Source organism: Euleptes europaea, chromosome 21 (genome assembly GCF_029931775.1).
Source record: "Euleptes europaea isolate rEulEur1 chromosome 21, rEulEur1.hap1, whole genome shotgun sequence".
NCBI lineage: Eukaryota > Metazoa > Chordata > Lepidosauria > Squamata > Sphaerodactylidae > Euleptes > Euleptes europaea.
The window spans coordinates 9,391,202-9,449,869 of record NC_079332.1 but is presented as its reverse complement, the minus strand read 5'-3'; the positions used below and the strand labels follow the sequence as shown (position 1 = coordinate 9,449,869).

At 48.8% G+C, this 58,668-nt stretch overlaps 2 protein-coding genes and 1 pseudogene across 3 annotated transcripts; 2 read left to right on the top strand and 1 right to left on the bottom strand.

Moving 5' to 3' along the window:
- Positions 1-17,146: 17,146 nt before the first annotated feature.
- Positions 17,147-25,866, bottom strand: METTL22 (methyltransferase 22, Kin17 lysine). The gene is made up of 10 exons (XM_056866441.1): positions 25,749-25,866; positions 24,851-25,198; positions 23,531-23,571; positions 23,295-23,439; positions 22,654-22,725; positions 21,703-21,756; positions 21,447-21,527; positions 19,833-19,935; positions 18,533-18,701; positions 17,147-17,212 (listed from the first exon to the last, which is right to left on the bottom strand). The coding sequence occupies exons 1-10, from the start codon at positions 25,852-25,854 to the stop codon at positions 17,147-17,149; spliced, it is 1,185 nt and encodes a 394-aa protein (XP_056722419.1). The 5' UTR covers positions 25,855-25,866.
- Positions 25,867-35,926: 10,060 nt separating this feature from the next.
- TMEM114 (transmembrane protein 114) lies at positions 35,927-43,322 on the top strand. Of its 2 annotated transcripts, XM_056866437.1 has the most exons (4): positions 35,927-36,110; positions 38,892-38,972; positions 42,331-42,468; positions 43,090-43,322. In XM_056866437.1, exons 1-4 carry the CDS (start codon positions 35,927-35,929, stop codon positions 43,320-43,322), a joined length of 636 nt encoding a protein of 211 aa, XP_056722415.1. The 2 variants fall into 2 exon arrangements, with proteins under 2 accessions (XP_056722415.1, XP_056722416.1); XM_056866438.1 differs by lacking the exon at positions 42,331-42,468.
- Positions 43,323-49,842: 6,520 nt separating this feature from the next.
- Positions 49,843-49,963, top strand: LOC130492847 (U2 spliceosomal RNA; annotated as a pseudogene).
- The last annotated feature ends 8,705 nt before the right edge of the window (positions 49,964-58,668 follow it).

Below are 58,668 nucleotides of genomic sequence, written 5' to 3'. Positions count from 1 at the left end.
AGTTCCACAATTTAACTCTCACAAGATTCTCATTGCTGTAGCCCAGGGGCATTAAAACAACACGACAGTGAGAAATATTTCAGAGGCGGCCTCTGCAGTAAACCAAAATAACGTCTACCCCTCCGGCCCAAAGCTGGCCATTTGTCTGCAGACTTGGGGAAAGGCCACGGGGGAAGCCTGAAAATCTCAGAACGTTTCCCTTCACAGAAGCCCTGAATGGTCTTAATTTTAATTGCCTATCAAGGGAACAGAACGCCATGGGAGAAGAGTCAAATCTATTAAGCTCGCTGTCCTTCCTTGGTTAAGGACGCCCCCTTTTCCCCCCACCAAGAGAGCTTTCTTTCCCCTGCTCATGGATTCTCAGCCAGCCTCCAAAGCAGGTCAAATCCAGTCCGGCAGCAGCTGGCAGGAATTGAACATGTGCTGACTCACAGACCGCTCCAGGGGTCCCCCCCCTCTCCCACCGTCGTCGCAGTGCTGCATACAAAAGGACTCTTGCTTAATATTATTGCGAGCCCCAGCGCCTTCTGGCTGCCGCCTCCGGTTGCGCAACTTACTGCGGGCTTCCCAACCACGGGGACGTTGTGCGCTGCGTCAGACCGACTCCTCTGGTCGTCTCAAAAGGGGCTGAGAAATTCTAAGGACTTGACCCAGAAAATTAATGGGAGCTGGACAGATCTTTTGCCCACTCCGGGGCTGAAATTGGGAGCCGGGGCCGGCTCTGGGTTTGGAGGCTGTTTGCATGCCAGTGGGGTTTGAGGGAGGGTGTGCAACTTTCCCTGTGTGACTTTCCCAGCCCTGTACACAGGTTTGCCAACCTCCAGGCACTAGCTGGAGGTCTCCTGCTATTACCACTGCTCTCCAGCCGATAGAGATCAGTTCCCCTGGAGAAAATGGCCGCTTTGGCCATTGGGCTCTATGGCATTGAAGTCCCTCCCCTTCCCAAACCCTCCCCTCCTCAGGCTCTGCCCCTAAAATCTCCCGCCAGTTGCCAAGAGGGACCTGGCAGCCCTATCCGTACGGGAAACTGCCTTTTTAAAAGGAACTGGGTGTGTTTCTCTCACCCTCCTTCAAGCATCATTGGGACACACATGCTCCACCACCCCTCTCAGCAGCAGCAGGAGGAGGAGGAAGAAGAGAAGGAAGAAGAGTTTGTTTTTATATGCCGACTTTCTCTACCACTTAAGGCAGAATCAAACCGGCTTACAATCACCTTCCCTTCCCACGACAGGCACCCTGTGAGGCAGGTGGGGCTGAGAGAGTGTGACTAGCCCAAGGTCACCCAGCTGGTTTGGTGTGTAGGAGTGGGGAAACAAATCCAGCTCACCAGATCAGCCTCTGCCGCTCATGTGGGGGAGTGGGGAATCAAACCCAGTCCTCCAGATCAGACTCCCCCGCTCCAACCAGGAGAAGTACCCAGAGGTTCCACAAGAGCAGTCTCCCATTTCCACTGGGGGTGGTGGTAGGTGCCCCGGGGGGGGGGGAAGGGGAAATCAGCAAATTGTGCCTCCACCCCATCAACAGTTTGACCGTTGGCCCTCCCAGGCTCCGGAAGTTGCCCACCAAGCTTTCCAGGCTCACAAAGCATCTTTCGTTTCCCAAAATCCTTTGGTTGACACAGGCCTACAACATTCATGCGCATTCGCTCCTTGGTTTCTTTACACCCGAGGACACCCAGCCAAACTGACTGTGTTGACAGCACCCTGCGTCCCACCTGGGGCTGTCCCTTCCCACACACTTGCGTTCACCCTCGCAAGGTGGACTCGAGCGTCTGAACGAGCCATATGATAGAGACAGAGGGGGCGCCTTGATTCCCTCCTCCCTGGTCTCACAATGGCACTCAAGGAAAGGGAATCCAGGAACTCCCTGCCCCAGGATGTGGTGGTGGCTGCCAACTTGGAAGGCTTTAAGAGGGAGGGGTGGACATGTTCATGGAGGAGAGGTTCTATCCATGGCTACTAGTCATGATGCAGACCTATTCTCTCCAGGATCAGAGGAGCATGCCTGTTCTGTTAGGTGCTGTGGAACCCAGGCAGGATAACGCTGCTGCAGTCATCTTGCTTGTGGGCTTCCTAGAGGCACCTGGTTGGCCACTGTGTGGACAGACTACTGGACTCAATGGGCCTTGGTCTGATCCAGCAGGGCCTTTCTTATGTTATTATGAATACTAGTCATGCTGCATACCTGTTCAGGATCAGAGGAGCGTGCCTATTATATCAGGTGCTGTGGAACACAGGCAGGATAACGCTGCTGCAGTCATCTTGCTTGTGGGCTTCCTAGAGGCACCTGGTTGGCCACTGTGTGGACAGACTGCTGGACTCGATGGGCCTTGGTCTGATCCAGCAGGGCCTTTCTTATGTTATTATGAATACTAGTCATGCTGCATACCTGTTCTCTCCAGGATCAGAGGAGCGTGCCTATTATATCAGGTGCTGTGGAACACAGGCAGGATAATGCTGCTGCAGTCGTCTTGCTTGTGGGCGTCCTAGAGGCCCCTGGTTGGCCGCTGTGTGGACAGACTGCTGGACTCAACGGGCCTTGGTCTGATCCAGCAGGGCTGGTCTTATCTTCCTTCCTTCCCTCCTTCCTTCTTTCTCTCCAGCATCAGAGGAGCATGCCTATTATATTAGGTGCTGGGGAACACAGGCAGGACGGTGCTGCTGCAGTCGTCTTGCTTGTGGGCTTCCTAGAAGCACCTGGTTGGCCACTGTGCGAACAGACTGCTGGACTCGATGGGCCTTGGTCTGATCCAGCAAGGCCTTCCTTATGTTCTTATGTCACTGCAGCCCTGAAATTCCGCATCCATGACATAACACAACCACCACCACCTCTCATAAAGAACTGAGCCACTGCCCTGCTCCTCCGGCGCAAGACGAGCGTGAGTTCACGCGCCCACGACACACGTGCACATGTGTGGAGGATCCGCCGCTGAAACTCATAGGTAACACCCCCACCCCCCCAGCAGTCGCAGCTCTCTCCTTAACTCCCTGTGAGAAAAAAAAAGGAAGCGGCCCCGCGTGCCCCTGGTTGTGTTGCCATGGTACCCGCGACGGGGCAGGGATGTGAGCAGAGGGGACAAAAACGAGAGCGCCCCACGGCCTCTCTGGTTGAGCTATTACCCAGTTGCTGTAGCAACCGATGGGAGGAGGAGGGAAGGTGGTCCCCCGCCAAGGAAACGGGAGAGGGTGACTTAAGTCTGTTTGGTAACTCTACAGAAATTACAACCCAACTGGGATTTTTTATTGCTGGGAAAAAAGAATGGAAAAAGCACAACCGTTTAAGACTGATGTTCTTCATCCTTTTGCTTCCTCAGTGGCGTAAAGAATGAGCATCTTGCAGCCAAGGAGAGTATCGGCCTTGGAAGACCCAGGTTCCGATTCCTGCTTAGCCACTACGCTGCTGGCCAGGTGACCGTCTCTCCCTCCCTCCCCCTCAGAGCCAACTCTACCTTGCAGGGCCGTTGTGAGCATCAAATGGGAGAGGAGAGAGCGCCGCGGGCACCAGGCTCAGGCCTTTGGAGGAAAGGAGGGATTGAGGGGAAAATGCGACAAGGAATTTAGTTATTTGTCAGAAGAGATCATACAGTGGCGGGGTTAGCGTCATAAAGGTTAGCGTCATAAAGGTTAGCATCCCACGCCTTCCCTTCAAAACAATCCTGTCACATGGGTCCTTGCATTAGCAGGCAGATCTTTCTTCCACCGAACAGGTCTGTCGAATCCAACCCGTTATATTGTTTTAATAAGACTGGCGCCAAACTTTCCTTCTCCGTTACTGGGAAACCCTCTCAGAAGTGAAGACGACCTTTGCTTCTTATCTTAAGCGCGGCTAACTCGCAAGCGCCTCTTTCTCCCGGTGCCACAGTCGAAGCCCTGCCCTGCCTTTATCTGATCCAGATCCCGCCTTTCCACGGCTGCCCCAAAGCACCCGATAAAAGAGAATTGAGTGACGGAAATCAAGGGTCGAATCCCAGGACTTGCGGGCCAGACACCAGCCCGGCGTTAGCTGCTTCCCTAGGGCCAAATGTTTATTGAATGCCGCAAAATTACCAGGCCTGGCTGAGAGATCGAACTCTAAACTCTAACCTTCCTTCCTTGCGCTTTCCGACAGCAGAGCTAACAAGTTCCGTGAAGGACGGACTTCTGTACTTGAGTTCATGAGACGTGGCCGCCAAGCTCAATTACTAACCGGAATTTTTGAGGGTGGTGGAAATCTGCCCGAGAAGAACTCGCTGGCGACTTTTGATCGGGTTTAATGGCTTTCTCTCTTTCCCTGCCCTAGCTAGTCATCGGGCTGTGAAAGAAACGACAAAGGCGGCCGAGGGTTATGAAACTCCGCTGGTTAATTATGAAAAATAAGACGTACTTCTCTGTGTCTGTCCTGAATCTACTGGTACTTCCCAGCAACGTCCTTGGGTTTCCCCAAAGTTCTAGCAAAATGGGAACGGGAGGGGAAAAAAATTCTCTATATTTTTTCTACCCCACTTATCACTTTATCGATGTCTACCATGCCCCGTCCCCAAGTTGAGAGGGAGGGCATCTTGGCCATCTTCTGGGCATGGAGTAGGGGTCACTGGGGGTGTGGGGAGGGAGGTTGTTGAGAATTTCCTGCATTGTGCAGGGGGTTGGACTAGATGACCCTGGTGGCCCCTTCCAACTCTATGATTCTAAAGTTTCTTACCTGTCCTTGCTACGGAGGGTGCTCCAATCCCCCCACCCTTTTCATTGCTTCTTACTGCACCTTTTCCAGCTACAGCATCTTTTTTGAGACGAAGCCTCCAAAACCGTACACAATATTCCAAACACAGACTCACCACAGATGTACACCAACACCTTACGCCACCAGCTGGCTTACGTCCGTTCCCCTTCGAAGGAATCCCTATCGAGGACTTTGCCTTTTTTGCCACCACCGTACTTTGAGCCAACGTTTATGACTCTTGTTCCGTTCTGCCTGGTGGACACCGCCTTTCCCCGACACAAAGCTGGCCATTTTGGAACATGACGCGCCCAGGCGTGTGGGGACCCCTGCAACTTCTGGCCATGTCTGTTATCCATATGGGCTAGGATCTTTTGTTCTCTCTTCCCCTGCCCCCTGCCCAAAGCAACCACTGAGATTTTCAGCAGCAGGAGTCGATTCTGCCCTTTTTCTACAATTCTGCAAATTGCAGGACACACCACACTCCAGCAGTGTTGTGCTCCGGTCCAACAACGCACATGGGGCAAAACCACTACCACACTCCTGATACCCGAGTTCCTGGTTGCTATTGACAAGTCTGGCCTTAACCATTCATCATAACGACAAGCATTTCTCCACCGAGACAGTGATAATCTTATTGATTCTGATTCACAAAGATGGTTACCCTCCCTGAGGTCTCACCCAATCAGGTGTCGGTAAAAATATATGGCTGTCAAAGCCAGCCAATCGAGAATTTCCAAGTCCTCGTGATCCTCATCGTGCCTCACATGAACACATGAAGCTACCTTCTACTGAATCAGACCCTTGGTCCATCAAAGTCAGGATTGTCTACTCAGACTGGCAGCGGCTCTTCAGGGTCTCAGGAAGAGGTCTTTCACATCCCTTTAACTGGAGATGCCAGGGATTGAACCTGTGACCTTCTGAATGCCAAGCACAGGCTCTACCACTGAGCCACGGCCTTCTTACATATAGTCCTTTTTAAAATGCCGCCTTTCCCCGAGGAACTGAAGACGATGTCCATGGTTCTCCCTTCCCCCATTTGACCCTCACAACAACCTTGTGAAGTGGGCAAGGCTGACTGCCCCAAGGGCGCTCGGCAAGTTTCAAGGGGGAGTGGGGATCTGGCCTCCAGACCCTTGGCCACATGCTTGAATCAACTAATGCCACATGGTGATGGTAACCGCTGCTCCCGGAAAGGCCTAGCGGCCAGAGGCCACAGCCGAGCACTCAGTCCCACCCTTGGCGAAGCGGCTGCAACAGGACAGCTTCCTGGTGTTTTGCATCCTCCCAGGAAAGAGGCAGCTGCTTGCAAAACATTATCTCATTTGGCTGGAAATCTATTTTGCATGTGGTTCAACAGCAGCCTCTAGGGTGCCAACACCCGACAGAGATTACATTTCAGTCATCCAGCCAGGACAGCGGAAAAGTCTCTGGTTGCGTCTGGCTTCTAAGTTTATCTTGCCTTTTAGGAACCCTGGAGAAAAGGCGGGATTGGGTGCTTGGAGTTAGGGAAAAGAAGAGATGCGGTAGTCTAAATGGCAAACATTTCTAATCCATATACTAATAGCCAAGTTGGCCAAATTTGAGGATACTTAAATCCGGTGACAGGAGCTGTGAACAGGCAAGACAGATCTTTCTACAAACCTGAAAAGGGCCTAGTTTTGCAGGAAAATGTGAAATCTAAAAAAAAAAAAAACTTTAAAAATCCCAAAATGACAAAAGGAGTGCCCATAGCTTTAAGTGACGAATTCCCTCGGGGGCCACTGCTAAGCAACCACACATTCCAGGCTTGGTTCTGTAGTAAAAGGCAGAGGGAGATTGAAACCCTGTCTACATGCATGAATGGGTCAACTGGACACTGGAAGTAAGAAGCTCCTCAGGCTTTATTCACTGGCCCTAGGCCAACGGCCCAAGCTGAAGCCTCATCCTTCTCAGCCCAGTACAAATGGGTCCTGTGTCCCTCACCCCGCCCCACTCATTAGCTTCCAGAAACAATTCATTACATTTGTCTGACTTAGACTCACAGTAGATCACTGACAGATCCACAATCAGATCATTTGTTTTTTAATTGCCAAAAAACAACCTCCAATAGCACCCCCAAAGCTACCATCCAGCATCTTATTTAGTTTGACCTTTGGCTCGGAAGACCCGGGTTCGAATCCCCCACCCACTCAGAGCTGAACAGCTTTAGGACGTGTCACTATCTCTCACTCGCCCCTACCTGGTAGGGTTGTGAAAGCGGTACCCGCCTTCGACGCCACCCAAGGGCTCCTCAGAAGAAGGTTGGGCTTGAAACAAAAATGCTTGGTAATTACAAAGGGAAGAATAAGCTTAAGACGGAAGTGTGAAGCGCCTCCCCAAACTGTGAATGGCAAACGTGGCAAGGTCTCGCGCGCACACACACCTTGCGTTTCTTTTCTATTTCCTACTACAGAACGAAAAAGTGGGGAGGAAAATCAAGCATGCCTTTTGACTCCGAGCCCCAGATTATCCATCAACAAACGCTTCGGCTGATTAATCAAACCGAGGAAGGCTTGCAGCCCGAGTCTTGGTAGAATTCTGTCACAATATTTGCTTTAAACGTCTGGCAGCGACGTTGGAAGAAGTCCAAGGAAAATGGCAAAATCGCTCTGACAAAGTTATCCCAGTGCAAAGGCCGGTTCTGGGCCTAAAGGAGCCTCCTGTTCCTTTCCATGGGCCATCAGTGGATGCTGGAAAGGATGGAGGAGCAGTGGCGAGCCTAAGAAATGGGACGCCTTGAGAATGGGGCTGGTGGGGACAGAGTGAGACAGAAAGGAGGGGGGGAGGTAAGAGAGAAGGCTGTCTTGGAAACAGGGAGACCCTTTAAATGGGGTGGGGGGCTGGGTTTGGGGAGATGGCAGGGAGATCAGCAATTATGCGGACTCACAACTAGACCTTGGCGAGAGGGAGGGTGGGAATTACGGGAAACCTAGAACCATTCTGCGTCTGTTGTAGTGGTGGTGGGGTGAAAACAGGGGACAGCGGAGACAGAAAGGCAGCGGGGCGTGGTGTCTGGCGAGACCTGAGTTCAGATCCCGGGTCATCCGCAAGGCTCATTTTTTTACCTCGGGCCAGTCACTCCCTCTCTGTTTAACCTACCTCACAGGGTTGTGGGGAGGAAGGGGGGGGGTCAGACTCATCCCTGGGATCCCTGGAGGAAGGACGGTGGGATAAAAATATAATAAGCTTTCGATTGAGAAATTAACTTTAGAAAATGAGGGGACCCACCCAGGTAGATACATTGGAGAGCTTTGGATACCTAGATAGAAACAGGAGGAGGAGGAGGGGAGGGTCTCCCAAAAGGACAAAAAAGGAAAGTGGGGGGGAATATTTGAAGCCTCCCTCCCAAAAACTGAACGCGGGGGGGGGGGGGAGGAGATGTTGGTAGGGTTGCCAGGTCCCTCTTCGCCATCTGCGGGAGGTTTTGGGGGCGGAGCCTGAGGAGGGCGGGGTGTGGGGGAGGGACTTCAACGCCATAGAGTCCAATTGCCCTTTCCTCCAGGGGAACCGACCTCTATTGGCTGGAGGTTGGCTGTAACAGCGGGAGATCTCCGGCTAGTACCTGGGGGTTGGACGGGAAGAAAAAAAAAGGCTCTGGGCTGTATAATATGGGAAAGAAACAACAACAGCACAAATATCAATGCAGTTATATATATATTGGGTGCAAATATAGATAGATAGATAGATAGATAGATAGATAGATAGATATAGATAGATATAGATATATAGATACACACACACAGTGACTACATAAATAACAAACAGTACATGAAAAGACAAAGGACAAAAATTCACTTAGTAAAGGTAAGTACCAGACGTTATAACTATCACTGATATATCAGTGATAGTTATAACGTCTAGTACTTACCTTTACTAAGTGAATTTTTGTCCTTTGTTTCTTTCCCAGTACCTGGGGGTTGGCTACCCTAGATGTTGGGGAGGCCTCTGCAGAAACCTCGGGCTGTAAAGTGGGGGGGGGGGGGGAATAAAGAGATGGGGGGGAGGCACAACGTTAGAAAGGGTTAAAAGGGAAGATGGATGGACCTCCCCTCCCAAAAATAAGTTCAGGGGGCTGGGGAGACGTCTAATGCTCTATAAGAAGCTAGCGTTTCTGAGCAGATGTCTATATAGCCATCTCGCCTCTGTTCTCCCCGTGGACGCGGCTACAACCAGAGGGTCTCCAGCACAGAAACGGTCCCCCCACCGGGCATCCCCCCCACCGGGCATCCCCCCACTCACCGCGGCCAGACAACCGCCGGCGTCTCCTCCCGGTCCAGCTGCCCGCGCCGCCGCCGCCGCCTCCTGCCCTCCCCGGGTTACCCGTGGCTCGCAGCTGGCTCGCTCCGCCGAACGCGCCGGGGCCAATCAGGGCCGCCGCTCCCGCCGCGCCGGCCAATGGGGCGGGCCGCACGTGACACACCCCCTCCGAGGAAGGGAGGAGGCTGGGGAACGGGGGGGGGAGGAGGAGGAGGAGAAGACTTCGAGGTCGGGATTTTGAATGGGGGGGAAAGGCAAATTGTTGCGAGGGGAGGGAGGGCAGAGGTGTCACCCCCTTTGCATTTTCCCCCCCTTTCCTCGTTTTTTTTAAAATTTGTTATTGTTTTTTCTATATCACAATAATTTGCATCATTCAATAACATTATTATATGATATAAACATTATTTTCCTTAACCAAATAACTAATTAATGCTAGTATTTCATTGACTTCCCCTCTCCCCTCCTCTATCTATTTGATTACTTAATTGTCCCCTTTGCATTTAAATTCTAATTTATTATAATATATTGTCGAAGGCTTTCACGGTCAGAGTTCATTGGTTCTTGTGGGTTATCCGGGCTGTGTAACCGTGGTCTTGGTATTTTCTTTCCTGACGTTTCGCCAGCAAGACCACGGTTACACAGCCCGGATAACCCACAAGAATCATTATAATGTATTTCTTATATCAATCTAATTACAATTCTTTTAATCTAAATCAATATCAATATTTCTACTTCTCTCGTTTGAATTAGATCAAAGTATAACCTTTAAGCCTTCCCAACTTTAATTCATTTTCACAATATATTGTCCATGCCTCCCATTCTCCCACAAATTCAGTGTTCTCCTTTAGATTTACTAATGCTGTACCCCTTTCCTCATTTTTATCCTCCCAGGAGAGGGATGCCAGCCTCCAGGTGGGACCTGGGGATCCCCCGGAATTAGGGCTCATTTCCAAACTATCAGTTCCCCTGGAGAAAAGGGATGCTTTGGAGGGGGGAAGTCTTTGGCCTTGTACCCCACGGAGGTCCCTGACCTCCCCAGGCTCCATCCCCTAATCTCCAGGAGTTTCCCAGCCTGGATCTGGTAACTCTACCCCCATCCTCCACCGGGAGGGGGACCTGGCAACCCTATCAGGAGCTCAAGGCAGCTTACATGGCTCCCCCCTTCTGCCCTCACAACAACCCTGCGAGGCTGAGTGCGTGCAACTGAGGGCGTGCGCAAGGCCACCACGCAGGCTTTCCTGGAAGAGCCTCAAGATCTGAACCCACGTCTTGCACATCCGAGTCTAACCACTTAACACTATGCTGACTATTTTCTTGCCACGTTAGATTTTGATTCAAGAGCAATCCCTACAATACCTGTATATCTGCATGCTTTCCTCAACAGGACAGGGCCCATTGGAAGCCCCAGGGAGGAGTGCCACGTTCCAGTGCCACTGATGGCATCTGAGAAAACCACCCAGCAATCTCTTCATAGATCTCCGGCCACGAAGGCTGGCTTTGCTCGAAGCTACGCAATACTGGGGCTGGCTTTGTCCCTGTCCTGGAAAGGAAAAGTGAAGGTGACCCTGGCCCCTGGGTCGCTGCCTGACCCCTTTTAGCTGCATGGCTGGGCCCAAGAGTTAAACTGTGGAACTCCCTGCCACAGGATGCGGTGATGGCTGCCAACTTGGAAGGCTTTAAGAAGGGAGTGGACGTGTTCATGGAGGAGAGGGCTATTCATGGCTACTAGTCAAGATGGCTACTAGTCATGATGCATACCTATTCTCTCCAGTGTCAGAGGAGTGGGCCTACTATCTTAGGTGCTGGGGAACACAGGCAGGACAATGCTGCTGCAGTCGTCTTGTTTGTGGGCTTCCTAGAGGCAAACTGGTTGGCCACTGTGTGAACAGACTGCTGGACTTGATGGGCCTGGGTTTGATCCAGCAGGGCCTTTCTTATGTTTTAAGAGCACCCCTAAGCTGAGAACCGTAGTCTCCTGGAGGAAGAGAGTAACCCCATCCACCATCTAACCCTGGACCCCCTTTCTTCCTGTTCAATGGGACCTTCTGGTTGAATACATTTCAAATGGGATCACATTATAACACATTGAGAATTACCTACTGGACTCACTGGGCCTTACTGCTGAGTGAACCTGATGCTGCATACAGAACTTGGGTCCGATCCAGCAAAGCCATTCTTCTGTTGTTAGCCATTTCTTTTCCCCTGCCCCCCCCCCCCAATAACAAGTGGACAGCCAAGACACAGATCACAGCACATGCTTAAAGGCGCCTTACTTTAGAAGTGAAGTTTTGTCAGAAGAGAACTTTAGCCCGGTAATGGGAGATCAATGTCAGCCTGACCCTTCCCGTTCTGCTTAGTCTGACAGTTTGATCATGCCTTCTTGCAACCAGAGTTCACAAATGAGCCGGTCGAATAGCTCCGAGAAGATATCCAAGGAAACAGTCCTAGCATTCCAAAACCTCTCTTCAATCCCCCCCCCCCTGCAAGTTCTGGGGTCACATTTTGCTGTTAAAACGCCTGGGTGTCCGCTGACTGCTCAAAATTTCACCAGTTATTCACTGGATACTTGTCCTTTGATAAACACATGAAGCTGCCTTATACTGAACCAGACCCATGGTCCATCAAAGTCAGCATTGTCTACTCAGACCGGCAGCGGCTCTCCAGGGTCTCAGGCTGAGGTCTTTCCCATCACCCGCTTGCCTAGTCCCTTTAACTGGAGATGCCTGGGATTGAACCTGGGCTGGGACCCTTCTGCATGCCAAGCAGAGGCTCTACCACTGAGCCACAGCCCCTCCCCTAATTCACCCATATTGTCCAGCCCACCAGCTTAGATCCTCTTCTGAAGCCTTGCTCTCTATGATATGCTAGGGTATTTGATTTCAATGGTTTGCACCGCTGGCAGTCGAGACGCAAAAGGAATTTGGTATTAATTCATACTTGATAAATGCAAGAGGACATTTGCTTCACGTATACCCCACCTTTCTCCTTAATGGGGACCCAAAGCGGCCCACGTCACTCTCCTCTCCCCCATTTTATCCTCGCAACAACCCTGTGAGGTATTTTAGGCGGAGTGGTGTGGGACTGGCCCAAGGTCACCCAGCGAGCTTCCACGGCAGAGCGGGGATTTGAACCAAGTTCCCATCACTGCACCACAGTGGTTCTAACTTGATGCCTGCCAAAACAAATGGCGTCGATCCTCCCAAACTCCCAATCAAACTGGAAGGCCAGTTGCAAACGTGTGCGACTTTGAAATATTGGCAGATGTTGGCTCCAAATAAACTTATTCAGATGGGGAGGTCTTCGAGTTTTACAGGAAACCTCCTCCTGATCCAACCTGCTCGCCTCAATCTTTTTGCAAAATATTACACATCCTGCACTTTCAACCCAGCGCTCCTTCCCCCGCCGGGCTGGATTCTTGCACGGTTTCTGTAATTCCCGTCTGGCTCCCCGAATCTCTCTGCCGAGACATTCGTTCCCCGAGGAGAGGAGCTGCCATCTTTAATCACAGCAGGCTTGTGGGGCTCTATGATCAAAGATGGCAACGCCCTGGGAGAACAGCTCTTGCGGAGAACGGTAGGCCGGGTCGTGTCAATTTGGGGGCGGGGGATGATAAGTGGCGGCAGATGAGGAAATTCTCCCCCTCGTTTCCCTTTGAGAGGAAGAGCAAATGAACAAGCGGAAAGGTGCAACACCGCTGCAAGCGTTCCTAAAGAGCGTGGGCGCCCACCAACGGCAGCTGGGGTTGTTCAAGGACAACCCGACATACCGAACTGCCACCCTGATAAGAGAGAGGTCACCAGGAAGGAGTTATCTTTGAAGTGCTCTCGGCAAGGAGAACAGCACCCTTTCCCCAGGTATTCGAAGTTCAAAACTAATGGGGCCTGGCCAAGAGAGCCAAGTTAAGTAAATATATAGAAGACAGCTGGGTTTCCGACTGTAATATAGATTGGAAGGCATGGTCAATATATACAAATCAGTATTTCAGGGACAGGAAAAATGACCCTGGGCTTTAGAACCTGAACTTACTAAACTGTAGACTAAGATGAAAATAGCTAAATAATAATTAAAGTCAAAACAGATAAAATTAAAGTGTTATTCATAAAAGAAATAACATATATAATATTCTGTTCCGTATGAGGAGAGTTGGAAGTCGGTTTCTGTAATGTTTTATATTTTACTTTTTCTCCCCACCCCTTCACTTTCTTTCTTTTTTGTGTACTATGCTTCTTTCTATAATTTGGTATATTCTATAACTTTTTGCATACTTCAATAAAACTAATTAAAAAAAATAAAACTAACACGCTCACGTTATGTTCAGGTTCCACGTTTTCCTTGCTACGCCCATCCCGGCTGCTTTTCTGTGGAATGACAGGTGCTGGCCGAGTTTCCTCCCCGTGTAGATCCAGCTGTAGGTGTGATGGGGAGTGTGCCAAACACGGGCTGAATGGGGGGGGGAGGGCAGACCCCTGTGCAAAAAGCGGTGCGCGTTATTCAGGGACTGGGGGCAGGGGAGCCGAGGGCAGGGCAGGGAGGTGGGAGGGAGGGAGGCCAGGGCCTTCCAAAGGAAGAGCCCTGTGAAGACAGGCCCAGCAGGAGCTCCCTGACTGCTGCGGCCAGCGAACAAAAGGTGACCCAGAAAACTGGATGGAGTCGAAAGCCCTTTTCATGGGGAGGGAGCTGCCACTCACAGCCAACCCAGTAGGGCACTTCCTGCAGGGCTTGGCCAGGAAGGTGCCCTGTTCACACATGCTTGTACATGGAGAGGGAACGCCCTTTGCAAAGAAGGGTCCCGGCTAGCAATGCTGTGTCAGGATATCTCAGTGTCTATCTCTGTGCTCCAATAGGAAGCTGTCCTCCTGTTGACAGCCAGCGTGGTGTAGTGGTTAAGAGCAGTGGTTTGGAGCGGCGGACTCTGATCTGGAGAACCAGGTTTCATTCCCCACTCCTCCAACATGAGCGCGGAGGCTACTCTGGTGAACTGGGCTGGTTTCCCCACTCCTAAACACGAAGCCAGCTGGGTGACCTTGGGCTAGTCGCAGCTCTCTTAGAGCTCTCTCAGCCCACCTACCTCACAGGGTGTCTGTTGTGGGGAGGGAGAAGGTGATTGTAAGCTGGTTTGATTCTTCCTTAAGTGGTAGAGAAAGTCGGCATTTAAAAACGAACTCTTCTTCTTCTCCCTGAGGGTGTGTGAAAGACCTCCCTGGGGGCGAGGGGCAGCGTGCCCCAGCCCCTAACGTCCACCCAGGAATGAGGGGCACACTCTCCTATTGCAGGGGGAATCCTGTGCTGCTGTTTGCAACTGAAATCCGCATCCTGCCTGCCAGTGACAGACAAAAAAGCAAGGTCCCTGTCCTGAGGAACTTACAATCTAAACTTGGACAAAGGGGATGAAAAATCAGACTACAGGGAAGAAAAGCAGTTAGATTTCATGTGCATAAGCTTGGATCCTAACCACCTCTTCTGCCTGTGGCAGTAAGGGGGGACAGATGGTACTTGGCAATTCCCCAGTCCCACTGCAGACTCGAACTCTGCTCCCATGGTGTGCCTGGGGGAACCCCAGGAGCAGAAATCTGGGCCAGGGCAGGCTGCAGTGGGATTGTGCTGACTGGGAAGCAAACACTCCACACTCTAAGGGGAGACATGATGGAGGTCTATAAAATTATGCATGGTTTGGAGAGAGTGGGCAGGGAGAAGCTTTTCTCCCTCTCTCATAATACTAGAATGCGGGGTCGTCTGCTGAGAGATTCGAAACTGATAAAAGGAAGTATTTCTTCACACAACACATAGTTAAATTGTGGAACTCCCTGCCCCAGGATGTGATGATGGCTGCCAACTTGGAGGGCTTTAAGAGGGGAGTGGACATGTTCATGAAAGAGAGGGGTATTCATGGCTACTAGTTAAAATGGATACTAGTCATGATGCATACCTATTCTCTCCAGGATCAGAGGAGCATGCCTATTATATTAGGTGCTGTGGAACACAGGCAGGATGGTGCTGCTGCGGTCGTCTTGTTTGTGAGCTTCCTAGAGGTACCTGGTTGACCACTGTGTGAACAGACAGCTGGACTTGATGGACCTCGGTTTGATCCAGCAGGGCGTCTCTTATGTTTCTATGTTCCTACTCTCACCACTGTTATTATAATGGGGGGATTTAAAAATAAGACACCCCCCAAAAAAGTGTGAAATGCTCCATGCCAGAACATTATTGCCTTGGAGTTTTCATTTCACTTTGCACAGGTCAGCGGCAATTCACAAGCACTTGTGGTTTGCATCCTGTGTATAAAAAAATAGCACTTAATGTTGTACATTTGGTGAGCTGAGGGAGACGAGAGAAAGGAATGTCCGCAGGTTTAATTGCCTTTCCTAGTAAAAGATTAAAATCTTATTTTAAATCCTGGTTTTCCGCCCCCGAACGCTGAAGAGATTGTTTTGTTTTCGCAAGCACTTGGCGTTGTTATTTGCTATTGCCCGTTTGTGGAATTGTCCCAGTGACCCCCTTTAAAGTTCAAAGGAGACAGTTAACAATTTTTTCCTAAACCAAGGAAAGATCAAAATTTAAAACAGACGTGTTTTGTTCTTTGGAAACAATCACATCTGCTCTGATAGGAAGTCTGGCTGAAAAACATTTCCAAGGATCACATTTCACGCTCGAGGTAGGAGCTGCAGATACAAGGAATTAACCGCAGCATCCACTGCCCCGGGAGGCCATTCCAGTGGGTTTTTAAAAGGAGATTAGATAAACGTCTGGAGGAAAGGCCTGTCAATGGTTCAGCACCAGGATGCCTAAAGGGAACTCCCTTGTTTAGAGGCAGTCTATTTCTGAATGCTAACGTGGAGGGGCAACAAAATGGGGACACATCACCACAATCTGCTTTTTAGACCTTCTTGGCGGGGGGGGGGGGGGTCTAGTTGCCTGCTGAGTGAAAGAAAATGCCGGAATATACAGACCACTGGTTTGATCCAGCGTGGCTGCTTCTTACAGTCTTCCGCAAGGCTCCCTAATATGGACTAGCAACCTCCTTGTGTACTCTGACCCTGCTTTTGCGCTCACAGTCATGCGAGTTACTGAGCAGCAACAGGACTGATCCTTCCCCTAAGCATCCCGTGCTCGGGAAACAGGCTGGAATTCTGCACATGCCCCATGCCAATATGTTCGGGGAGGGGGGAGAGAAGGGACTTCTACCCCTTCTTATCCCAGAATCTTCTGATGCGACTTTTTGCATGTCTGGAGTTCGTCTCTGCAAAAAACAACAGCAGAGCATTCTTAAGACACCCTGGCCACCGGATCACCTTATTCTGTGGCCTTCGCATGTTCACAGCGACATCTAGTGGGAAGCTCTTCACACTCCCCTGAGCGTACAGCAAAGTACAAAATATTGTGACTGAATTAAAAAAAAAAAGATATGTTCTCAGTGTCATCCTGATATGTGTACAAATCTGTGGCCTTTTCACAGGAGTCTGAAAATCTGTAACACATTTTTACAAGCTCACCTCAGAAAACGGCACAGGACACGGTGCGGGGCTGGCTTCTTCCTGCCTGCTCAAACACAGCGTTTTAGGGAAATGCCTCAAAATGCACAGACCGCTATTTGCACTTCACAGAGAAGAGGGAGGCTTTGTGCATACCATGACTGCGTTGTGCAGTCCTGGGACAAATGCTTCCCCTCTTCATGGACTAGGACCATGAGTGAGGCCCTGGAAGCTGGCCCTCAGGAAACGGGAGGGACGGGTCTACCACACCCACTCAACCCTGCCTCTAGCAATATTCAGGCAGGAGCTCCCCAGCTGCCTGGATACTGAATGCCTCCTTTTTCTTAACTTTCTGAAGCCTCTCTGCTGCTCTCCCCTGGGTCCTAGGGCCTTGCCTCTCTCGAGCAGGATGCCCAGAGAGTAGGAATCATTCCCAGCTGCCCCACACAGGAACTCTGTATCAGACATCACATTTTACAACCTGAAAGCCAACCCTTTGTGCTCCCAAAGATGGCCAGTACCCAATGACGGTTCAGAAGCCATAAATCACAGCCAACATAGAAGAACTGCTGCTACATGTATATTTAATTGGCTGTTTAAGAACATACCCTGGACCGATTCAGTTCCTGGTTCCATGCAGAGGATGTATTTTGGACAAAACCTCCAAGGAAGTTATTCTGGGCACAACTGCAGAAAGGTCTCCGGGTCTACTTCCTTCTCTCCGGAGCAATATTATCTTCAGAAATCTGAGCCGCGGTAATCTTCCACAATTCCTGGTTTGGGGGAGACACAGATTTTGAACAAAACCTCTGAGGCTTATTAACATCATTAAAGGTAAAGGTAGTCCCCTGTGCAAGCACCGGGTCATTCCTGACCCATGGGGTGACATCACATCCCAACGTTTACTAGGCAGACCATGTTTACGGGCTGGTTAGCCAGTGCCCTCCCCAGCCATCTACACTTGACCCCCAGCAAGCTAGGTACTCATTTTACCGACCTTGGAAGGATGGAAGGCTGAGTCGACCTCAAGACGGCTACCTGAAACTGACTCCCGCTGGGATCAAACTCAGGTCATGAGCAGAGCTTTTGACTGCAGTACTACAGCTTACCACTCTGCGCCACAGGGCTCTCATGAACATCACTGTCAGAATATCAATCCAAACAGACCATTTAAAGAGCGAGTGGTCCCTGTTTTCCATCTAGGACCTGTAACTTCATTATCAGGGCAGATGCCATCTTTGCGTGGGAGCTCCCTTTCCTTTGAGTTACACTGTGCGGAGGGGGCGTCATACTTTGCAGAAGGACTTATCCTACTGACTCCTACGAGATGAGATGTTTTGGAATGTGGGTACCCAGAACTTCATGAGGCTGCCTTCCCCATCTTCTACAGTCACATACACGACTGGCTCGCACACAAATGCTGCAAAGGTAGACTAAGACGTTGGGCTAACGGAGCCAGTTAAACTACCACGTCCAGTTACTTCGATCGGCGTGAAATGTCGCTAGCGGCAGCAGCCAAAACAACGAGAATACAAATAGCTGCAGGTTCCTCAAACGAACCTTATGAAATCATAAGGGGCTGTGGGGAGGGGCTGTGGCTCAGTGGTAGAGCATCCGCTTGGCATGCAGAAGGTCCCAGGTTCAATCCCCAGCATCTCCAGTTAAAGGGACTAGGCAAGTAGGTGATGTGAAAGACCTCTGCCTGAGACCCTGGAGAGCCGCTGCCGGTCTGAGTAGACAATGCTGACTTTGATGGACCATGGGTCTGGTTCAGTATAAGGCAGCTTCCTGTGTTCATTTCAGGTTTCCTTCATTCTGTGCCCCCCCCCATTTTTCCTGCAAACCGAGTTGCTGAATTTTCATACCAGAAGATCCCAAATGAGGGGTGAGCTCTTCTGAAAGACAGTTTCCCCAGCGCTGCTGATCTTACCCCTAGAAAACCCAGACGGAAGGAAATGCTAGGTCTGCCGTAAAGTATCCCACTGACACAAGTCCTAGTGTGGCCTCTGGTTTAGCTTTTTGACCGGTCGATGGTGGTTAAACCAAGAATCAACTGGAGGGCAGAAGTTAATTTTCCAAATCACGTTACCCACCAATTGCTCAACTCGCTCATAAACGATATGCTGAGGAAAGGAGAGGCCAAGAGGCTCGACGGTGTATCTCATTTTGCCGTCTCTGATGTTCACCAGGTCATCCAGCGTCTTTCGAAAGTGACTATATGCCTCACATGCAATATCCATGTGTCTTAAGGTGAAGTTGAGCCTGGAAGGGGGGGGGGGGGAGAGAGAGAGAGAAAGACAAAGAGACAACAAAGAATTCTTATTCTGCTTCTCCAAAGCAGCTTTTACGCCGTCGACATTTAAAGCGAGACAATGGAACGATAATTCGACACACCGCCAGAAATCCCAATTCACAAATCCCTCCACATTCACAACCTCCATTCTTCAACCCTCATTGTTTTGCGAGCTGTTCCCGTAGGCTTAAGGATAACTCCTCCAGTAGGAGTTTAATGAATCTGTATACACACCCTCCAAATACACTGGTCTGAGGCAGTTCCCATTGTAAACAGAGAATTCTCTCTTAAACAAATTCAGTTCTGCAGCCTTGCAGGAAGATTAGTAAGGGTAACATTATCTTCACTTGCTCGGGACCAAAATTAATGGGAGATACTGAAAAGGCCTGTGTACAGGAAGGAATGGATCATACTCTGGTAGGAGAGGGGGTGGTAAAGAGTCCCTTCTTTTGAGAAATGAGGCTGCTACACGGAAAACTTGAGGGAGGGGGTCCCAGATCGTGAAGGCCTTAAAGGTCAGCTCCAACTTCTCGGACTGGGAAACAGGATCCCAGCGAAGGGACATCAATATGGGTGCAACGTCTCCCCGCCGGACAGAAAACAAGAACCTTCTTCAACTGGAGGAAGAGAACTCATCTCTGAGAACTCATCGCTACACGCCAGAGTATGTTTATGTGCTTTGATGGGTCAAGGGAAGTTCAGGGAAATTTCATGGTTAGCAGCCTCTCAAGTCCCCCCTCTCTCGACAAGCGCTCTTAACAGAATTGCAGCAAAGTGGAATCTTGCGCTATGATTTCCATCAAACAAATCCCACCAACTTAATTCTGCCTTGGTGAGCACACTTGTTTTCCGTACCCTCCAAAGAGCAGTTTGCTCTTATGAATGCGGCGCAACTCTAACAACTTTGTTTTCTGTACTCTTCGAGGAATGGCCTCTTACAAATGTGGAGAGAGACTAACCAGTCTGTTCTGGAATGCCTTCTGGAAGCTTTTTGAGAGCGCAACACAACGGCCTGCTCCAAAGCTGAAAAAGTAGCTCACGTGGATAACAATCGTGACACAAGGGCTGCGGTGGACTGTGCAGTTCGAGGCATCACTCACCTCTTTTCTATCGACAGGTAGACAGCGCAGGGGTTTTTCAAGTTGTGGGTGACTCGGTACAGCGTTCTGAAGAAAGCGTCTGTTAGATCTTCATCGTAAAATACTGCGACGGAAAAGAGAAAGAAAAAGGTTACAAGGAAACAAAGGACTGGGAAACAGGATCCCAGCTAAGGGATGTTAATATGGGTGCAACGTCTCCCCGCTGGACAGAAAATAAGAACCTTCTTCCACTGGAGGAAGAGAACTCGACCATGTGCATGTGAACTTTGAGTTCTGTTCCAAAGTTGATTTTTAACAATGTTTTCAGGCTGTTATCCATTTTAAGACTTGATCATATGAAAGCTGCCTTATACTGAAGTACACCACTACTCGCCCAGTTCCATCTCTTCTATCCGGCAGGGGCTCTCTGGGGTCTCAGGCAGAGAAAAGCCTCTCTCAGCACCTGCTGCTCGAGATCCTTTATCTGTGAGATACCAAGGAGGAGGTTGTTGAACAACAAGAAGTGCTGAGTCATGGTTTGAATGCCTGTTCGGGATGGGGAGGGAAGGGTACAAGCATGCGTTCTACTGGGTGACCCTAGGCCAGTCACAGTCCCTCAGCCTAGCCAACCTTCCTTCAGACTTGTGTGCTCTTCCATCCTCTTTATCCCTCCATCCCCTCTCACACCACATTCCCCTTCCCTTGTCCAAGCTAACCACGCTACAGCACTGGGCATGAGCTGATCTTCATGCTAACCATGGCTAGCTGCAAACCCAAGTTGCATGGTCAGCATGATAATTGGTTGCATGCAGTACTGTACCATGGTTGTGTGTGTTAAGTGCCGTCAAGTCACTTCCAACTCATGGCAACCCTATGAATCAAAGTCCTCCAAAATGTCCTATCTTTGACAGCCTTGCTCAGATCTTGCAAACTGAGGGCCGTGGCTTCCTTTATTGAGTCAATCCATCTCTTGTTGTGTTTTCCTCTTTTCCTGCTGCCCTCAACTTTTCCTAGCATGATGGTCTTTTCCAGTGACTCTTGGTACCATGGTTAGCTTCATAAAAGGGAATGCCATTGATCTGATTTATGTGTTTCGTGTTTGTTTTTTTAAAAAAAAACTATTGGTGGGGAGGGGCTGTGGCTCAGTGGTAGAGCATCTGCTTGGCATGCAGAAGGTCCCAGGTTCGATCCCAGGCATCTCCAGTTAGTGGGACTAGGCAAGTAGGTGATGTGAAAGACCTCAGCCTGAGACTCTGGAGAGCCGCTGCCAGTCTGAGAAGACAATACTGACTTTGATGGACCAAAGGTCTGATTCAGTATAAGGCAGCTTCATGTGTTCAACCTCACAGGACTGCTTCGGGGTTAAGTGGGGGGGGGATCATGTACACCACCATGAACTCCTTGGAGTAGGAAGGGTGGGATAAAAGCGGGCAGATATAAGTTGGGTCCATAAGGTTTGCAGGGAGGGGACAATTTGGAAATCCTACTCAACCTTCCTCCCCCACCAAATTGAAATACTCAAGTGGGCCATTTCTCCTTAGTTTTAAGACCAACAGACCCCAAAGACTGTGGGCTTAAACCGCCCCTCTAAAGCCTCGATTCTTCCGTGAGATCTCCACAGACACCCTTCCTTACCATCAGCAGACAGAATCACAGTGGTGAGGTCGTGCAGCTCAGCAATCTCTTGGTCAGACCAGCTGTAGGAAATATCAGGATCTGCAGCAAATTAAAAAAAGAAGAAGGGAGAACTCAAAGCTATTCACTGCAGCAGAAAGTTCCAACCCAGCACAAATCTGGGTCTGGCGATCCCTGCCCCTTGGTAGCCCAGGAATAATGGCTCTAATCATGGGCAGAAAACATAAACTGCCAACTTTTAAAACATTCAACCTACCAGTGCAGAACTCATCTTTCAGCCAGTCCAACACCCTGACCTTAACTTTACTTCCTGTAAAATCAGTAAGCGGCAGAGAGGACAAGCATTAAAGAAGGTTAATTAGGAAAAGGAGAAATAAGTTCTTACGTTAAGAAATTTTAAAAAAACGCAGAAGACAGGAGGGAATTCTAACCTGAAAACTAGGAGAAACATTAATAGTGCCGTCCTAAGCAGAGTTTCTCCAGTCTAACCCCATTCGTTTCAATGGGCTTAGACTGGAGTAACTCTGCATAGATGAACTGTAAGTGAAGGGGATTTAACCTTCCCACCTTTCCAAAGCTTTGGGAATTGGAGTCTTGTGAAGACACCCATCCTTCCCCCTCCACATTTATTTAAAATGTTTATATGCCCACTTTTCTCCCAGGCAACAGGCCCGCCACGTGGTGAACAGATTCAACGTCAGATAAATCACAGGAAGTTTTAAACATTAAACCATTCAAACTCCCAGCAGTTAATGGGTCCTTGTACCTTCATGGAGTTTGCCACTTTTACACGCATTCAAAAGTCCACAACCCCACAAAAGAGAAACATTGAAATACATTGAAATTCAAGGGCGCAGGTATGCCCAAGGGGGGGGTGTCTTTTGTTTGAGCGGCAGACTCCCAGCCCCTTTGAAAATCCCCTTTGCTTCAGAAGAACTTGGCTTCCTGGCTGTGGTCGCTGCGATTTGAGAATTGCGGGCCCAACGCCCCACTGCCCCGGTAGAACTAGAGACCTGGTACTTTGTGCCTTATCCTCTATGAAACGTTGCCAACCAGGTACAATTTTACTTGCTCAGATTCCGAGAATTCTCCAGCGGTAAGCCCTAACACTTAAACACAGTTAGACCTGTAGTAATGGCACACCCAAGGAAACGCTCGCAAGAGGAACACCCTGGCCCAATCTTTTGGGCTTACACAGACCCCTTACCGGCTGGCTCGGCGATGTGTTTGTTCATGGCTACGTTGCGTTCGCACATGTCCAGGAGATCTTCGCCAACATCTGGAAAAATGTGAGAAGCCAGCATCATGGTCCTTTGAGCAAAGACAGGAGGAAATGGAAAACGCAAAGCAGAAGGCACGCAGAGCAAAGGGACCTATCCGACGAAGGGAGGTCTGACTCTCGAAAGCTCATGCCCCAAAAGTCCTGCTGGCCTCTAAGGTGCTTCTGGACTCGAATCCAGCTCTTCCACTGCAAACCAACACAGCAATCCTTCCCAAAAACCAAAGACAGATGCCCCTCAAGTTTCTCCTCCTGCCTTTAGATGTTTCAACTTGACAGACTGCCCTTCAAGCTCTTAAAAAAAAAAAAAACAACCCAAGAACAACTGTTCTGTTTTTTATTTGATTTGGACCCCGCCTTTCTCCCAACGGGGGCCCCCAAAGCGGCTGACATTGTTCTCCTGTCCCCCCTTTTTATCCTCATAACAACCCTGTGAGGTTGGCTGGGCTAAGAGAACGTGACGGGCCCAAGGTCACCCAACGAGCTTCTGTGGCACGAGTGGGGATTCAAACCCCGGGTCTCAGAGATACTAGTCTGACACCCTTAACCGTGACTCTACACTAAGGTACCTGTGCAGAAAACAATCTTGGCAGCCATCGCCATGGCAATACTGACAATCCCGGTACCTCCCCCAAGTTCGAGAACGGTGCAGCCTTTGAAGAGGTCTCGCTCGGAAAGGATGTAGTCCACAAGCAGGAATGCCCCTCTCCAGACCTTCAAAAGAGGGTGGGGGGGAAGTCACTGATAGTACAGGACGGCATGAACCAAGGATAAGGGGGCGAGGGTGGCAAACAAAGCTACCCACCTGCTTGCCAACATCTTCTAAAGGGGTTGCCATGGTGTGCTCTGGAACAAAGCAAAACAAAGCTCCATTCACCGGTTTATTTCATTCTAAAACCTCTCTCTGTGAAAGGCATTAAAGCGTTTGCTGGGGAGTGACCGGCTCCACACAGGACCCCTTTGCATGTGATCGTGGTAGTTTTATTTGGATAAATGTACTGGTTTGCTTAGAATAAATTATCCCCAGGATTGAGCCTGTCCAGGTAACCCTTCCCCTTGGTACCTTGGGGGTGCTGCTGGATCCTGGCCTACCTTTGGAGACTCAGGCCTCCTCTGTGGCACGTGGTGCTTTTTGTTAGCTTTGGCTGACACTCCTGCTATACATGAGCGGTGGCCATTCCTCAAAGAGCAGGATCTGGCCCCTCAGCAATCCACGCTCTGATCACATCCAGGTTGGATGACTGAAATGACCTTTATGTAAGGCTACTCACAAATAGACCTGTACTGTAATATGAGAAGGCTTTAAGAGGGGAGCGGACATGTTCATGGAGGAGAGGGCTATCCATGGCTACTAGTCTAAATGGCTACTAGTCATGATGCATCCCTATTCTCTCCAAGATCAGAAGAGCATGCCTATTTTATCAGGTGCTGTGGAGCACAGACAGGATAATGCTGCTGCAGCCGTCTTGCTTGTGGGATTCCTAGAGGCAACCTGGTTGGCCACTGTGTGAACAGACTGCTGGACTTGATGGGCCTTGGTCTGACCCAGCAGGGCTTTTCTTATGTTTTTATGAGAACCTCTGTTGTTGCTTTATGTGAGGCTACCATTTAAAACTGTATGGTTGTTCCAGTATGTGGCAGGGATCATCCTGGAAGATCTGCATTTCCGGGTACAATTGCAAAGTGCTGGTTCTAACTTTTAGGGACCTCAGTGCCTTCACATCAAGCTGACTTATACTGAACCAGACCCTTAGTCCATCAAAGTCATTATTGTCCGCTCAGATCAGCAGCGGCTCTCCAGGGTCTCAGGCAGAGGTCTTTCATATCACCTACCTGCCTAGTCCCTTTAACTGGAGATGCCGGGGATCGAACCTGGGACCTTCTGCATGCCATGCGGATGCTCTACCACTGAGCCACAGCCCCTCCCCTAATTCACCCATATTGTCCAGCCCACCAGCTTAGATCCTCTTCTGAAGCCTTGATCTCTAGGCCTCCGCCTTCAAAGATGAGGTGTGTGGCAACCAGAGACAGGGCTTTTTCAGTGTTGGCACCTTGCCTGGGAAATGTTCCATCCCTTGAGGCTCGTCCACCCAGAATTACATTCGGATCACACGACATTACTGACCGATTTTAATAACATCACGGCTGCTGTTTTCTGGCTCTTCCTCTTCCAAGACATCTCCGCCTTTGGTCAAAATGATGGGACACACTTTAACCCTGGAACGATCCTCCGCTTCTTCGCCAGGCAACCGGGGCTTCCTCACAACCTCCAAATCCCCGTCTTTGTCCAACAGAGCTTCGATCCCTTCAGAAGCCTTTCCTTCCTGGCCTGAGTCGTTTCGCTTACCCTCCTCTTCCAACTTCTCTCCATGTGTGTGCGGGCACTTAACGTTTCGTTTTTTAAAGTCTTTCTCTTTTTCCTCGAGGTTCTGCTGACTTTTGTCCAAAAGGAGACGGAACTGCGACAGGAATACTAAAAAAGGAAGAATTAGAGGTCTGGCAATGCTGCATTAGGAGCTCAGTCACCGTAAATATTTAGTAAGAAGAAGAAGTTGGTTTTTATATGCCGACTTTCTCTCCCCATTAAGGGAGAATCAAACCGGCTGACAATCTCCTTCCCTCACCGCAACAGACACCCTGTGAGGTAGGTGGAGCTGAGAGAGTGTGAGTAGCCCAAGGTCACCCGGCTGCTTCACATGTAGGGAATCCAGTTCACCAGATTAGCCTCCGCCGCTCATGTGGAGGAATGGGGGAATCGAACCCAGTTCTCCAGATCAAGAGTCCACCGCTCCAAACTACCGCTCTTAACCACTACACCACGCTGGTAATCCGGGAAGCACCATATAGCAGACATACACGCACCAAAAAAGTGCTACAAGACTGACAGATCACATGGCCACGGGAGGTCATTAGCTGCTTGCTTGGGTCCAGGCACTGTTTTTAATGTAACGGCTGCGGAAAAAACCAGCCATGGCAAAAAGGACTGCACCTGCAAAAAGTCACAGATCCTACGGAAAGATTACCTGGCTGGCCGACCGAGTTCAGTCTCACCATAAAGTGCCTTTTGCTGGGGGTGTGCATGTGGATGTCAGACAGCACGGTATCGCTCCGAAACGTCACCTCATCCATAGCCTCTCTCTCTCCTGCAGCTGTTATGGTGCGCCGGTGACGGAAGCATCTGGAATCGGAAGACGCAAATTGCTTCAGATGAAAAAGAAGCAGAACAACAAAAAGGCTCTCTGGTGGTCAACCTGAGACCCACTGGAGACTTGCGGGCAAAGAACTGGTTATTTCACACCAGTGTGCACTGTGCCATTTCCTAAACCTCTCCGGCCACTGATTCTGCCTGCTCCTCGGCCCTGTGTGAAGTCTGACCCTCCGGCTTCATCAGCCTTCCCGAGCGGAACTTCTGACATGGCACAGTGGGTCCAGCAATAAAGCGGCTGCTGCGGGAGGTGGGGACAGCCACAAAATAATTGCCAAATCTCAGCTTCAGTAACACAGTGTCGATCCTTGTGCTGTGGGGGCAGCTGCCACCAAAGCGGCATTTTAAAAAAATCTGCACAGCCAACCAAAGCGCCAATGGTCAATCAGAAGCCACCCACTTCCTAAAAATATTTGTTGGGTGCCAAAAAAAGCACCACACTGGGAACCCCTGAGCTAGATCATGGGTCTTATCAGTGGTTGGTCCGGTCCTCCAGAATGGCCTGCCTGAGTGGGTACAGAGGGGTCTTTATTGGCTATCTTTGGGAAGGACTGCAGGACAGTTTTGCTTCAGGAGTCATTTGCTGGATGCTAAAACTCTCAGGCAGACTTGGCTGTGGTTCTAGTCTGCGTGTTTCTTTGTAGTCAGGGCAGCAGTTTTCATCTGTGTTTTAAAATCCTCACTTCAATTTGTCATGGTTTGTAGCTTTTATTTGTATCTGGCATGCTTGTTTTTTATCTTGACCATTCCCACTTTGCCCAACAGCCCTTGCAACTGATTGGCCCTCATCTACAGGTCCAGAAAAACTCAGCAGACATGAGTACTAGGTTTTTGTCGATGGATAGAATCCCGGAAATTACTGAGCATGTTGCTGAGTATCTTGTTATTGTTATGAAGATAAAGAGAGAGAGACAGAATGGTGGTATAGGATAAGAACTGTGACTATAGATATGTACCGGTGTATTTGACATTAAAGGGTTTGGATGGGATTATCTGCCTGTTATATGCGAAGGAGGCATTTAGCAATTTTATTGAAGTAGATGGATAGCTCATGATAGAATATGATTTTCCTTTGGGGTTTGTATTATCACATGTTAAAATGCAGTTACTATGCCAATAAAGGTTTATGTATGTATGTATGTGTGATCTTGACAATTAACTTTTTTTGTGGTCTTGCAACTTGTTGCTCTGCTGTCACCTGCCTTGAGGCTAAGGGTGTTACCGCATTATGTATTCCCAGCGATGTATTAAGAGTTTGAAAATGTTATAAAAAATACTGTTCACACTTTCTATGTATTCCCACCGATGTATTAAGAGCTTGAAACTGTTATAAAAAATACTGTTCGCACTTTGTTTGGTCCCTTTAGCTGTGAAGACGTCTTCCAACCATTTTTTAGCCGTGGCATCCAAAAACCCTTTTAAAGCGATGTTTTTTATAACATTTTCAAACTCTTAATACATCGCTGGGAATACATAATGCGGTAACCCCCTAAGAAAGGGAAGGCATGCTGTTAAAACATTTTAAATAAATCAATAAGCAAGCCATTCCGTCACACCAGGAACACATGCCTATTTTAGCCTGGGGGGTGGGGGGTGGGGGAAGTCACTGCATAACCTTGTGAATTTCCACACATCCCAATTCAGTTAGCATCACACAGTGTTAGACCACCAACACAGCAAGGAGGACGCTCAAAATATAATGAACCCCCAAAAGTGTTGCACAGAGGTTGCTTTTCAGAATGCAGCTTTTTTTTTTTAAAAAAAAAAAGCCATTCGGTGGGGCTCCTGGTGACGAAGGCCGAGCAACCGGGATGTCCCATGTGAAGGGAGGCTAGCGGCCCCTACAGTCAAAGCGTGTGGCTAGGGAGGGGAATCTCTCGATGCTTATGGGCGATAGCATTACGTATGCCCTGCAATGGGGTTGGAGCACTGTGTTCACCATGCTGTGGCACACTGGAGCTTGCAAACAAAGTCCTCAGTGGTAAATCAACAACCAAAATCCTGAGTCTGAAACTGGCATCATCTGAGGCTCCTTTTTGCCCGAGTCATGGGCAGCTAACTGTCCTACTGGCCATTCTTGCTGAGCACCCCACATTCATCTCATATCTCTACCTACAGTTGTGAGTTTGTTTGGCCACCACAAAAAAAAAACAACCCTGCAGTTTCTTCCAAATTACGAAATCTTCCAGCTCCATAACACACAAGCTGGTAGAAGAAAAGGAATGCTCCCGTTCACTGTTGACTTCCTAGTTTGCTCTCATCTTGAATAATGCAGTTAGGGTCTGGTTTAATCTGGAGGGAATCCCTCTGGTAGATCTTGCCATGAGGAAGAGGTTAGGCCTAACTAGGGTTTAGGAAGATCTGTACCCTGTTTTCCTCTTACCTCTTTCAACTTATTATTAATTTCTGACACTGCTCCTTTATCTCTTGCTGTCGAATGACTCAGGGAAAGTGGCACAGAATTCAGCATCATGGAGAAAAATAAGGGAACAAGCTAAATTTCTGTGTGTCAGAGGCAGGGGAGTAATGTCAGGTCTGACAGCCACCTACCCTTAGAATTTTATGAGTAGTGAACTGCAGGGATCCCCCCACCCCGCACAATTCTTTCTCCCACCCACACAAAGCTCAACCAGTTTTTAGTAGCAGGTAGTTAATTAACGAGAGAAATGAGAAGTGCAGTAAATGCATCTAAAATGTTTTTTTACCACTTACATGATTAATTCTCTGTGATTCTGCAAATAAACAAGAACAGCATCTCTTTTCAACTAAAAATAAACACCCTTGTGCAACCAAAAATACATAGTAATGGGCATCTAGATCAGTATTTTCTGTGTACAATGAAACCACTGAAATTTTGTATTTATATGTTAAGGGCAACCCTTTCTTGCTGTTTCTGTTGTTTTGTTGATTACATTGTCTATATTGATTTATAATTTTATTTTTTAAACTACTTTGGGTACCTTTTTTATCCCCCCCCCCGGCCATTTTTCAATTCAGTTAAATCCCACATCAGTGACACTCATTTACAACACAATGGGTAGCTGTGTTAGTCTGTCACTAGCAGCAGAAAAGAGTAGGAGTCCAGTAGCATCTTAAAGACTAACAAAATTTCTGGCAGGGTATGAGCTTTCGTGAGCCACAGCTCACTTCTTGAGAGCTCCTTTACAAGTCACTGCGAAATTGCGGTTTATGGCTTGTATGAATCTCAGAGTAGGCCTCAACATTCCTGTTCCTGGACATAGTCTAGAGCAGGCTTTGAACTCCCTTTGCGATTCAGTGTGCTAGGCAGAAACCTTCTCCCTTCTGAACATATCAATGCACCAGTTATTCTACCTACCTTTGAATTCTTCTACTATCCCTAATTGTTTTGCTGTCTTTCATGGGATCTGCAATTTAAACAAAACTAATTTACTGAAAAGGGTAAAAAACACACACATGCACATTCATTGCAAGCAAGTTGTTGAGGGAAACTCAGCATGGTTGAACAAACCCGCAGAGATAGCTAAATATGACTAACATTTCTAAACCTTTCCTGGGCAAAAAGAAAACAAAAATAAAAAACCCAGTACAGATCTAAATCTTCTAGTGTCAGATTTCCTTTTAGGAGCTAGTCCGGCATAGAGACATTTTTTTCACATGCCTAGGTATTAGGAACCCAATACGGCCTAGAACTTCTATCAGCCTTCTCAAGAGTCTAATGCCAAATATATTAAGAAGCTTTTAAATAATGATAAATGTCCAGGCACTACAATCAAAACCGTGTATCTCCTGAAGACAGACCCAGAAAACTCAACATCCCACACAGAGCAAAGCAATTCCCGCTGAGTTCACTGAGTCTTTCTCCCATAGCTGCATAGGCAGGCCTCCAAAGGTGCGTCTGGTACAGCCATAACTAATTAATCCTGCTGAAACGACTGCCCTCCTTATTCAGACCTTTGTGGAACTAACACTAGATTCTTAGGAGTGCTTTTTAAAGGGCAGATTAGACAACTATATTTATAGTCCATCTTTCTACCATTGCATTCTAGGCAGTTTACAGAGTAACAGCACCAGCGATATCTTGCTTGGATTCAGCTTAGCTAGAAGCAGCCCCCCTGTGGTTCACCAACTGGCATTCCTGAAGGCAGAGGGAGAAGAGGAAAAAGCTGTGGCCGCCAGAAATAATTAAGAACCGTTAATTAACCACTGATGAAGGCCCAATAGGCCGAAACGCGTTTGGTTGTGGTTACAGATGTCAACCTTAGGATATGCCATTGTGCTATTTTAATGTTTTAAAAATATTTTTAACCTTTTTAACCTTTACGTAGTGCTTCCACTAAATTATATTTACAGTATTTATACACACACACACACATATATATTTTCCTTTTACCCAACCTCGGGTACCCAGCTTGTGTTTTTAGGTTGGGTCTTATTCCCCTCTTATTCTTCCTCAAACTGCTGCAAGCCATCTCAGGAAAAGTGGAAAAGAAGAGCAGGGTAAAAATACAAACAATACTCACCCCCCCCCCACCAAGTGCAGGGGAGAGAAGACCATAGAGTCCTCCAACAGAGGTTACTGGTGGTGGGACTTCAATGCCATAGAGTCCAATTGCCAAAGCAGCCATTTTCTCCAGCTAAACTGATCTCTATCGGCTGGAGATCAGTTGTTACAAGCAGATCTCCAGCCACGACTTGGAGGTTGGCAATGCTAAGTTACACCCTTTTACATCCATTACGGAGGATGTAAATATGCTTAGAATGGCACTGCTAGACTACTAAATAATCTGCATTTCTGAGAAAAAGGGCGCAGGGCCCAACAATTTCTCTGGGCCCGGAACAAATCTGCAATATGCTTCCCCCCGCATGCATTGTCTCATTTAAAAGGTCTGCTTTATTTCTAAAAGGACCTATCTAGAGACCATCTTACAGTAATGGGCTTGGAGCCTGGTGGACTCCAACCAACTCTAATAGTATATACACGTTCTCTCCGCCCCCCATATTCTTGGACCCCAGAGGAGAGACAAGCTAAGACCAGTAAAGGAGAAAGAGACACAAATACAGGGCCACAGGCTTTTTACAACACCTCCCAGCCATGCTAGCTCGCCAGAGCAAAAATACATAAAATTGGGAAAAGCAATTACAAACAAAAAAAGGCCAAGAATTAGTTTTAAGGCATTTTAAAAGGAATAACTACTTCTGGTTCAAAATGCCACCAGGTGCCTTTGGCATGCCAGTCTTAATATATTAGGAGAGATAAAACAGTTCATGTCCAGAGCCACAGTTTGTGCCAACCCACAATATAAATCAGAATGTGAGTTTTTTTTTTGTTTTCTTTATTTAAACTGTATTTTTAAACAGCTGCTTGTTATATTTAGGTGTTTTTGTAAGATTATTTGGGCCCCCATGGGGAGGAAAGGAGGGCAGCTGACTTTCTAATTAAATAAACAACTATGTGTTTTGTTTGGACTAGCTCTTCCGGTTGGTTATTTTTTAAGATGCCACAAGATTGCAGGGGGCCTAAATATACAGAGAACTGGGAAAAGCACTCTCTGCATCCCCAGGGGCATCTCATTGTGAATCTGACTTGCTCTTTTAACGTGCCATAAAAATTAACTTTTTAACGGCTGATGTTTGACATAGCCCCAAACACCTGGAGGAAAGGTCCTGCCAAGACACTCTGCACATGCCCAGAAGCATCTCCCAGCACCTCTAGGAGGTCGAAAGGCCCTGGGGAAACAGGATTATGGGATGGAGGCAATGATTATGGGATGGAGGTGAATTTGACTTGCTCTATTGACGTGCCATAAAAATTAACTTTTTAACGGCTGCTGTTTGACATAGCCCCAAATACTCAAGAGGAAAGGACCTGCCAAGACACTCTGCGCATGCCCAGAAGCATCTCCTAGCGCCTCAAGGAGGTCGAAAGGCCCTAGGGAAACGTGACTATGGGATGGAGGCAAGAGCCGAGCACCCTCTCAAGCGCGGGGTTAAGGGGGAAAGGAAGCAGAGCAACAGCCCCGGAGGAGGAAAGGGGGCTGCAAAGGCGCCTCGCCTCTCACCTCCCCTCCCGCAACCGCCCAGCAAAGGCCTCTCGCCTCGGCGCCGCCATTTTGGCTTCCGCGACGCGCACGCACTTCCGGCGCCGTCCGATTCCGGCGGCCTCCCCTTGCGCCCCTTAGCCCCGCCTACTCCGCCATGCCCAATCCGCGGCTGCCGCTGGGCGGTTGTCAGGGCGACGAGCCGCAGCGCGGCGTCAGTCCGTTCCACCTCCCTCCCCCTCCACAATCTTGGCCTGAGGAGAAAAACCGTCGCGCTTGGGCGACTGGGAAAGTCCCGGATGTTGGCCAATATGGCTGCACTCTGGCCAATGGCTTATTGATTGCCCCCTAGGAGATGCTTCTGGGCATGCGCAGAGTGTCTTGGCAGGTCCTTTCCTCTTGAGTATTTGGGGCTATGTCAAACAGCAGCCGTTAAAAAGTTAATTTTTATGGCACGTTAAAAGAGCAAGTCATTTTGGCCAACATCTTCTTGTTCCGTATTAATAAAAGCTGGATGTCGGCAAGCATTCACACACACAGGCCATTTATGCAAGAACACATGAACACACAAAGCTGCCTTATACATCGGCTTGCCAACCTCCAGGTACTCAGTACAGGAGCAAAGTGTAGACAAAGTGCAAAAAAGCTACCCAAATGACATAACAATACAGCTATACACACTATATACACTACTAAGCTGAAACATACAAGCTAAGACAAACGTGACTGTACAAGGTGGAAAAAAGTGTCAAAAGTGACTTCCCCCCCACTTTTTTCCACTTTGTACAGTCACGTTGTTTGTCTTAGCTTGTATGTTTCAGCTTAGTAGTGTATATAGTGTGTATAGCTGTATTGTTATGTCATTTTGGTAGCTTATAAAGTTTTTTTGCACTTTGTCTACACTTCGCTCCTGTACTGAGTTCCTCATCCTCCCGATATTAGTACAGTGGTGTCTATTTCTCCCCCAGGTACTAGCTGGAGATCTCCTGCTATTACAACTGATCTCCAGCTGATAGAGATCAGTTCAGCTGGAGAAAATGGCCGCTTTGGCCATTGGACTCTATGGCATTGACATCTCTCTTTAACTGGAGACGCTGGGGGATTGAACCTGGCACCTTCTGCATGCCAAGCAGATGCTCTGCCACTGAGTAGGGTTGCCAGGTCCCTCTTCACCACCGGCGGGAGGTTTATGGGGCGGAGCCTGAGGAGGGCTGGGTTTGGGGAGGGGAGGGGCTTCAATGCCATAGAGTCCAATTGCCAAAGCGGCCATTTTTCTCCAGGTGATCTGATCTCTATCGGCTGGAGATCAGTTGAATTAGCAGGAGACCTCCTGCTACTACCTGGCAGTTGGCAACCCTACAGGCAGGGGTCTTTCACGTCACCTACTTGCCTGGTCCCTTTAACTGGAGATGCCGGGGATCGAACGTGGGACCTTCTGCATGCCAGATGCTCTACCACTGAGCCACCGAGGTTTCGCCTTGGGTTTGCCACTCTCTAGTTGCACATTTTCCCCCTCCAAATCCTCAGAACTCTGCATGGGGGGCTTATTTTTTAATTTTGAGAATTCAGATGGGGGAAATGTGCATCCAGAGAGTGGCAAATCCAAGGCAGAACCTCCCATGCATAAACAGCCACAGATTGGTGTTAAAGTCAATTGTGTTACATTTCCCCTTGCAGAACCAAATAAGAGAAATACAGCACTTCTTCTTTTCTTTTCTTTTTTTCTTTGTATGTTTCATTATAAAAATGCAATAAAAATATTTTTTAAAAAAGGACAGGGGGGAAAGCAGTTCTCCACTTCTTTAAGATAACATGGTGGAATTGTTGTTCTCTTTGTGCTACTGGGCACCGTTTGTCAGGACTTGCGTTTGTTCAGAGTAGCCTTTGTGAAGGGCAGGGAAGATCCTCTGCAAGTGTTGCTGTGTTCACAGCAATTATGATTCAGTTATCCCTGTGGTTGTACAGTCGTTGGGTTTATGATAAATGTTTGTTACCTTGAAAGCTGCAATACCTTGACTGTTTTCTTTTTGAAGCAATTTAATAAAATGTTTGAAAGCCACAAGAGTGCACTTGTGTTTCTCCGTGTGCAGGCAATTTCTGGGCACGATGACATAACTGGAAGAAAGCATGGGGGTGTCGCACAAGATCTTGTTCAAGCGGACCCCATTGACGTTTCCGCTTGTACATCGCTGGATCCAACCCATAGTTTGAGCCGAGCCCATAATCCCCCTAGCCTAGTGTGGTCTTCCCTGTCTGGCAGAGTCCCAGAGAGAGATCTTTCCCAGCCTTGTCTCCAAGACCCCTTTAATTTGGAGACCACTGGGACCGAACCTGGGATTTTGTGCATGCCAAGCATATACCTTTCCGCTGAGCCACTCTTGACCAATCAGATCTTGGGGCATGCATCTAAAAAAAAAAGTTAGCAAAGAAGTCCTGAATGTGTTTTCACTTGTCACGTTTAAAGTGTTCGTGAAATGCTGTTGGTTGCCATCTGCCGCAGGAGAAATAAATACATAGCCAGAGGGTCTTGTCGCATCTTTCAGGATGTCACAAGAGGCTGCTCCATCAGGCGGGCTTGCTTCCGAGGAAGCGATGTGGACTATCCTGCCCCAATAAGCCTGTTAGCATTTACAGAGTGACAAACCTTGGCTGATTTTAATGAAATTGCGCTGGCTAATCAAGGCAGGCTTTCAAAAATCGCACGGCAGACCCAGGCACTGCAAAAGGAGCACCCGCACCCCTCAGTCAGACAGACTTTGTCCCTGCGGCAGTAAGTGTGTCGAAACAGTTGCCCATGTTTTGTTTTATTGTGGTTTCCATTCAGAAATTCGCAGTGAACTGCTAAGCCCTTTGCAGACATGTAGACCGAATGCCTCCGATTCCAGTAATGCTTCCTTTCTTTTGAATAATTGTTTGCCCTATGTTCTGTAGAAGGTAGGACGCTTTTTAAAGATTGCCATAGAACGCCGCAAATTATTTAACTAGACCACTGGTTCCCAACCGGGGGTCCACGGACCCCCAGGGGTCCGCGAGAACTAAATTAAGGTCCACGAAACAAAGTTATAAAGCCATAATAAATTAACATTTTCAATTAAAAGTTCTCTATTATAAAATATATTCAAATATTATTCTAAGTTTAATGTTTAACTAACCGTTATGATTAAAGCTTATTTTCAAATTCTCAGAATTTTTATTTTGAACCTTGGGGTCCCTGCACGGAACAAAAAAGTCCTAGTGGTCCCTGGTCAAAAAAAGGTTGGGAACCACTGAACTAGACGGATGTGTTAGCTCACAACACCATCTTATGCCAGTGTCTTTTAACCATTTTGTAAGGTTATATCTCAAATATTTATATGTTTACATGCTACCGTATGTGCAGTGGTTTTATGCCAATAAAGGACGATATGACTGACTGACACACACAACCCAATGCAGTAAGTGCTTTTGGCATTATGTGTGACAAATGGCTCGACAAATTCATTGCGGGTCTCCGCTCAAAAACCCTTTCCCCACCTCCTCTCTGCTCAAAATGCGTCTCCTTCTCTAGGAGCTGTCTGTGGTGCTGATCTCTGATGCGCTCCTCCTAGCACCCAGGAGAAAAACAGGCGGGCTAGGTAAGAAAAAGTGCCTGGGAGGAAGCCATTTGGCGCTTGGAGAGAACAGAGTGGGCCCAGAGGGCGGCTGGTTCAAGAGTGAGAAGGGCAGGGTACCAGTCAATGGTATCTCCGATTCCAAAGAGGTAACTGGCTGTGAATTTTCCCATTGGGAGAGAAGAAAGGGGAGGGGAAATAAAAGGAGAAGGGGTATTTGGGGGCTGGCAGTGAACTCACCATTGATTGTTCCTGCTCGCAGGTTATTGCACCATCTTTAGGATTGCAAGTAAGACGTTTGTGCACCCAACGAAGAACCTCTGGAAGGGGGCAGCGTGAAAGCCGCAGGTGAAAACCCCGGATCGGTTCTTTCGCTCCCACTCACCATGAAGGTGACGCTGAACGTCGTCTCTTTGCTCGCGGCCCTCCTGGGCATTTTAAGCTTCGTCTTCTTGGCGGTGGCCATCGGGACCGACTTCTGGTATGTAAAGGACGCTTCTAAACTGGAGGAGCTGGGCAAGCACGCCGACACACTGAGCTCCCATTCAGGACTCTGGAGGACCTGCGGCTGTAAGTCACTTCTTGTTGGGGCTCGGTGGGGTCGCTGTGCACCTGGGGAGGAGAGAACCACGGTCAATTTTACAACTTCTCAGCAAGCAGTACCTTACAGAGGAACTTTTGTGGCACTGAGAAGGATGGAGGGTCTTAGCAGCTGGGCTTCCGATAGGTCCCACCCCGTGGTGGGTAAGTGGTTTTAGTGTCAAAAGGAACGGGGGAGAAAATGAGCTTCCAGACCTTAAGAAGAAAAAGTTTAAGTATTTCCTCTGTGGCTTTTACCTTGGCATGGGTTTTGCCACGTGAATGCACAGTCTCTTGGGGCCCCAGCTTTGGACACAAGGGCATAATGCCCTCACAGGATGCCCAACAGTTCAGGAGAGCAAGTTCTCCAGAGCTCTTTTTGTTCCCCAGGAATTTCTCAGCCATGGGACATTTAAGCCCATGATGAAGAATACGTCGAAAGGTGTGTTCCCCCCACCCCCGGCCAATGAATTCACATCTAAACCCTGGCTCAAATGACCATGTTTTCCAAAATACCACCATCAGGCCTTTTTTTGGGGGGGGGGGATTCTGAAATCAGCTTCAAATTGCCAGCACCGTTTTTCATTTATTGCATTTGATCTCTTCCCTGCCCCCATAGGGGCATTTGGCAGCACAATCCTAAGCCGATTTTAACCCTTCTAGCCCATCTTCTTCAATAGGCCTAGAAAGGTATCAATCCTGCTCTGGGCATCGTCCGGTTAGTCTTGCAACCAACCCTAAAAGGTGATTGTTTTGGCCTAGGCAACCGAGAAACCTTCACAGCAGAACATCCCTCCTCACCTACCTCTCATTTATCCTCACAACACCCTTGCAAGGTAGGTTAGGCTGAGAGTGACTGGCCCAGGATTACCCAGTGAGGATTCAAACCTGTGTCACCTCGGTCCTTGTCTGCTTCTGTAATCTCTCCGCTGCATTTCCCCTCTGCTCTGATCAAGGTGATTACAATATGCAATTGTCCCTTTGCGTCCTTTACAAGCATTCTTTACACCTTCCGACCAGGATAAAAAGACTCAGATCTGCGTTCCTGCTCATGTCTGATGAAGGGAGTTTTGGCTGTTGAAAGCTCATAACTCCGAAAATCTTGTTGGTCTCTAAGATGCTGTGGGAGTGGGACTTGAATCGACATGCTCAGTGATGTCATTGATCAAATATGACATCAGGCTGAAGCTATGGCCTCATGCTCGGCTGACAACGCTGCGCTTAGAGCATTGCCTCTTCAAAACCGCGGCCTCGTTCTCCGAAAGCACATCTTAGTAAGGCAACGATGTCAAGATTTGGAAGCCCGTGGAAAAAGAGATCTGCAGACCATTTGAATGAGTGAGGTGGTTAATTGTGCCAAGTCAGAGGGGGCAAATCGGAGTCCTCTGTACAGAGCAGTGTGGGCTAACCAGTAGGGCTAGAGAGGTGGGCAAGTCGTGCGTTCAAATCCCCACTCGCCCATGAAGCATCCTGTGCGATCTTGGGCCAGGTGCTCACAGCTTAAACAGCAACCGTGCTTAGATTTGAAAATCGTGATCTATAAATGCCTCCAGTTCTCGATACGCAGGCATATTTTAAAGCAAGCTCCCTTTCCCCTCAAAATGGCCTTTTCTGCATAATTTATAACTGAGAATATTAGCAACGTGTTGATTCTGTCCCTGTGCACTCTCTGTTCTTCAAGGTGACCACAAAAGGCAGTTGTTTTATTTGGGCATATTTGTTGATTGCTGAAATTAACTTTCTCTCTCCCTCTTTTCAGTTACACAATTTGCAGAATAATATCCTGGCTACTGCATGAACCAGGAGTTGAGCAAGCCAATTATTTATTTATAGGATATATCTGCATATTGCTCTCTGGTCAAAAACATATCTGGATCAAGATAAAATCCCAAGAATAGGACAGAACTGTTTAGCAACAGCAAATAACACTATCTCCTAATACAAACCCAGAGGTGGAATAACAGCATCTTGAGCTACAAAAGCAGAACAATAAACTGTGAGGCATAGAACAAATAAATGTAGCACTCAGGAAGAAGTGAAAAATAATTGCCTGGGAGAATAACAATGTTCAAATGCCGTCTAAAAATTAGCAAGCTTGGTGCTAACACAAAAAAGGCCCTGTGGCCGCCGCCACCCACCTTATCTCCAAAGGTAGAAGGTCTTAATAGACAGGCTTGTTCGTATGGGATTAGGCTACCAAGCAGCCAGCAGTCTCCCACACACCCCAAGGGAAGGACAACATCTGGAAACACAGATGTTGTCAACCCCCACCTGCAGCCCCCAAGTGACAGTGTAAGAATGTGCATGTTCAAATAAATGCAAGCTCGTCTGAAGTCTGTTTAATCAAAAAAATTGCTGCTTGCCACTGGACAACCCATTCACAATTTGAGCGAAGTGAGAGTTAGACCATTACTATCCTACTTTGCAGGGTTGTTGTGAGTATAAAAGATGGGTGGGGATGGGGGACGAACCGTGTCTACCACCCCAAGCTGTTCGGAGGGAGGGGAGATAAAACAGTGTAATGAACAGATGACTCAGGCGAGTAAGCCAAGCCACTTACCCAAACGCTCAAGTTGCGCCAAGACTTTCTACATTATTTGGCCATTTATTTCTTTCTGTTGAGAGCCAGAGAAGTCATAACAAGCATCTGGTAACGGCACACACATTTCTATCTCACAGGCGATTTTGGAATACTTTAGTACAGGCCAAGCGAATGTAAGGCCCGGTTGTGTTCAGATTCACAAGATTTCCTAATCTCTCTCTTCCTTCCAGTTAACAACGAGTGCCTCCCTCTGGTCAACCCTTTTCAGTCTGCGAGGCCAAACATCACCTCTTCCCACAGGCAGGTACTAAGTGAGTAACGTCTGGATTACCTTTCTGCCTAGCGATGGCATGGCTTTCTCTGGGCAGCAGTACAAGCTGGGGTGGCAGATTGCTTTCAAAGCAGGGGAGAGATCTCTGTTGACACCACATTTAGGGGTGGAGCCCGGGGAGGGACCTCAGCAGGGTATGATGCCCTAGGACCCACCCTCCAAAGCAGACTTTTTCTCCCGGGGAGCTGATCTTGGTCGTCTGGAGATCAACTGTAATTGCGGGAGATCTCTAGATGCCACCTGGAGGTGGGCAGCTGAGAAGCGAGGGGGGTAGCCAAATGCTGATTGTATTGATGCTGGGACATGGGGGGGATTGGACTGGCTGCAGGGCGGAGGGTTGGGCTTGGTGCGGTTCCTCAGGTGGCTCAGCTGAGAACCAGCCGTGACCACATGGCATGGGGCAGAAGGGGCAGGAGAATCACCATCCCACAAGCTCAGCCAGGGCGTTCTCGTCACCTGGCCTGCAGCCAGAGGTCGGCAGCTGCGGAAAGGAGTCTTGGCTGCAAACCTCTTCTTCCCGAGCATTTTTTTTTTGGAAGGGGGTTATTAAAAACGGTGTAGTGGTTAAGAGCCCCGTAGCGCAGGGGGGTCAGCTGCAGTCCTGCAGTCCAAGCTCTGCTCACGACCTGCGTTCGATCCCGGCGGGAGTCGGTTTCAGGTCGCCGGCTCAAGGTCGACTCCGCCTTCCATCCTTCCGAGGTCGGTCAAATGAGGACCCAGCTTGCTGGGGGTAAAGGGAAGACGACTGGGGAAGGCACTGGCAAACCATCCCGCAAACAAAGTCTGCCTTGGAAACATCGGGATGTAACGTCACCCCATGGGTCAGGAATGACCCGGTGCTTGCACAGGGGACCTTTACCTTTAGTGGTTAAGAGCGGTGGACTCTGATCTGGAGAGCCGGGTTTGATTCCCCACTCCTCCACGAGAGCGGGGGAGGCTAATCTGGTGAACTGGATTTGTTTCCCTGCTCCTCCACACAAAGCCAGCTGGGCTAGCCCTCCTAGCCCCACCTACTTCACAGGGTTGTGGGGAGGGGAAGGGAAGGAGGCTGTAAGCCGGTTTGATTCTTCCTTAAGCGGTAGAGAAAGCTGGCATATAAAAAGACCCCAACTCAACTCTAGTTCTCATGACAGCAATGATAGGCCTTTGCAGAATTAGTTTTTCCAGCACAGAAACCTCAGGCTGATTTGCTGCTGGGTTTGCTCAGAGTCCCATTGCCAAAGCGGCCATTTCCTCCAGGGGAACTGATCTCTATCGGCTGGAGATCCGTTGTAATAGCAGGAGATCTCCAGCTAGTACCTGGAGGTTAGCACAGGAGCGAATGAATATTACAAAGTGCAAATATTTATACAAATAGCTACAACATATAACATAGAGTCACAACTAATCACTTACTAAATCTAACAACCATAACACACTATCCTACTATATACAATGTATATTACAACAATCTGGCTGGAACAAACCAAACAAAAGATTCTATGTCTTGGTTAGTCTTTATGTCGCTTTCAATCCTCAAAGGGAAGTTCTTATATATTCTTCAGGCTTTAGGATTGTATTTCTGACGTTATAGAATACGATGTCACCAAGAGATGATGCCGTAAATTAAAGAGGGGATACGGCCGTTTCGTAGCTACACATCTATGTTACCCTATGTGGGAACTGGTTATTATCCTGCTTAAATTTATGGCAAACATGTAATATTCAAGCTGGAGCCATTATATGATGACTGATTTTTGAGGGACTGATGAAGAATTTAAGTGAAAGAATTCGAAACGGACATATCCCCTCTTTAATTTACATCTGGCATCATCCAGCCAGATTGTTGTAATATACATTATATATAGTAGGATAGTGTGTTATGGATGTTAGATTTAGTAAGTGATTAGCTGTGACTCTATGTTATATGTTGTAGCTATTTGTACAAATATTTGCACTTCGTAATATTCATTCACTCCTGTGCTGATTTCCAAACCCTTACGGTACGTGCACAGTGGTGTCTTTGTTCTTTCCAGTCCCTGGAGGTTGGCAACCCTATTGCTCAGGCACGGACCGGTCGTACAAACGCAGTCTTCCCCCCCTCCGCTGGCTTAACCCCCTCGACTCCCTTCCCCACGCTCCTAAGCAACCGGGGCCAACCTGGCTGTGGACGCCGAACGAAGGAAAGCCCTCCGGGAAGGGGTAAGCCCGGGTCACCTGCGACTGGAGGGAAGGCAACAGCAGTGGCCACAAAGTGGTCGGAAAGCACCCGGCAACCCTCTGTTTATGCAGCTGTTGAGAAGACGGCCCTGACGGGAAGGATCAGCCAAGACAAATCTGAAAAGCCACGCCTGGACAGAAAACAAGCGATAAGGCCTGGCTTGGCTCAAAGGCTCCTAGGAAGCGCCAGATTGCTCTGAGGAATTTCTAGTTATCCATTAGCTGCCTATACAAAAACGTTCGTGTGGGGGCAAGATAGCCAAGCGTTATTTTCGCCAAAGGGCAGTTTGCAAGCAAACACAGCTGGGATCCAGAAAGGGTTCCATCAGCAGGCAAAGTCCCACACCACGGCGCTTGAACACATGAACACACGAAGCTGCCTTATACTGAATCAGACCCTTGGTCCATCAAAGTCAGTATTGTCTACTCAGACCGGCAGCAGCTCTCCAGGGTCTCAGGCAGGGGTCTTTCACATCACCTACTTGCCTAGACCCTTTAACTGGAGATGCCGGGGATTGAACCGGGGACCTTCTGCATGCCAAGCAGAGGCTCTACCACTGAGCCACGGCCCCTCTCCAGCGCTTGCTGCCTGGCAGGATTCCACCCCCAACTCCCAGCCAACGTTGGGTCACAGGCAGGGTTGCCAAACTCCAGGTGGCGGCTGGAGATCTCCTGGGATTTCAACGGATCTCCAGGCGACAGAGGTCAGCTCCACTGGAGAACATGGCTGCTCTGGAGGGCAGGCTGTCTAGCATTACACCTTGCTGAGGTCCCCCCCATCCCCAAACTACTCTTTCTCAGGATGCACCCCCAAATCTCCAGGAATTTCCCAACCCCGAGACGGCCATCCTAGAGGAGGGTAGATTTGTGCATAGGGAATTGACAAGGTGTGTGTCTCCCCCTCCTCAATTCGGTGCAGGATCTTATCTCGTTCCCTTTGAGATTGAATTTCACGATCGAGGCAGCCCCAGAAACTTACCCGCAGGGTCGTCGTTTCTGCGTACTTGGGGTGGAGGGGTCAGGCGCCATCCAGTCGCAGCCGACTTATGGCGACCCCGTAGGGGTTTCAAGGCAAGAGACGAACAGAGGTGGTTTGCCGTTGCCTGTACCTTCTCTCTCTCTCTTTCTCCTCTCTCTAGACATGCACGGCGCTTTTCTGACCCTCCTGCCTCTCAGCCTCATCTTGATGATCTTTGCAGCGCTGAGCGGCTTCTTCAGCCTCCGGACCCAGGCCCAATTCTTCCTGCTGGTGACGGGGTTTCTCTTTCTCTTCGGAGGTATGCCAGGGAGATCGTGTCCGCGCCACCCTCAAGGTTCCCTGTAGGTAGGCTTGCCAACCTCCGGGTACTAGCTGGAGATCTCCTGCTATTAAAACTGATCTCCAGCTGATAAGAGATCAGTTGCCCTGGAGAAAAGGGCCGCTTTGGCAACTGGACTCTATGGCATTGAAGTTAGGGTTGCCAACCTCCAGGTACTAGCTGGAGATCTCCTGCTATTACAACTGATCTCCAGCCGATAGAGATCTGTTCACCTGGAGAAACTGGCCGCTTTGGCAATTGGACTCTATGGCATTGAAGTCCCTCCCCTCCCCAAACCCCGCCCTTCTTAGGCTCCGCCCCCAAAACCTCCCGCTGGTGGCAAAGAGGGATCTGGCTGTCTTACCTGTAGGGCTGGGATAAAGGGGGCAGCGGAAAGCCTAAGGTTCAAAGTGTTGAGCCAAAGGCCCCGATTCACATCTTGCCTTACTCTCCAGGTAGCCTTTAGCAAGCCATGCTCTCTCTCAGCTCCCCATCTGGGGACACTAATACTGGCCTCCCTTGCAGGGTTGTTGTAAAGGCTTACCAAAGTGATCACTGCTGCAGTAACGACCATTTGTGTTTTTTTATTTTTTAATTTAGCTCTCCTCACGTTGGCTGGGGTCAGCGTCTACATTGCCCACTCCGCGGCGGCCTTCAAGGAGGCCGTCTTTCTTCTGGGCGGGACCAAGCTCCTGGAAGGCCTCCGCATCCGGTATGGCTGGTCCATGGCGCTGGCCTGGCTCTCCTTTGCCACCGAGGTCCTGACCGGCCTGGCATTTCTCCTGGCCGCCAGGATGGTGGCCCTACAGCGGAAGCGGGACTGCTCCATTTGATACCCTCCTGGCACCGGGGCCGGGAGCTGGGGTTCCCTTTCCCTCCTCTTTCCTTGTATTTCAGCCTCATTACTGGCATTTCCAGGTCATCCAACTCCCTTCTGGGCCAAGAAACTTGACATCCCCAAAAGCACAAAAATGGGGAATTCCCAGGAAGCAAAATTCTGCACCCAGTTCCATTTTGCCCCTGTAGAATCATAACATGTATATGTCTATATCTATATCTATATCTATCTGATGTGAGCCTCAAATAGGGTTGCCAACCTCCAGGTAGTAGCTGGAGATCTCCTACTGTTACAACGGATCTCCAGCCGACAGAGATCAGTTTCCCCTGGAGAAAATGGCTGCTTTGGCAATTGGACTCCACCATATAATAAATATAATTATTTTGATATAGATTGTACAGTTTCCAGCTCAACCTTTGAGGCTCCCTGAAGACTCGGCTAGGCCAGAATCCTGCAAAGAACTGGATCGACCAGCATGATCCACCACCATGTGGGGGTCTCCCTGAGTTTCCTGCTTTCCCCCAGGCCATGCCTACGGCCTCCAGGCTCCTGAGCTACAGTCCAGGGGGGGTTGCCAACCTCAGGAGACTTCCCAGAATTTACAGCTGATCTCCAGACTGCATGCATCAGCTCCTCTGGAGAAAACGGTGTGTTTTGGAAGGCATTCTTCACCTCTCCGATCCCTCCCCTCCTCAAATCCCGCCCTCTCTGGGCTCTACCCCAAATCTCCAGCCATTTCCCAAACTGGAGTTGGCAACCCTAGCAGGGCCAGCTCAGTAGAGGTCACAAAGGCACACTTGCATGATTCTGACAAGCTGGAGCGTGTCCAGAGGAGGGCAACAAAGATGGTGAGGGGTCTGTAGACCAAGTCCTATGAGGAAAGGTTGAAGGAGCTGGGTAGGTTTAGCACGAAGAGGAGAAGAGTGAGAGGGGAGATGATCACCATCTTCAAGGACTTGAAGGGCTGTCACATAGAGGAGGGTGCCGAGTTGTTTTCTGTTGCCCCAGAGGGTCGGACCAGAACCAACGGGTTGAAATTAAATCAGAAGAGTTTCCATCTAGACATTAGGAAGAATTTTCTAACAGAGTGGTTCCTCAGTGGAATGGGCTTCCTCGGGAGGTGGTAAGCTCTCCTTCCCAGAGGCTTTTAAGCAGAGGCTAGATGGCCATCTGTCAGCAATGCTGATTCTGTGACCTTAAGCAGATGATGAGAGGGAGGGCATCTTGGCCGTCTTCTGGTCACTGGGGTTGTGGAGGGGGGGTAGGTAGTTGTGAGTTTCTTGCGTTGTGCAGGGGGTTAGACTAGATGACCCTGGTGGTCCCTTCCAACTCTACGATTCTATGATGAGGTGTACCCCAGGTTTAAGAGAAGGACGAGGAGTTCCCACTACGGTTTAAAGGATAATGTGCATATTTTTTTCTTTCACTCATTAATTCTTTTCTTGTGGCGCTTTTGGGCACTCTTGCTTCCCTGGGAGTAAATCCTTTTACTCCAGGAATGGCATAGAAAGCCTAGGAGTTGGTTGCTGCAGAAACCGAAAGGCTAAAAACATTGGAATGGCAATGCTGTCATCTGGTGGTGAAGGGCAAAAACTGCACTGAAGAAGAAAATGCTAGTTTAATCAATTAGGATATTATTATTATTATTATTATTACTAGTAAGTTCGTTTAACTTTCACGACGAGACTCAGGATGCATTACAAATATGAAATTAATTTAGAAGAAGAAGAAGAGGAAGAAGAGTTGGTTTTTATATGCCGACTTTCTCCACCACTTAAGGGAGACTCAAACTGGCTTACAATCACCTCCCCTTCCCCTCCCCACAACAGACACCCTGTGAGGTAGGTGGGGCTGAGAGAGTGTGACTAGTCCAAGCTCACCCAGCTGGCTTCAGGTGGAGGAGCGGGGAAACAAATCCAGTTCACCAGATTAGCCTCCACCGCTCATGGGGAGGAGTGGGGAATCAAACCCGGTTCTCCAGATCAGACGCCACCGCTCCAAACCACCGCTCCTAACCACTACAATTTACTCAAATAGCAATGATTTTTGGGAAATGAGACAATACCATGAGGCTAGGCTTAAAGGTAATGGTGGTCCCCTGTGCAGGCAACTGGTCATTACTGACCCATGGGGTGATGTCACATCCTGACGTTTCCTAGGCAGGCTAGGCTTACAGAACTGAAAATGATGACATAAAGAAAAAATGTGTAAGTGTGTGTGTGTTCTATTTTCTAAATGGCACCTAATCCTATAAACAGAGGAACCAGCTTCTATAGGCAGGATGCTTCCTTCAATACGCATATTGATCCCTCCCCTACTCAAATCCTGCCCTCCCCTGGCTCTACCAACAAATCTCCAGCAATTTCCCAACCTGGAGTTGGCAACCCAGCAAGGCCATCTCAGTAGACGTCATGATAGGCACGTTTGCATGATTTTGCTGAGGTGTAAAGGTAAAGGTCCCCTGTGCAAGCACCGGGTCATTCCTGACCCATGGGGTGACGTCACATCCCGACGTTTACTAGGGGTGGGTTACGGGGTGGTTTGCCAGTGCCTTCCCCAGTTGTCTTCCCTTTACCCCCAGCACGCTGGGTGCTCATTTTACTGTCCTCGGAAGGATGGAAGGCTGAGTCAACCTTGAGCCGGCTACCTGAAACCAACTTCTGTTGGGATCGAACTCAGGTGGTGAGCGGAGCTTGGACTACGGTACTGCAGCTTACCACTCTGCACCACAGGGCTCTTTTGATACCCCAGGTTTAAGAGAAGGAGCAGAGGTTCCCGCTCCTTTTTAAAGGGCAATATGCATATTTTGTGTTCTTTCACACGCTAATTCTTTTCTTGTAACACCTATGTGCACTCTTGGAGGTAAACAGCTCCACGCCAGGAATGGCATGGAAAGTCGAGCAGTTAGTTGCTGCCTCCAGAAACGGCAAGGCTAAAAACATCGGAAGGGAAATGCTGCCATGTTGTGGTGAAATGCACAAACTGCTTTGACAAAGAAAATGCTGGTTTAATCAATGAGGATATTATTAGTATTACTGGCAGCGTCGTTTAACTTTCACACCCAAGAGTCTTAATAATTGAGCCAGTGTCTGTTTCTCCCCCTCCAGCCTTCCCCATTAAATATACATATTTTGAATGTGTGTGTGTTTTTTTTTTTTTGCATTTATTTTGGGTACATTGATGGTGTGTATTCTTACCGTGGCATAAAAATGATATTGAAAGCCACGAAGGCATCAGGAGTCCCAGTAGCAAAAATGGGTGGAACAGGACGGCTTCCAACAGGTAACAGGGGGTGAGGAAAGATACCTAGAAGGATTGCGTTTGGAGGCTTTCCCTCCCATTCATTCATTCATTCATTCATTCATTCATTCATTCATTCATTCATTCATTCATTCAGTTTCTAAAATCAAAACATTTGCCCTTGTACAAATCTATGGTGAGACCACACTTGGAATACTGGGTACAGTTCTGGTCACCGCACCTAAAAAGGACATTACAGAGCTTGAAAAGGTGCAGAGAAGAGCAACCAAAATGGTCCGGGGACTACAGCAAGTGCCCTATGAGGAGCGGTTAAAACACTTTAGGGCTGTTTAGCTTGGAAAGAAGGCGGCTGAGGGAAGACACGATAGAGGTCTATAAAATTATGCATGGTTTGGAGAGAGCGGACAGGGAGAAGCTTTTCTCCCTCTCCCATAATACCAGAATGGGGAGGTCATCTGCTGAAGCTGGAGAGTGAGAGATTCAAAACAGATAAAAGGGAGTATTTCTTAACACAACGCATAGTTAGATTGTGGAACTCCCTGCCCCAGGGAGTGGACATGTTCATGGAGGAAAGGGGTATTCATGGCTACTAGTTAAAATGGATACTAGTCATGATGCATACCTAAACTCTCCAGGATCAGAGGAGTTGGCCACTGTGTGAACAGACTGCTGGACTTGATGGGCCTTGGTCTGATCTAGCAGGGCTTGTCTTATGCTCTTATGTTCTTATTTCTGTCTGTCAAAGATGTAGTACATTATGGCAGTGAAGCACTGGGGTATGTATGCCAGATTTACAGTTCAACATTTTTCTTCCTCTTTTGTTTTAGCGTTTGTTTTTTTAATTAAAAAAAAATGCGAATCCAGGCTTTCAGTATAATGATTTTTGGCACTGGCTCTCTCTCTCCCCTTGCAAAGCTCAGCAAAATTTTTTGCCAACGACACCAACCCCCCTGGCTCCCCACATCTGTTTGCTGAAGGATGACTTGGCTTTCCCTAGGCAGCCTGGCCTCCTCAAATATTTAAAAGGTAATATTGTCTCGAATGCAGGCAGGGTGCAGAGCAAATAAATGGCCTTGCTCTGAGGAGCAGTTACATCTTCCCCTCGCAATGTGGAATTGCCTGTGCCAGCACGCCAGGAAAGTAAATGGGTAATCGCCCTTTAATTGCCACGGTCCTCCCTTGGCTTGTATCAGATCGAGATGGAACTTAATTATGAAACGAAGGAAGCATCGCAAGAATATTTTAGAGCTGCCTGTCGAAAGGCCCTGGGAGGTTAAGCCGCGATGTTGGGCCCCAGGCAAGAGTGCTGAAGGCCGGCCGGAGTGGCGTTTTATCGACCTGCTGATTCCCCCTCTGTAACTTTCTAGACCCTTCTGTATAAAACGATCTAGAAGTGGTTTCCTAATCATACAAAAACAATTGCACAAAAATCCTCCCCTTCGATTGAAAACATGTGTGGGGGGGTGGAGGGGTGGGTGGGAGAAAGGACAACCAAAACCGATAAAACCATCCCAGGAAAAAGCCATCGGATGAGAAAAACAGGGTCGTCGAAAGCATCCGTGCTAGAACCATTTGTTACAAGCCGCCGCCGAGAAGCTGCTAAAGATGTCGGCGGCCGCAAAAGCCATTTTCTTTATTTATTTGGCGTTTCGTTCTGGCGCCCAGGCGAGCATTCAAAGGTACCCGCCAATCAAAATTATGCAATCCAAACCAGTGGGCGATTAAAAAGAGCCGCCTGGGCAACGGGGAAGCAAAAACCTGCTGCCACGAAATAGGATGCTGTTCCTTGACAGAAATGGTGGCTTCTGGAAAAGAGAAGCCTTACAAGACGTTAAATACATGATGGAGAGTAGGTTAAATACGTGATGGAGAGTAGGGAAATGCCTGGAGATTTGGAAGTGGAACCTGGAGAGGGTGGGGTTTACGGGAGGGTAGGGGACCTCAGTAGGGCATAGTGCCATATTCACCCTCCGACTCAGTCATTTTCTCCGGGGGAACTGATCTCTGTGGTTCTGGAGACTGGCTATACATTCTAGGCGATCTCAAAGCCCTATCTGGAGGTTGGCAACCCAAGTGGAGAGGGTCTCCAATTTATTGGGTCTCCTAAAGAACACAAGCGACATCGTCAGGCAGGACCTCTGGAGCACCCCACTTTTCACCAGGTGCTGGCCATGTATATTTTCACCATCATAAGGGCTAGAAGCTAGAAAGAAAGAAAGAAAGAAAGAAAGAAAGAAAGAAAGAAAGAAAGAAAGAAGAGGAAGGAAGGAAGGAAGGAGGGAGGGAGGGAGGGAGGGAGGGAAGGAAGGAAGGAAGGAAGGAAGAAAAGAAAGAAAGAAAGAAAGAAGGAAGGAAGGAAGGAAGGAAGGAAGGAAGGAAGGAAGGAAGGAAGGAGGGAGGGAGGGAGGGAGGGAAGGAAGGAAGGAAGGAAGGAAGAAAAGAAAGAAAGAAAGAAAGAAAGAAAGAAAGAAAGAAAGAAAGAAAGAAAGAAAGGGAGGCTCTCAAAAAGCAGGATTCTGCATTCTACTACCATAGGATTGGTACAGCCTAGCATTACTTATGGAAACAGTGAACCCATGAACACATTTATCTGCCTTCTACTGAATCAGACCCCTGGTCCATCAAAATCAGTACTGTCCACTCAGACCGGCAGCGGCTCTCCAGGGTCTCAGGCAGAGGTCATTTACATCACCTACTTGCCTAGTCCCTTTAACTGGAGATGCCGGGGATTGAACCTGGGACCTTCTGCATGCAAAGCAGAGGCTCTTCCACAGAGCCACGGCCCCTCCCCGGAGGGGGACTTCCTCCCGTCCCAAGGGAAAGCATCCCGAAGGGGCCACTCATACAATCTTAAGGAAGGGCTGTACTAGAAGAGACTCTGGGAGAGTCCGAGATGGCACACAGGCTTATAGTGGAAGAGATGAAGCACACTCAGAGCTACGTCTGCTAGCGGATTCATTGCAAGCTCCGGAAAGAGACCAATAGCTGCCACCAGCCGCATGACATCCGATCTGCAATGATTCCTCCTGTCTTCTCGTTCATTTTCTTGGCGCATCCCCCCCTTTCCACCGAGACGCCAGACTTACCACAGCAGATTCGATGGGGGATTCGCTCTCGTTTATTAGGCCTGGCCGTTGTTGTCTGGCTTGGCTCGCTACCTTCGATCTTCTTCTCTGTCTCCTGACTCTGCCGCTCATGTGGAGGAGTGGGGAATCAAACCCGGTTCTCCAGATCAGAGTCCGCCGCTCCAAACCACCGCTTCTCGGCCTATCGGCTAAGATCAAGTGTAGTGTCTGTTCTTATCAGTTTAATATCTGATATGTTCTCTATTTGAGGACTATATATTAAATGGATTTTTGGAACTGGAAAATGGAATAGGAGAGAGAGCCAGCGTGGTGTAGTGGTTAAGAACGGTGGTTTGGAGTGGTTGAGTCTGATCTGGAGAACCGGGTTCGATTCCCCTCTCCTCCACATGAGCGGCAGAGGCTAATCTGGTGAACTGGATTTGTTTCCCTGCACCTCCACATGAAGCCAGCTGGGTGATCTTGGGCTAGTCACACTCTCTCAGCCTCACCTACCTCACAGGGTGTCTGTTGTGGGGAGAGGAAGGCGATGGTAAGCCGGTTTGATTCTTCCTTAAGTGGTACAGAAAGTCGGCATATAAAAACCAACTCCTCCTCCTCCTCCTCCTCCTCCTCCTTTTCTTCTTCTTCTTCTTCTTCTTCTTCTTCTTCTTCTTCTTCTTCTTCTTCTTCTTCTTCTCCTCCTCCTCCTCCTCCTCCTCCTCCTCCTCCTCCTCCTCCTCCTCCTCCTCCTCCTCTACACCATGCTGGCTCTCATTGAAGCTGAGTGTGTGAGCCTCAGAGACCCAACTGTGTTAGCCAAGACCCAAAGAGCAGCCATGCTGGATCAGACCGGTGGCCCGTTAAGGCGAGCAGCCTGCTTCACACAGCAGCTAGGCAGGTACCCCTGGAAGGGCGACCAACAAGGCAGAGAGACCAAGGTCTGCCCCTGTTCGCATCTGTCCCCAGTATTGGTATTTAGAGGACCGCTGCCTCTGGACATGGAGGTACATAGTTCTGGACTTGGTTTTTATACACGTCTCATTCCAGTGGTTTAAGTAAGAATTGAAAACCACAAATATTTCCGACTGGCTTGCTACCTGCGCTGCAACGCGACGGGCCCTTACCGAATGCCTAGATTAATTTTGGCATTTTGGGTGCGCAATTACTTGATCTCATTAATGCGCTATAAGGTTATCTTGTTCCATGTTAATTGGATGTGTAAACATGCCATACACATTTTTTTTAAAAAAACGTTAAGGCGGGGACATTGGCGAGGGGACAGGACGCGTGTTCCCGGCCGGCGTCATTCAAAATTAATTACATGACAGCGGGGTTTATCCCGTTCGAGAACCTTCCATAAGTAGTCTTTCAAGAATAAATTGATATTTAATTAATATGTACTGGCAGTCCCATTTAATCTAAATGAGTCGTTTCAAGCATGTTTAAGTGCTGCTGGAAGGGACCAGGGTTTGTGTGTGTGTGTGTTTTGGGGGGGGGACCGTGCTCATTCCTTTTCAGCTTCACACACTATTCCATGCGGGAAGCGCTAGAGGGAGCGTTTGGAAAAAGCCGAGAATTGTCTGCAGCAGCTCACACTTCTCCTGGTTCTCTTTCCATACAATAGACAAGCGTTCCCCTCTCTTCATTCCCACCCCCCCCCCACATGGCAGCAAATGCCGCACATGCATGCTATGCCGTTCAATTTACTTCCACTCCTGCACAACACCAGCCTGCGTGGGAGTGTATTGGAGCGGTGGACTCTGATCTGGGGATCCGGGTTTGATTCTGCAGCTTACCGCTCTGCACCACGGGGCTCCTTATCACTTGGTAGGCGTGCAGCTATGTCTGAGAAGCGCTTTGGGGGCAGGCAAGTGTGGCTGGGCAGCAAGGAGGCCCTTTTGGGCCCTCGCCCACCTTTCTGGCTGACAAGGAAGCACACCCTGGCCCTTGAAAGGAAAGCGCACTCGAGGCCCTCCTTTAAGAGAGCACACCCCAGAGCCCTGCCCTAACGGCGTGTGCTCAAACAAGCCCATCTGCTTACAAAGAGATAGATGTGTTGTTGAAGCATTTACTGATGCTTGGCTTCCTCTCCTCGTGCCACCTGAAATCTATCATCTGGCTATGGCACCGCCGCGCCGTCCCGCTAGCAAATCCGGGGAAGCGACGCACCGGTGCGCATCCTTTAGAAAATGATACGTGATCTGTCAAGCGAACGCATAAACACGGGCATCGACTCCGGTGTGTTCCCTATAAATCTGCCCCCCCCCACGTCTCGGGAACATATGTGCCGTCTCTTTTCTTAAACATAAAAACATTAATTATGCGATATTGTTTGGCAGTAACAGGGCACCGGCTGCCGGAGCGTTGCCAAAACTCTAATTTTAACCATAAATCTGAGCGGGAGACGGATGAAGATAAAGCTGGAGGCGGTTTGTATTGCAGCGGCGTCGCCGGCAGGAGGGAGGGACGGCGTGCGACTCTAGAAGCGAGGCTGTGGTGAAAGGGTTAAAAACCCACCCGCTTGCCCCGAGAAAGATGTTGGCTTGTGCGGGAACTGCAGTGGGATCAGACCAACCCCTGTCCAGGATGTGCAACTACCCAGGGTTTGGAGATGTTTGAGGGCCCTGGGTATAGGGTTGCTGACCTCCAGGTACTAGCTGGAGATCTCCTGCTATTACAACGGCTCTCCAGCCGACAGAGATCAGATCTCCTGGAGAAAATAGCCGCTTTGGCCATCGGACTCTATGGCTTTGAAGTCAAACTTCCTCAGGCTCCACCCCAAAAACCTCCTGCCGGTGGTAGGGTTGCCAGGTCCCTCTTCACAACCAGTGGGAGGTTTTTGGGGCGGAGCCTGAGGAGGGAGGGGTTTGGGGAGGGACTTCAATGCCATAGAGTCCAATTGACAGAGCCATAGAGTCCAATTGACTCATCTGTATGAGCAGCTTGTTAGCTACACTTTATCCTTGCATATAGTTCGTTGCATGTATCTCCATTATTGTTGGCTTCTTGCATTTGTATATAATAATATCACACTTTTGCATAATTAGTGTGAGCTGAATGCTAGTTTTTTCTCACATTACCTGGAGGCTGGCAACCCTACGCCAGTGGTGAAGAGGGACCTGGCAACCCTACCTGGACGCCAGCACACAACGTCAGGTTTAAAGTTCGGGCAGTTACAAAGGTGTCGCCGAACTTACTGTTCCTGCAACCTCCCACGCTGGGCTGCAGCTGCCGGCGCCTGAGGTCTAGAAACATGAAACAAGGCTGCATCCAGCCTGGACCCCGCGACGAACAAAGAGTCCTCGCCGTTTCCGAGCTGGCTGTTTTGATGTGCATCTCTGTGGCAACCTGGTCTCAGCAGGTGAGGCGGCTCTGCCTTCTCCTGCCCCGTGGCTGTTCTCACGTCCGATCCTGGGCGGGCTTCATCTCTCGAGGAGATCAAAAGGAGAAGAGGGCAGGCCTTTTTTTTTGGAAAGCCGGTCCGGTACGCCGGAGACTCCGACGCCGGCTTTGGCGTGGCTGGATCACTCGCATAAGGCTGTGCCTTGCCCACCTGAAACTTTATGCAATTGTTAGTACGTGCCAGGAAAACACTGCTCAATCTTTTTTCTTATTGACTTAAAAAAAAAAAATTAAAACCCACCGACGAAATGACATGGCCAAGGTGAAATAATTTTTATTAATTTATTGACTTCACTTCTACCTCGCCTGTCTCCCCCATGGGGGCCCAAAGCAGGTTACGTTGTTCTCCTCTCCACCATTTTATCCTCACAACAACCCCGTGAGGTAAGCTGGGCTGAGAGCTGGCGACTGGCCCGCGGTCACCGGTAGGGTTCCCAACCTCCAGGTACTAGCTGGAGATCTCCTGCTGTTACAACTGATCTCCAGCCGACAGAGTTCAGTTCCCCTGGAGAAAATGGCCACTGTGGCAATTGGACTCTATGTCATTGAAGTCCCTCCCCTCTCCAAACCCTGCCCTCCTCAGGCTCCACCCCAAAAACCTCCTGCCCTTGGCGAACAGGGACCTGGCAACCCTAGTCACCAGTGACCTCCCATGGCAAAGTGGGGATTCGAACTTGGGTCTCCCAGATCCTAGTCTATCCACTGCACCATGCTCTCTGTGATATTCAAAGAAGAAGAGGAAGAAGAGTTGGTTTTTATATGCTGACTTTATCTACCTTCTAAGGAGAACCAAACTGGCTTACAATCACCTTCCCTTCCCCTCCCCAAAACAGACGCCCTGTGAGGTAGGCGGGGGTTGAGAGAGCTCTAAGAGAGCTGTGACTAGCCCAAGGTCTGGCTTCATGTGGAGGAGTGGGGAAACCGACCCGGTTCACCAGATTAGCCTCCGCCGCTCAGGTGGAGGAGTGGGGAATCGAACCCGGTTCTCCAGATTACAGCCCACTGCTCCAAACCACCGCTCTTAACCACTACACCACGCTGGCTCTCCAGAATGTCAATGCAGACACAGGTACCCAAGGCACAGATGCAATAAAAAAGCAGGGATACAAAAGACACGCCGAAATCGCCCTTGCAGACAACAGCCAATGAACTGAAGAAAATCTCTCAGAAGATTTTCTTCAAGATGTGTCCCTCAAATAGGGCGGCCAGGTCCCTCTTTGCCACCGGCAGGAGGTTTGGGGGCAGAGCCGGAGGAGGGCAGGGACTGGGGAGGGACTTCAATGCCATAGAGTCCAATTGCCAAAGCAGCCATTTTCTCCAGGGGGACTGATCTCTATCGGCTGGAGATCAGTTGCAATAGCAGGAGATCTCCAGCTAGTACCTGGAGGCTGGCAACCCTACCCTCAAAACCCTTTAAGTGGGGATCACAATTGAGACTTTCTGCATGCATTGGGCGGAGGTGTGGCTCTCAGCACTGTGCTACAATCCCTCCTTAGTACACACGCCTGCTTCACACAGGCCATTTTTGCATGGTAGTTAGCAGCGTGCTCCAGGCTGAATTGCCCTGCATACTTTTTTGAATTTTGCACGCTGAACCGCCATTCCAGAAGTGACTGCGAAGGCAGAGCATACCTGCTTCGCATTAGTAAAGAGCTCATTTAACGCGACCTTTTGGTGTTTGCCGCGAAGAATCCCCCTCAAGGAACCATGCAAAACAACAGAGGCGCATTAGCTATGCATATGCTAATGGCGATGCAAACAGGAACAAAGGAGCAGGCGAGTGTGTGTGTGGGGTGGAATTTCTCCTTTTGCGTCGGGACCGTGAATAGGCATTTTTAAAGTTGCATTTTTTTAAAAGAGCTTTGAGCGAGCATCAAAATCGACCATGCAAAAATGGCCATAGAGTTCAGCCCATTGGTCTGCTAGCCCCTGTTACTCAGTGATGGGCAGCCACGCTGCTGGTTCTAGTCCTTTTATAGCTGACCACCACTTGGCAACAAACCCATGTGGCCCGCCCGTCCCCTGGCAGCTTTATTCCCACCGGCTGCCTCTCTGGTGATGCATAGGGATAATATGTTTGCGATGATATTCTAATAATAAATGATAGTAATTCATTATCAGGATGCCACCATGCCGGTGATGTATTGCCGCAATAGATCATTGGAGAATGGAAGGCAGAATATTAGAAAGGCAGATTCTGAATGCACACATGCACACAAACTGCATGCTCCCTCTATAGCGGCATCCCAAATATATATATGTGGCCGCTACATGCAGTACATATTTCTGTATAATGTACATTTAATTCACTCCGAGGCGTACGCTGGAGGAAGATAAAGTGTTGCAGCTTAATAGAACAGCATCTAGTTTTTCGAGCGAGTTAGTGTAATTCTATCAACGGCGTGGCTAGATTTGAATACAGGAGAGCCAAGATCAAAAACGAGGCGGGTTTTGCGCCATCCAGACGAGGGCCAATTCGCTTCTAAGCCTGTACAGCACCTTACACACTGCTGGATTGACACGGCGGTCATCGTTTTATTTATTTTATTTTATTTATGTTATTTACAGTCCGCCTTTCTCACAGGGACTCAAGGGGTACGACAATCGACAGTCAGTACGGTCGACAAAATGGGACATTCAGTAACCAGTGCGTTGGGTTTTTAGAAGTCTGGAACAACCAGAAAGAACGGAAGCATAGCGTAAGTATTCCCACAACACATTAAGTGGTACAGAAATTACATAAATAGGCTTCTCCTGCCAATAAGCTATGCACAGCAGGGTAGACCGGTGTGCCTAATCATTTACCCAAGCAAGTTTGTAAAATGCTAATGGTGATGCAAACAGGAACAAAGGAGCAGGCAACCCTGTTACCCGCGCAGAAAAACTCCATAGTTCCATTTTGCATAGTTTGTGGAAAGTCAGGAGAGCGTGCGCTTTCCCGACCTCCTTGGGCCAATGGGGAGGGGCCGTAGCTCAGTGGTAGAGCCTCTGCTTAGCATGCAGACGGTCCCAGGTTCAATCCCCGGCATCTCCAGTTCAAGGGACTAGGCGAGTAGATGAAGTGAAAGACCCCTGCCTGAGACCCTGGAGAGCCGCTGCCGGTCAGAGTAGACAATACTGACTTTGATGGACTGAGGGTCTGATTCAGTAGAAGGCAGGTTCATGTGTTCATGAACGGTTACACAAGGTGGGAGCCACAACGGACAAAGCGCGTGTGCGGGCAATTGTTGATTTAGCCCATTTGCAGGCTGGCCCCCCTGCAGAAGCCCCTGCTGACTTGAGCGAATTTGACATGGCGATGCATAGGGAGAGAGGCGGTCCCACAAACAAGAGGGAACAAGGCCTCGAAGGGCTTTGTATGTGACAGCCAATACCTTAAACGGAGCCCAGGCTTATCCGCACGTTCCACTTCCTCACGAGGAAGAACCAGAAGCCAGGCCTTGAAATTTGGTCTCAATTCGTGGCATTTCTACTACTGTCTCCTTCATGGCCCCAGCCTAGAAATGGAAAGAATCCAACTAAGCCAGCGTGGTGTAGTGGTTAAGAGCGGTGGATTGGAGCGGTGGAGTCTGATCTGGAGAACCGGGTTTGATACCCTACTCCTCCACATGAGTAGCGGAGGCTGATCTGGTGAACTGGATTTGTTTCCCCACTCTTACACTTGAAGCCAGCCGGGTGACCTTGGGCTAGTCACAGCTCTCTCAGCCCCACCCACCTCACAGGGTGTCTGTTGTGGGGAGGGGAAGGGAAAGGTGATTGAAAGCCAGTTTGCTTCTTCCTTAAGTGGTAGAGAAAGTCGGCATATAAAAACCAACTGTTCTTGTTTTTCTTGTTCTTGTTCTTGTTTTTCTTATTTTTGTTCTTGTTTTTGTTTTTGTTCTTGTTTTTGTTTTTGTTGTTGTTGTTGTTGTTGTTGTTGTTGTTCTTCTTCTTCTTCTTCTTCTTCTTCTTCTTCTTCTTCTTCTTCTTCTTCTTCTTCTTCTACTATCATTCTAGGCCAACCCCATGGACTCGTCCACTGTCTGAACTTTCAAGTTCTTTGCTCATAGTTAAGAGACTGACCGCAACCTCAATTTAACACTATTTCGCAGTCTCTATGGCGCAATTCGGAGCGCGCGATTCTTTTAATGCAATAATTCTACTTTCGATTGCAGCCGGGTAATGGAGAAAGACAGTCCAGGCGGTAAGCTGTTTTCAAAATGGAGAGTTCTATCAACATGCAGTTATTTATGCTAATGAAAATAATGATCTTTTTATAGCTCTTGTCATGGCAACGGAATGATGAGCTGCCAACCGGGTATGTTAGCCAGTGGCTACAAATTAATCACTTAAACTGGTTGTGGCAATTGGAACGAAGATGAAAGAAGGGCTGGGCGAGCCAATATGGGCAGAAGAGGTTTTTTTTTTAAGAAGAAGACCAACATTTTTAATATATATTTTTGTGAAAAGGCAGCCAATGAGCTTGCTGTTAGCTCACTGGTTCCCAACCAGGGGTCCGTGAGAACTAAATTAAGGTCCGCGAAACAAAGTTATAAACCCATAATAAATTAATATTTTCAATTAAAAGTTCTCTATTATAAAAAATATATATTCAAATATTATTCTAAGTTTAATGTTTAACTAACAGTTATGATTAAAGTTTATTTTCAAATTCTCGGAATTTTTATTTTGAACCTTGGGGTCCTCGCACCGAACAAAAAGGTCCTAGTGGTCCTTGGTCAAAAAAAGGTTGGGAACCACTAGCTAATCAACCCTTAGGCGGCTGTCTGTGCTTATTTGGGAGTAATATTTTTATTTATACCCCATGTTCCTCCCCCAGGGGGAATCCAAAGCAGATTATGACAGTCTTCTACACCAGCGTGGAGTGGTGGTTAGGAGCGGTGGTTTGGAGCGGTGGCGTCTGATCTGGAGAACTGGGTTTGATTCCCCACTCCTCCACGTGAGCGGCGGAGGCTAATCTGGTGAACTGGATTTGTTTCCCCACTCCTACACACGAAGCCAGCTTGGGCTAGTCACACTCTCTCAGCCCCACCTACCTCACAGGGTGTCTGTTGTGGGTAGGGGAAGGGAAGGTGATTGTAAGCCGGCTTGCTTCTTCCTTAAGTGGTAGAGAAAGTCGGAATATAAAAACCAACTCTTTTCTTCCTCCTTCTCCATTTTATCCTCAAAGCAATAACCTTGGGAGGTAGGTTAGGCTGAGAGAGAGGGACTCCCCTAAGGGTCACCCACCATCACATCTGATTTGCTCCTACTAAATTTAGTGGGCTGCGTTTCTGAGTGAATGTATACGACTGGTAAAATTTTGCATTGTTCCTTTTGCAAGGAGAAGACATTTTTCCAGCCTGATCCCAGGCATGTTTAATCTTAAATCAGGCCCACGGAGTTTTGTGGAGCTTGCTTCTGAGTAAGACTTTGCAATCGTGGTGCCTCGGTTGACGCCATTGATGGACTGACACACATTCCTGCCGGTCGCAATTGCGACACAGTGAGCAGCAGGCTGTTCTGTTGGAAGCGGCGGCCGCGCCACGTCCCGGCGGAGTCCGTTTATCCTTTCCTTCTCAAGTGCTGATTTACATAGGTCAATGGCTTTGACCTGCTTTGGTTTGCATCAAG

Bases quoted from the DNA above. Each gene is read 5' to 3' on its own strand.
- METTL22 (XM_056866441.1), bottom strand. From the start codon at position 25,854: ATGGATGAGGTGACGTTTCGGAGCGATACCGTGCTGTCTGACATCCAC. The intron at 25,199-25,748 runs GTAATCTTTCCG...TTCCTTTTTTAG, and splicing joins GAACTCGGTCGGCCAGCCAG to TATTCCTGTCGCAGTTCCGT. The intron at 22,726-23,294 runs GTACCTTAGTGT...ACATTTTTCCAG, and splicing joins CAAGATTGTTTTCTGCACAG to ATGTTGGCGAAGATCTCCTG.
- TMEM114 (XM_056866437.1), top strand. From the start codon at position 35,927: ATGAAGGTGACGCTGAACGTCGTCTCTTTGCTCGCGGCCCTCCTGGGC. The intron at 38,973-42,330 runs GTGAGTAACGTC...TCCTCTCTCTAG, and splicing joins TTCCCACAGGCAGGTACTAA to ACATGCACGGCGCTTTTCTG. The intron at 42,469-43,089 runs GTATGCCAGGGA...TTTTTAATTTAG, and splicing joins GTTTCTCTTTCTCTTCGGAG to CTCTCCTCACGTTGGCTGGG.